We start from the raw sequence: 69869 nt of genomic DNA, 5'->3' as shown, positions 1-69869 counted from the left end.
TGATCCCGACCCGCATCCCGTCTCTGCGCCCGCCGGGACGCGGGCTGGGATTTCCCCCCCGACCTTTCGTCGGTGCTTTACCCAGCACTAAAAGGCAGCAAATTGGATTTAGAACATGAAGAGAGAGTGGGGTGTGTGCAGGGAAGGCGCTTGCCTTGATTCCTTCCAGCCACACACACTGGTCCGGTGCTATAGGATATAAATCTTGAATAAACACGTAATGGAGTTCAATCCTGTGGTTCTGGTGAAGCATTAGTGCTGCCAGCTCCCACTATTCGTTGTGTGCACCTAACACCTTGGCTCCTCAATCCAGGAGGCTACGTTATATTGCTGTTATGAAAAGAGAGAAATGAAAAGGAAGAGAAAATATACTTGTCTCTTTGAGAAGGGACAAAAATTTAGGAAAACATGACTCTGAAGTATGAAAAAAACTTAGCTCACAACTTCACTGACTTATGGGTTACTTCACTGTTAATGAATTATAAAGTACTTCTGCTTTACCTCAGGGGCTTTGAATTCCAGGAGAAAAGAGGAATCTATTCCCTGTGGGGAGCAGTCCATGGCTCTCTCAAAAGCCATGAGCATCTTTCCAAGGACTCACATTCTCCAAGCTCCAGGCTTCACCCACCGACTCTGCACCTCCTCAGCTGAGCGAGCTGTGATTTCCCTCCCCTGTGGAGCACGCAGTAACAAGGCATTCCCTGTCTCTTTGCACAGGAGCACCAGGTGGGATTGTCGCGGCCCACGGGGCCCATGCAGCCGTCTGTCCCGGCAGGCTCCGGTGGCATAGTCACAGGCACCGGCTCCGGGGGGCCCTTCCTCGGGAGCCAGCCCCAGGCAGCCATCATGAAGCAGATGCTGATCGAGCAGAGAGCGCAGCTCCATGTGATGGAGCAGCAGAAGCAGCAGTTTCTCCGGGAGCAGAGGCAGCAGCAGCAGCAGCAGATCTTGGCGGAGCAGGTACAGTATCTGTCTGTCTCCAACACACGCTGGGATGAGCGTGAGCGCTACGGACAGTGCAACACCAACCCTTCCTTCTAGATTTGGGAATTCTCTCTCTGGGGGTCCTGTCAGGGTATTTCAGCTATGGTTGTCAAAGAAGAGGCAACGGTATCAGTCCTACCATTAGCTTGGCAAATATTACCCATGTTTCCAATGCTAGGTTTGATAGTCACATTGGATTTTAGGCACTGGAAAAGTTAGCTCTTAACCTGACATTTAATGGTGCATTTACTCCAGCAGAAGCAGACTCAGCTGCAGTTACAGTCACAGGTCCTCTCCCCTAGCTCTGATTGTGGTCTGGTCTTGCATTGGCAAAATCTGTGCATGGCTGCAACAGGGATCTGGGACAAAGAATGGATATGGGTTAAAAGAAGACTTAGCAAAGAAAAATGTTACTGTTTACCCAGACCAATTCCTTAATCTGGTTTATTGAGTGCCAGTAGGAGCAATTAGGTCATACAAGAGAGAGACAGCAGCAAGGGGACAACCAGAGACTGAAGTGGGAGAACAGTGAAACCACCTCTGGCAGTGGCAGTGCGGAAGAGCTGCATTGGAGCTATCACCTGGCTTCCTAAGCTCCTGGGCTTTGCAATATGGATGTTAAACTATGCAGTCTGAATGGTGGTGTGTGCTTAATTCAGCTGTAGTTTTAAAGCAGCCCAAGAGAAAGCCAGTGGAAAGCCACACTGTTGAGTTCCCCCAAGATCATACCCAAGTTTAAAGTTGCAGCCCCCTCATGTTACTTAGATAATGATCTGGAAGGTCAGAAGCTGCTTTAAGCTTCGCTTCTCCTCTCTCGCAAAGGAAAAACAGCTTAAGACCATATGCTTAAATTTAGAACACATGTATGCCATGAAACCACAGAAATGCAGATTGTCTCCCCACCTTTGTCTTGTTGCTCCTGAGAAACAACAAGATTTACTCTCAGTGAACAGGAAGGATGCTCCTAGAAATATTTAGGATAAAGGTGCCTGAACTGATTCGAGCGTGAACAAGTGCATGAGAGTGAGGATGCAGTAATGCATCCCATGGATTGGGCCAATTCACATGCATAAAGACAAGAGCCAGTCAGTGACTTGGATGCTGAAGGCAAGCCTAAAAGTGTTAAAAAGCCACCAAGCTGAGGCTGTCAAGTGTACTGACACACTTTTCAGAGATGAAAAGTGGTAAAGTCACAGTCCTCAGGCTCCTAGCTTTGGGGTAGTTTGTGCCTAACAAGAGTCCCTCTTTGTTTTTGATAGTGTGTAACACATACCTGCAGGGTGAATGCAGGGATTAGTGCTTCCTTCTTTCCTATCTCTGCCATTCTTGTACCTATGTTACACATCATTGGTTTTGGACACAGTATTTGCACAGCTGGAGATGATGCTCCAAGACATCCCCTTTCAGTAAGTGCTTAGTTGAATACACCTTAGCATCTGAAAGCTCTGTTTTTATTATCAGCCCTTGATTCTGTTTTAAAATATTCACAAGTATTCATAGAAAACAACCACAGAGGAGCAATGTGGTTTGGATCAAGGGAGTATTTTGCAGTCACCACTCCCCAGATATCATTCCCTGAAGCACAAAAGGAAATGTGCCTCAGTAATCCATTTCTGTTTTGGCTCAGGAACGTTCCATGGCTGCAGGGCTTGGTTCAGGATTCAGTAATCCTTGAAGCTGAACCTTATATACGCCGACGTGGAGCAAAGTCTTGTGCCAGGAACACAAACCTTTGGATCTTGGCAGGACTGAGGGAAGGAGAGTGTGTGTGTGTGTGGCTACAGCTGCCCTTAGAGCTAGGTGAGCACAGTTAGTTCACATACCTCCCTCTCCTTTCTGCCTGAAGACAGTTAAGCTCATGGTGTAGAGGTCAGGAGGAAATGGCTGTAAGTAAGGAGTGATGTTGGCCTCAGTGCATGTTCCTTTTTGAGCCAAAAAGGGTCTGAGCGCTGAGTGCCCCGAGGAGGACTCTCCAGATGACTCTGCCTGTCTCTCCAGAACACCTCACCAGATAAGAACCACTGCAAGTTCAGCAGTTTTGCCACCAGCCCATTATATAATTAACCATCTCTTTCTCTTCTGCTTTCTTTCTGTCCTTCATTTTCAGCAGATGCAGCAGCAGTCACATTTGCCTCGGCAGCATCTGCATCAACAGCGAAGCCCATATCCAGTGCAACAGGTCAATCAATTCCAAGGTAAAAGTCAAATTGTTTTTCCTGTTTTGGAGTCAATGCCCTTAAGGTAGCAAATGTATGAAAGCTTGTGCAGTTTGTGACTCCTAGGGTTTAAGAAGTGTGCCAGAAGAGGAATACAGGCTGTTGCACACACCACATATTTTACCGAAGGGGAATGCCCAAGTTAGCACATTCATTTAAGTTTATATTTCCTTTCTGTTCCCTTCAGTGAAAAGTGTTTACTTTATTTGTTTTTTCTTTTTTTCCCTTTTTTTTTTCTTTTTATATTCCCTTTTTTTTTTTTTTTTTTTTTTTTAAATTTGTTTTTCCTCTTTGACATCCAGATGTCATGGATTCATTAATGGCTTTATCTTGTTGGCCTCTACTCTTATGAGGTTTTTTCCTGCCAGCATTTCTGACTGGATCTTGTTTTTTCCCTTCCTTCATTCCCCACTTTATCTAATTTGATGAGCAGAGAATTTCAGAGAGGTCATGCTTATCTGGAGAAGGGACTAATAAATGTCAGGTGTGGGAAACACAGTGAAATAGCTCAGATGTAAACAGAGATTTTTTTAATCATTTCAAAAAAACCACAAGTATTATTTTGATGTGCTCCCAGGTAACTGAAGAATGTAAGTGCACTTAGTTTGGCTCAGGAAAAGAAGTTAATTCTGAGCTTCTTAGGTGCAAAGCATCAGCTGGATGTCTTCACTAACCATGATTTCTATATAGACATGAAATGAACACACACTTGTGCTGTATATTCATGATAATATTGTAGATGCAACAGAAGACAAGGGAGGCAATTCTGGACATTTCACATTGCCATTCTGGTTCCCAGGATGTGAGCAGGCAGCCACATCTTCTACTGGCACGTATCAGGGTAGCTTCTTCTAATCACCTCCTCATTTTGATCTTTGGCACCATAAGTTCTGTATGAAATTACTTTTTTCCCCAATAACACGTTCCCAAAATCAAGAAGTGTGTGCACAACCATCCACTTAAATGCACACACACAATCTCTCTGCGTTACGCTTCTTTGAAACACTGCCTTTGTATTTATTATTTAAAAGAAACAGGGAAGAGAGTTTAGGCTAATCTGACAGAGCAAGGAATTAATTTTCATAAATGAACTAATTTAAATAATTCACCATTTTTTCCTTTTTAGTTACGTAAATGTAATCCAGTGCAGTAGGTTATGTGTAAATGAGACCAGAAGGTGGCCTAAAACCTTGAAATCTGTTGCATCTCTCTTTTCGCTACTCCTTGTCTGATCTCCTGTCACTTATGCCAAGTACAGTAGTTAACAAAAGTAGTATGTGAACCACTTGCTGTTAGTGACTGCTTTGGAGCTTTTCAACTGCCATTTTCAATTAAAAAATAGCTAAAGATGCATTAAGATTTTAACATTATCTGTATCTTAAGCACTTGCTGGAGTAAAAAGACTGTTTCTAATCACGGAAGGAGCTGATCTAAGTTAAGAAAATCAAGGGAACCCCAGTGCCAATCATTAAAAACCAGTTTGATAGCATGAATAAAGTAAAAGCTGCAACTCGCTACATGTGGCCTGTTCCAGCGAGATCCAGACTGTCTCACTTCACGCTACAAAATATTTCATTTAGCTGTGTGCTGGAGCTAAAAGCACCCACCAGCAGCTTGTGGTGCTGCAGAAAATGGAGTTGTAGCCAACCTCTGCATTATATAATAGAATGCCATGTATAGAAATGTTGCTTCCTTTATCCAGAGCCGTTTCTCATGGGAAGCATCAATTACAGGAACCTGAGTTTTCTACTCCGACAGATGTTCAAGGATGTTGTCTGCCACTGAGGGACAACAAATAGGGGCTGATTTAAGAACATTCAGATTCTGTTGTACAGCTCTGAACTCTTAAGCAATGATTTTATATTTACACCTGGCATTTAATAACATTTGAGCCTGGAGCAATGGTGTGCCTCATACACTCCGAGCTTCACCTGTCGAGTGTTGTATTTAGTCAGTGACTCAAATCTGAAGAATTTGACTGTTTAGTCAGTGACTCAAATCTGACTGTTGTATTTGGTAGTGACTCAAATCCACAATAAATCCGTGGCATAATCTGAGCTCCAGGTAATTGTCTTTATTTAAAGACAGTACATATAGAAGCCTATTGGTTTCCCAGAAATCAATAGCTCCCCCCTACCCCTGAAGGTAAGACACAAGCATGGTTAAGTTATCTGTCACAGTGTGGAATTTAACAAGGCTAGGATTTTCTGGTTTCCCATCACTGGCCTAAGGTGAAGTAAAATGTGCTTATAGTATTGATTCACTAATACACTCTCCCTGCTTTAATTGTCCACAAAAACATGATTTTTCTTCTTTCCATAGAATTAATCAGTAGCAATGCTATAGAAAATCCATTCATTTATGCCTCCTAAGCTATTAAAAAAATTGATTTGCCTTCTGAGACTGACATTTCCATTTTCAAGGCTTACTTTTGAAAGACAATGGAGATATTTAAAAGAGAGCTTCAAATGGTAAACTGAAGTTCAGCTGCTTTGCTGCTAATGAAGAAGACCAGTGGAAGTTTTGCCATTTGCTTGCTAGAAGCTGAATTAGGTGTAGCTGAAGAAGATAAGTGCTGCTGAGGATGCTCCTACAGATTCTCTCTTATGCAAAAGTGTGTTAATTATGATTTACAGGCTTGTGGGCTTTTTCTTACCTTCCTCCCTCTTTGGTGCAGGTTCACCCCAGGATATAGTGGCTGTGAGAAACCAAGTAGCGCTCCAGAGCATGCGAACGTCCCGAATGATGGCCCAGAACGCGAGCATGATGGCCATGGGCCCCTCCCAGACCCCGAGCACGCTGCCCACCACTGCGGGCCAGTCGGATATGGGCATGACTCCTTACAGCAATGCCTCTTCCAGCCAGCCAGGAATGTACAGCATGAGCACAGGGATGAGCCAAATGTTGCAGCACCCAAACCAAAGCGGCATGAACATGGCACACAGCGCAGGCCAGGGAACAAGGCAGCCTGCCTCTGGACAAGCGGTGGGAATGGTTGGCAGTTTTGGTCAGAACATGCTGGTAAACTCTGCTCTTCCCCAGCATCAGCAGCAGATGAAAGGACCCGTGGGCCAGGTCTTGCCAAGGCCACAAGCACCACGACTTCAAAACCTGATGGGGACCGTCCCTCAAGGAACACAGAACTGGCAGCAGCGAGGTTTGCAAGGCATACCCGGGAGGACTAGTGGTGAAATGGGGCCCTTCAACAATGGCACCGCATACGCCATGCCGTCCGGGCAGCCACGGCTCTCCAAGCAGCACTTCCCACAGGGGCTCAGTCAGACAGTTGTGGACACCAGTGGGACAGTGAGAGCCCTGAACCCAGCGCTGGGGAGACAGTTACTGCAACCACTACCTGGGCAACAGGCAGCCGGCCAGGCCAGGCCGATGGTGATGCCAGCAATAAGCCAAGGGGTCCCTGCCATGTCAGGCTTCAGTCAGCCCCCAGCGCAGCAAATGCCAGGTGGTACCTTCGCTCAGAGCGGCCAGGGTCAGGCCTATGAGAGGAATTCCACTCAGGACATATCTTACAACTACAGTAACGGAGGAGCAGGGGGGTCATTCCCCAGTTTAGCAGAGGGCACGGACCTTGTAGACTCCATTATTAAGAGCGGACCAGGGGATGAGTGGATTCAAGAACTTGATGAGTTGTTTGGAAACCCCCAGTGAATGGGATTGTATAGTCGGGAGCTTTGGTTATGTCTTGTTATGTTCCAACAAGCAAAGAGGGAATGAGATGTTCTCCCCATCCCTGGATTGTTGGGTTTTGTTTGTGTTGGTTTGGTTTGGGGTTGTTTTGTTTTCTTTTGTTTTTAATTGTGCGAACCGAGCTGATCTGTAGCCAACTTTGGAAGATTCAGGGGACGATGAAAACGTCAGCATCCCTAAACTGTCACCAAGCAATCTTTGTTGCGTGGCAGTGCCCACTCTGTATGTGTGAGGCAGAATGGGGAAACTGGAAAAGCCAGCTGATGTGTCTGGCTGGGAAAATCCGTTCTGTCCCCACTTAAAACAAAGCTTCATTGCACAGTGGTGTGGGGTGGTCCTGATATCTCCCACCTTATATGAGTGTGCACATTGCAGCTTCTAGGGAAGCAGATGGAAGAGCTGGGAGCGAAGCCTACAGATATCCAGGGGTGATTGCACAGGCCCTGGTCAAAGGGGCTGAACCCCGGGGGCAAGCAGGTCTGGGAGAGCCATGGCCAGGCTGATGGGGCTGGCTGTGGACTGTCCTAAGGGAATGCAGAACACTCACATGACAAACCTAAACCATCACAGGGAGGCCACAGGTTTCACTGCAGAATGATAAACCCCACTACAAGCGTAGAAGAACATAAATTTGGCAGTGTTGTGGGGGCAGATTGATTGACTGCTGCTGGAGGCAGCCTAGTGGTGGGTTAACTTAATGAATTACTTAGTCCCCTTGGGACTTGAAACAGTGCTTCCCAAGTCAGAGCACTTGGCATGGCCCAGCTGCCTGGGGTGTTGAAGGGCTGAGAGGTACCAAGAGACAGTAGCAGTGCTCCTCAGCCGGTCCCTCCCTCTCCTTCATCCCCAGGATGTTCTCAGTTCGCTGCCTTTCCCTCCTGTTCCTTCAGTGTAAAGCAAGCTGAACTGGCTGCACTTTTTCTTCAGGCAAGCCACAAAGGGCCAGGCAGGGGAGGAGAAAACAGACAGGAGAAAACATACAGTGAGGGTTTGGCACACAGGAAGACTTTCTCCTCCCCTCTTGAAAAGTGCTGGTTTGGCAGCTAGTATTACCCCAGAGTGTCTGGGCTCTCGATGTGATATGTTCAGTTTTAAACAGATGTTTGGTCTAATCTCTCTGGTTTGCTGGAATAAAATTCACTGCAATATTTGAAGAACAGGAGTCAGTGAAGGACTACTGTAAAGAACATTAATGAGTGGGTAAAATAATTGATATTACAAACATGGGATCTGCCAAATAAGCTTTTAGGTAATAGGGATGTATCACTATCTCCACTGTTTGGACCAGTGCTGAGCAGCCCTGTGATGAAGTTGTCATAGATCTCACACGACACTGAAGTCACCAGCCATTCTGAGTATGCACAGCAGTGTTCCCAAACTGCAGTTGAAGGCTGTTTCTGGAACCTATTACCTCTTTAGTGTGTTCAGCTGAGAGCTGCTTATCAGGTTATATAGTTGTGCATATAAAAAATGTTAACATGACCCACAGTCCAGAGCTTTAGCACCCTCTGGCCTAGTGCTGGCCTCTGTAAGCCATGAGCCATGCTCTGCAGCAGTCTACTAGTGCCAGTCCCAATCCCCCAGCTCCTGATCACCTCCTTTTGTGCTGTTCTCCCTGGGCCCAGCGATGTCAAGTGCTGAGCCCCTGAATTCCATGGAGGCTGAGGGCCTTGGCACTTGGCAGTTTCATGTCCTGCCTTTCCCTGTGGAGTACAGACATGCATCACATTAAAGAGGGAGAGCAAATGAGTCTGGAATTGTCTCAGTGTCACGCTGAGGCTCCCTTTTGAGCAATTTCCCTTGCTGGGCTTGCCTAGTGGGGGGAATTACCTGTTCTAAATGCTGCAATGCAGCAGGACAAGCTGCATTTTTTATGTGCTCAAGGTGAGCCATCAATCCAGCCTGCCCTGACTGCTACATTTTTAAAACTGGCTTTAATCGCATCTCTTTTAGCTGACCCCTTTTTAAAATACAGCACAAGGGCCAATTGCAGCTCCTGCTGAGGATGATGAGCATGGTTAGCATGCCTGCTGCTTCAGCAGGAGCCAGGTTGGGCCCTAATTCAGTGGAAGGGAGCACCAGCCGAAGTTTTTGGTTCATCCTGTGGGTCGGCATCTCTTGGTCAGAATGGAAGGGATCAGCAAACATCGGGAGAAGCGGCACCCTGAAGGGACCAGGGTGCTGTGGCTCTGTGTGTGTCAGCATGAGCACGGGGCACACGCCTGTGTGACAGAGCTGTGACAGGGTGAGGAGGCAGCCACCCTGCTGGGCAGGGGACAGCGCTGGGGAAAGCACAGCACCCGTGCCTTGGGTGAGCGCAGTCAGGGCTCACCTCTCAACACGGAGGTGGGGGAAGGGGAACCGAGAAACACACATGGACCACACAGCAGCCGATGCAAGCTGGTGTGCTTCGGGGAGACACAGGCCTTGATGTTAAATGGTGGTGAAGACGAGTCTCTCTTGTCTTTGTAAAGCTTCCTCCAAATACTCCATACTGGGATCAAGTACTAGAGAATAGATTTTATTAGATTTGGGTTGATTGGGGTTTTTTTCCTTTCTTACTATGGTGCTGATGTATATGTAATGTTTAAAAAAAAAGTCATTTGTAAATATGTTTTTACAATTCTACAGATATCACTGGGTCTACTATCTGTAAAATATATACATATAAATATATATATATAAATATATATATATACTGTTTGTTTAAAATAGAGTATTTTTATTTCATTCCTTGACTCATCCTTACTGCAGTGGTATTGCACTTCAGATGACATCTAATTACTAATTTGTACTGTATCCCTGACAGCAACTTGCTCCATTTTATTCAGATTTTTCTAGTTTTCTGGTTTTACTTTGTACGTTAAGCATTGCTTATTTCCTTTTAAGACCTGTACAGAGTCTGAAAACGTAGAAAAATACCTGATGTTAACACACAGCTTTTAAAGAAAAAGAAACAAAACAAGAGCAAACAAACAAACAAAAAAAAGAAACCCAAATAAAAGATGGTTATATGAGTCATATACCTGGTGTATATGGATCATGTCTTGCCCCACTCTTGCGCCTCAATGAGCAGTCTTCTGTGGAGGGGAGGGAAGCTGCATGCAGGCAGGTCTGAATCAGCCCTGAATTTTCTGTATGGCTGCATCACAGCACCTGGTGGAGTTTCAGGTGTTAGATGTCAGCAGTAACAGGCTGGGTGTGGCCCATCCCAGGATGCTCCTCTTGCTCCAGCAGGTTCAGCAGCCAGTGAGTCCCTGCATCCCAGGCAGCCCCAGCGGCTGTCTCTGTGCAGCAGAGCCCGGACTGCTGTGATGAGCTGCTGCATGGGATGTGCTTCACCACCTTCTGCCATGGTGCCCCTTTCTCCAGCAAGGTAGGCTACCAAAGCTTCCTGTGCTCAGGCAGATGCTACAGGGAAGTTGGTTCTTAATTGGGTCTGTTAGAGGTGGCAGAGCCAACCTTTTGTGTTTATTCTGCGCTGGGAGCAAAAATGGGGAGTGGGGAGGTGCTTTCAGGGGAGGAGGCAAGATGGAGATGAGGTAGGGAGGAAGAAGGGAGATGTGTAGCTGGATGTAGAAGCTGGAGAAGGATAAAGACATGCTTAGAGTAGGTCCCTATCACCCTGTGCTACAACAGGGCAAGAACTGTGTTGTCAGAAGCCTTTAAGAATGTGCACATAGATCTGTTAGACATGTATGGTCTGTCCATTCATGCGGAGGAGAGGGGAGGGGTGGGACGAGACAGAGAGGAAAGAAGAGAAGAAGAAGGGAAGATAAGAAGAGAAGAGAGCAAAGCACTACAACAGGTAAGCTTGGTAATTTCATTCCAGCCCCACTGCCATGTGTCCATACGTGTCCACCTTTTTTTAAACAAAATATGAAAGGTCAATATTTAAATATGAAAGGTTACAGTGAATCTGATGCACCTCTCAGTTATCTTGTGGTCTGGTTATCAACCTCAGTACGCTACAGAGAGACAATAAGCATGTTCATTATATAGATTTGACTGAATACCACTATAAATGTACAGCATTTTTGGGCAAATCATGTGTTCAGAGGCGTGACAAGGTAAGTTTCTTCCTGTTGGGTCCCTCATGAACATATTCAGCATTGCCTAAATAGTTTGAATTATCAGGAGCTGCCAAAACAGGCATAGCCTTGCATCTTCGTTCTTCTACATAGTTTAAGGTGGTCATTGGTGTACTTTGAGCTCATGGTAAGCCATGACTTTCCCCTTCTTCTGGCAGAAAACTGTTTTTAAAGTCAGTTTACTTTTCACTGTGACTTTATGATTCCCAGAGCTGTGGTCATTCTCTGGGAATCCGGGAACGTTTGTCTAATCTTTCTCACACCCCAGCCATCTGTGCCTTGGTGGGAGACTATGCAGTGCATCCAATTGTAACATGAGCATCTGTGTCTTCTTTTTGTCTGGGCTGGCTCTCCCCTTCACAGGTGTCCTGTTTTGGGCACAGCTTGTCCTCAGGAGCCTTCCTGTGAGGACTGGGATATGCCCACATGAGGGCCCCACTTCTACAGGAAGAGTACTTGAGCATGTGTTGAACTGTAAGCACATTCCAAAATACAAAATCCAAAAGCCCTTTTTAGAAACTTAGGGCCAAGTGAAGCTTTAAACATTTTTCTGAAGTAAGCAGTGTTTCCATATATGCTTGTACAGCAGTGGGATTGGATATGCTTGGAAAATGAGGATCTTGCAGCAGCATATTGCATGGAAGTGTTTTTACATTTGCACAAAACAGAAGGCATGGCTGGGGGAAATGAAGAGCAGTGCAGGAAGACACAGAAGCATTGGCAAAACTGAAGGACAATGGGTAAGATGGGCTGATGCTTGCCAGTTGCAACTAAATTACTTCATGAATTAATGGGTTTAGTTTTATGTGATTAGTTTGTGGGGTTGCAATATTTTACAGGGAAAGAGAACATTTAATTGCAAATGTAGATGTGACATGACATTCTGTCTTACTAACTTTTCCAAGAGTGTAGGGAAAGGAGCAAGTGTAAACCGCTCCGGAAAAACATCCATTTTGCCTTGCAATGGGCTGTTAGGAAAGAGCTCTGATGTTTTATTCACATGTAACTTATTATTTTTTGGGGTTCAGGCAAAACATCCATTTTATTTTTTTTATTTATTTAAAAAAGAAAAAAAAAACCTTCAGAGCAATTTATGGACTTTCTCCATTATGCTGAAGTCCAGGTATTTATCCGGAAAGCTGTTGACAATCCCAGCTGCAGTAGCTACACCCAGAGTTATCAAGCAAATCAAAATTCTCACACTCAAATAAAACCCTGTGAACCTCAAAGTGGAATGCAGAAAGTTACGAGCTGTCCATGTTCTGTTGCAGTGAAACTGCTGGTCCAAAACAGTTGAAGTCTATGGAATCAGACAGGTCTGTGGCTGTGACACTGCCTTGGGGTGTTTTAGTAATAAACCACCCCCATGCATGACTTTTGCAAGGGACAAGAGGTGCCTAATACCCTCTCTAAGGGAAAACTTTCCCCCAGTGTTTCTGAATTTTCATGTGGAAGTTCAGAACTGGCTCCAGGATGAGGCTGCCTCATCCTGTGACATGAAGACCTGTAGGTAAAGCCACAGACAATCTTGAGCACCTAACTGGAAATCCAGGTGCAGGAGTGTGGGAAAGAAGCCTTAAGGAACTGAGGGAAAGATGTGCATATATCCCTTACATCCACATCAGTTGGGAGGGTGCCCTCTGCTGAGCTGGGAGATCTGCTACTGGTGATCACTGTGGCTTGGAGATGGATTTTTGGACCAGAAAGGAAGAGCCTGAGAATCCCACCTATGATTTAGGTGCCTGAAGACTTGATATAAGTAGCCTTTCTAGGCATACCATGTCTAGATGAAAATGAAGTATTTTCTCAGTTTCAAGAGAGCATGAAAAGAATCTTTAGCTTAGCCCTTCTTTGAGGATGCATACTAGGTTTGTGTTTATAACTAGCAGGCCTTGGAGCAAAACCATTTCCTAGGGCTGCCAGGCTGGCTTTCAACCTCCTCTGTTTGATTTAAAATCAGTTTCACCAAAGTGTGATGCTCTGTCTAATAGTGAAGACAGCTACTCTTCCACAATTTCCTTGAGAGGCTCAGTCTATTGGTTTAAGAGTACTGAAGTAAAGCATGGCAAAGATTCCTTGAACAAAGGAGTTTTTCATTTGTTGATTAAAGAAAAGTGCATTATGCTCTGCTTGTTTATTCACGTGTTTCTGCTCCCCATGCTCCCTTAGCAGTTGCAAGACTTCTAGCTGGTGTTCGTTGCACTGTTTGAATTATTGCATCTCTTACTGGGAGATATAAAATTATCTCCACATACTTGCTGTGGACAAAAAGCTTCTCCTTCTGCCCAGCAGCAGCTCTTCCAAAGAGTGTAAAGGATTGGTGGAGCTGCAGTGAAGGAGAATGGGAACATCAGTACACAAGCCATGGAAAAGAGCCCTGTAGGATAATCTTCCTGCTGCTGCAGTATTATTCACTACAGAATAGTCTGATCGTTCTGTATCTTCTTCTAGAAGACATTGCAAGTCTTTTAATTTTATGACAAGCACACAGTGTGCTATTTTCTTCTTATGACTGATGATGTATGGTGGAAGAGAGCCTTTAGATGAGGACACAGAAGCCAGTGCAGGGCCTTCAGTGAACTGAAACAAACCATGTGTTTCAGTGGTTTTAGTGGAGGGTATACTGCCGGTGTTTGTCAAAGCAGGATTCATATCAGGAGATGCTGTGCACTCAGCATTCATTGATGTGTGCTTATCTGGAGCCCTGTTCTCCTACCTGCTTGGTGAAGGTTCATCGGTCTACACGGCCAGGTATGCTTGCTTCATTTAGGGCAAGTTGTGTGGCTACAGAAAAGGCCTTACTGTGACAAACAGAGGGAAAATGCAGATAGCAGACAGGCAGGCCTGGTGCAAGCCTTGCATGACCAGCTTCCCATCCTACAGCAGTCCTGAGATGCAAAACTGTGCTTCTGTTTCCAGATCTGTTTGAGTATTTTAAGTTATGCCCAGCACAAAGCACATGCCCACAAGGTGAGCACCAAAACTCCTCTTCTCTCCTGGCCTGCAGCACATGCACATCCTGACTCAGGCTTCTGCTGAAACACCCAGCCTTCTTCCCTGAGGGTCTCCAGACCCATGGCTGACACTTTACACATGTTGCATTCAATTAGAATCACCTTTCACTACCAGTCCTTGGCTCTCAGCCCAGCCTGGAGCGGCTAACCTGCACCCAGTTGGTAACTTCTTACCCTCCTTTCACAGACTGGACATAACCATGGAAGTGCTGGTGGCAGGCAAACATGTGCAACATACCCAGAAAGGAAGCTAGTTCTAAGAGAGAAAAGATTAATATGGTGGGGAAAACAGTCAGAAAACTAAAAAACTAGGATTGCAGACAGTTATGGTGGTTAGTTAACTAACTGACCACCAATAGCAGTGGTTAGTTAACCACTCTAGTTATGTTTTCTGGTTATATTGCTTTGGGAATTTTTACAACTACCCATAACTTGGGAAGTTATCTTGGGAAAGAATAATTCAAAAGAGATATATGTATTCTTACACAGTCACCACAGGAGGCTCTTAGTACGGGGTTACAGATAGGGCTGGATATAGGACTGCTCAAAAATATCCAAAAGCATTCCTTCAAAAGGACATCTCAGGAACTCACAGGAATGGTAATCCCCCCAGACTGGTGATTATCCCAGAAACAGGATGGTGGGTTGGAGCACTGTGGCTTGACCTGGCTCTGTCATTTTGTATTATTATGGCAGTTTGTGCTAAGGGGGAGTGTTTGTTTTGGGAAGAGAATCCTATTTATGTTGTTAATAACCTGCTTTGCATTTATATAGCAGCTTTTATCCAAGGACATGGAAGGAAGCTGTAGTGAAATTAGCTCTCTGACCTCCCTGAGGGAAGAGTATAAAGTCACCTCCACTTGATAGATAGCAGGGTATGGAGGTCAGTTGTATTATCCAGGACTAGGCAGGGCTTGTTAATTTTGTGGTTTTTGAACTCTGTGTGTGTATTACAGAGGACAGCTTTCACTGTGTGCTGGATTAACTCCTGTAAACATACCTGTGGGACATAGCTGAAACATTACCTCAAGGGAAGGTTATCATAATCTTTCACTTCTTACATGAAATGAAAAAACTCCATGTGACAGCACCTGTGCTGCTGGCTAGCAGCTGTGATCTTTCCTGATTCAAGTGTCTGTCTGTGAGCACGTGTATTATTTCGTATCAAATTTGTTGACTTAAGTGGTGCTTCTTTGGATTTACAGTGGATTTACAGTGGAGATGGGAGTGTAAGAGAGCCCCAAAGAAAAAATTACTGGTTTGGAGCAGAGAGAAAATGGAGAAGTTGTTCAGGAAGGAGAGGAGTGATGAACATGAGCTAGTTATCCTTTCCCCAGCTCACAGACTTCACGCTTCTAAAACATGAGCTGGGAAAGGGTTAATAAAGGAGAATGCAGAGGTTAGGCTGTCACACATTCTAGCTCTATGAGAGCTCCTTGGTTTGCAGAGAGAAGGGAAAGCTGGTGGGGCCCTATGAAATGCCATGGGGATTTCAGTGTCACTGAGCATTCTTCTAGGAAGGATGTGCTAATGAAAAGAAGGGAAAAAGATGTCTACACTCAATTATTTCCTGATAATACCTACATCTGAAAAAGTTATGTAAAACTCTTCAGTCCAAGATAAAAGCAGAAAGTATTTACCTTGATTGAAAAAACATCCTGCAGTCCAGAGGCCAGTCAGGAATCTTGGGTAAAACTCCACACAGTTTTGTCTGCAGAATAAATTTGAAAGAACATTAGTCTTGAAAGGAAAAGAATTATGGGTGGGATTTTTCAAGGAGAGTCAGCTTTGTCCTTGTTTTGTTGCCACTAAAGTTAATGCTCTCATATCCAGTGGGAGTACAGTCAAGCTAGCATTAGGTAGTCTTAAAATTTCTCATTTTTTGAAGTCTCTGATACAAGCTGTTTAAAATATTTTCCTGGCATTTAAACTTAGGAAAGGATCTGGATCCCTAACTACATGGAAATAAATAAGACAAATAATCCTCAGTCAAGTGCCTGTGCAGCAGAGACAGGCAGGAATTCCAGTTCATTGATGTGATGTTAATCACTTATCTCCACACTTGTTGGTATGCAAGTTTTGTGGGTCAGCATCACTGGGACTGCCAGAGGAATTTGGATTACTCTGCTGAGGCCAGCTGCCTTTATGAAGGCACAGACAGCACATCATAGATTTTCTGATGGCAAGGACCATGACACCTTTCTTTGTGGACATCAGTTTTCCCACCAATATATTGTTCATGTATCTTTTTGTAGTGGTTCTGAATGAATTTCTTTTTAGGGAATTAGGCAAACTTCTGTGCCTAATCAATCATGTTATCTAACAAGTTGTCTAATGCATATTATGCATTTCTCGCACAACTTAATCTGTAACTGACCCGATTCTTTGAATAACTCCTGGTTCTGACACTTAATCTTGTACCTCTGATGGCTGCTAAAGTGCAGCCTGACTTCCATCCCTGTTCAGGGGAGGTGGTACTGCCCTTTAGCACCTTTCTAAGTCGGGACTGGAGGCTCAGAAGAATAAACAGAAGAGCAAACAGAGCACTGAGTGCTCTCCGTGTTGCATTTAGTTCCCAGGAAAAGGTCACAGGATGGGCTGCTCCCTTTACATGGACCGGTTATAACACCGGCTTGCAGTTCTGGTTCCACAGCATCCATCTGAACTCCCATGAACTGCTCTGTGCTGGGTTACCCATGCTGGAAAGCTGTGATCGTTTAAATCACGTCAGCTGGTCAGATTCTTGCACAAGTTTCTCTTTGGGCTTGATGTCAGATTGCCAGTGTAAATGCAACTCTGGGTTATATCAGCTTTTCTGTGATTTTAACTAAGATTGACTAATTATCCATCATAAGGCACAGGTATTTTTTGCCTCCCTTCGCAGTGTCAGTATCTGTAGAACTCTTTGAGTTTTCAAGACACTTTTCTGAATAATGTCTGGGTTTTTGGTTGGTTGTTTTTAATCCTTCACACTTTTAGGTTAAAAATCAAGGCAGGCAAGCTGAACTTTCTCAGAAGTTGATGAAAAGCATTGCCATCAGATAAAAACATTAAGATCACAGGGTATATTGGAGCTGATCTGACGACAGAAAAAGAGGATGTAAATTTTCAGCTCTTTTTATTTGCCTTCTGTTGTGTTTTGGTTGGGTTTGGGTTTTTTTAACTGGAAGGGTCACATTCTCAAAATTTTTCTTTCTGCTGGCTACAAATGTTGTACAAATGTAGCTGAGGCTTTGAGAACAAATAAAGAAATAATCAAGCCACATCGATGGGTTGCTAGATTAGTTGGCAGTGCTATACATATTCGGAAAAAAAGGCAAATTATTTTTAACTTGTTCTAAATCTCATGCTAGTATAGCACAATGCCTTCAAAATGTGTTTTGTTCCCTGATGTAAACACATCTGTATGAATCAACGTCTGTCAAAGAAAATAATGACAAGCATTAAAAATTATACTGCAGTTTTAGATTGTTGCACAGCAAAAAGAGCTTCTCAGAGCTGCTCCCTTCTAATCACAGAATAGAATCATTAAGGTAGGAAAAGACCTCCAAGATCCTTGAGTGTAACCCTTAACCTGTGGTCACCACTAAGCCACGTCCCCAAGAGCCACATCTACATGCCTTTTGAACGCTTCCAGGGTTGGTGATCCCACCACTTCGCTGGGCAACCTGCTCCTTGATTCTCAGAGGCATAAAATAAATCCATTGACCTCTTAAAGAAATGTAACCATGAGAACATAACACGTAATATCTGATAATTTTGTTGCCTAATGTAAAGATTTGTTTTCTTATTTCACTTCAGATACTGAGTATATATCTTTGCTACTAGAAACTTTTTTTTTTTTTTACTGCACTTTCAGTCCAGTATTGGTGCATTGTATTTGATTTCACAGATTTACTCTCATTTTTGAGGTTTTCAGTTGTGTAGGTGCTTAAAATAAGATTCAAATCAAGATGCAACATGGCTTTGGGGTAACTTTACAGCTAGTTAAAAGCTCTGATAATGGTATGGTTCCAAGAAGTCAACAAACAAAAGAGAATTGAAAGCAAATTAGTTTCTCCGACAGGGAAAAGCAATCTGTCCCACTGAGCCAACTCCCTCTCAGACTGCAGCGAGAGTAAACGATTTCTCAACTGGTGAGAAAAATTTTCGGACTTCTCAGAAATGAAAGTTGCAGAGCAACCAATTTATCATAAAATAATTCCCATACTTCAGAACGAGTGGAAATCTCCCCAGAACCCAGCCATGCAGCCCACAGCTCTTTCTGACATCGCTGGAAGGCAGAAAGAAGAGAGACAGCTGCCAGCCAGCCAGGAGAGAAATTAAATCCCCAGCCATGTTCCCAGCAGTTTCTGTATGCCAACGGGATGTGTGTATTGGAGAGAGCGCTTCAGCGAGCAATAAGGTAAAACAACAGGTGGGAGACTTGCAGTGCTTTTCAGCACTGCAACAAAGGCCTGCCCCGGAAATAAAACAGACTGGCTTTTTAAAACAACAGTGCAAAATTACAGCCAGGTTTTGTTCCTGAAAAAAACGCTCAGCCCTGCCTACTTCTTGCCTGTTTGAAAGCACGGAAAGAACAAAACCAGCCTTTCTTGCCTCTGCGGATTCAGCTGTTCCTTTATCTTTAGATTTCAGTTGCAGCCTCTTTGGGAGCAAAGCCTTTTTGTTCTGTTTTTGTAAAGGGTCTGTGTCCATCACCAGCAGCGCCCCTCAGAAGCAGCTGGTGTGGGACACGCGAGGGAGGAGCAGAGCTTTGTGCTGGCCCTACTCTGGGTTTGCAGGTTTTGCTGAGCCTGCATGACGTCGGCTCTGACGGGTGGCAGGACAGACACAAGCAGTCAGCCTGCAGAAAGGAGCTGCTCAGGCTAGTTCAAAGGGTAAAACAACTGACCGTGAGAGAAAGGAATACCTCCCCTCATCCTACTGCCTGCAACACACTTCCTTTAGCTTATGACTAGTCTTGAAACTGGGAAAGATTCTCTCAGGGGGCATTTTTTCATCACCTAACTAACAGAAAGCTTAATGTCATTAGCCTTTATGATCCCATAAGACCACTGGAACAAAACCAGTATAATGTTTGTTGTGACTTCCTACAGCTGATGTTAAAGTGGGATATTTCATTGCCTTTCATCGAACTTACTAAATTTAAAGGATAACGTAAAAAAGACTTTAAAGATGGTATTTTACCATGCCAAAGGTTGCTTTCTTGGGTGTCGATATTGATCTTTCTAAAGATTGGAAGAGTAGATACACTGTCATAAGAGTAGTTCAATGTTTGTACTTGGTAACTCTTTAGTTGCTGATTTAAGCCCTTTAATTGCAGTTCTTGGTGTAGTATGGGTTGACTTTCTGACCACGCAGTCTCTGTGGTTTTTAGGAGCTGGCACAGAAGTGTTCAAAGCATTGTCACCTTGCTGATAGATAAATGTGAAGGAAAACTCTGACAGAGCTGGTCATTTGAAAAGTTAAAACCATAAGGGCTAAACATTTTAAGACCAGATGATACTGAAGTTGTATTTTTTTTTCTGAAGATGTGAATTAATTCAGAAGATGCGAATTTCAAAATGGTGACGGACATGCAAAATCCGGTAAAGATTGACATAAAAGGAGGCAGGAACAGAGGTTCTGAGCACTGAAATATCATGCAATTCAAAGATGCTGGTGGTGCCTTACCAGACAAAAGTCTCTCCTGTTTGGAAAGAGTGGTGTTTTATTGCCTCTTGGTGACCATCCCAAAGAGGCTGGCTCCTCTCTCAGGAGAAGCTGCTGTTGGCCAGAACTGCTGTCATGAGAAAGCAGGTGGTTGGGGCAGTGAGACCAAAAACATTTTAAGCATGAAACCAGACTGATCAAATGAGCACTTTCAATGGAATTACACTGCCAGAGCTGCTCAGTTTTTTGACTCTGGAAGAGCTGAAAAGAGCTTTGCAGAAGGCAATGCTCAGCCTGTGCTGGAGTACAACTTCTTGAAGATCAGTCACAAGTAGCAGTGCAGCATCTTTTGTTCTTCAACACCTCCTAGAAGACAGGCTCTGAAGCTCAGAGAGGCTCCTCTGGGGGTGGAAGGGAAAACATACCTGAACTCTCATGTATTTCACTGGAAATGTTTATAGGGTAAATCAATGCCATTATGATGTATGAGGCTGGCTTGTGTACCAAAATCAGTTTAGCTACAGCAGTAACAGCAGTGGGCTCTGCAGTTTATTAATTTACTTTGCTTTTCAACAGTGTATTACAAGGAACATGGGTCTGTGTGGCACTGGATCAAACTTAAATTTATCAGAACTATGAGACAAGTGAAAGAGGAAGAAAGTATGCTTATTCCTTCAATTGTTCTCTCTTTCTGCCTCCTAAATACCAGTTGTAACCCATGTCTTGTGCCTTTTCATATATGCTTTGTGTAGGGTTTCAGAGGAAGGACGAATGGTCCATTTTAGCCGGTTCAGTTGAAGGTCTGGCTGTCCAGAGTCCCTGCTTTGTGGCAGTGTTACCACAACTGACCCTCATTTGCCATCCCCATCCTCTGGGGATGAGCTCATGCAGGATGGCAGCAGCAGAGCAGATTCAGAAGGATTAAACAGAGTAGTAGACAGAGGTTTGGATTCTTCCCTGACCTGCACCTTCTGCAGCCTTGTGTCTCCTCCATCAATACTGGATATAAGTCAGGAAAGAATTGGCTCGTGATGTTCTCATCTGGATGGACAAAAGATCGATGTGCTTTAAGCACATAAATTCCTGCATGCCCACAGGCCTCTTGGATTTTCTGATGGCCTTTGGGGATCATGATATTTTTTTACTTTGGTCATTGCAAGAACATATCTGGGATGCAATTCTGGACAGTAATAGAGAATAATGTATTTTAACAGATGTGTATAAAACATAAACTGTGGCAATCTTGCATGATATCCCATTGAAATCACAACAGGCCTCCGAAGTAGCAGCAAAAATAGTTTTGGTTATTATAAGAGGTACCTTAAGTAATTACAATGTGGGGTTGTGTCATGCCAGAACAGTGCTATTCTGCTAAAAGAAAAGGTTGGGTTTTTTAAAAAAATCTCCACCTGTTCTTAGCTCTGAGGGCGTCAAAAGTGCAATGGCTTGGGAGAATGCCGTCAGGAAAATGGTGCACACACAAGAACACCTACAGTGCTGTACAAAAGCTGCCTGTATGTGGTGATCAGAGAACAGCTGGGGCAGAAAACTGGGTAGAGGTTGAATATTCCTCATCTCCCACGCCTCAGACCTTCTCCTCCTTCTAACTTGAATGTTTCTGGAATGAGCAGTAAATCTGCAGGGAAGAGGTAAAGCCTAAGACAAGAAGTGAATTCTGCAAACTCTGCCTCTTCTGTTTAGTGGCAGAGGAGGAGGAAATGCAGTAAACAAAGCTGCTCTTTCCTTCGACTTTCCTTGTGAGGGATTTAATGTGTGCTGCAAAACCTAGGAACCTGGAGGCAGTGTGTGATAGGCCTTGCAGTCAGTCACATGTCTGAGGAGAGAGTTAGGCAAAGTCCTGTTTCTTTAGTCAATGCCGGGGATGATGCCTGAAGATTAGAAGCTGCTCTCCCAGATTCTCCATCCATGCTGATTGGCTTGGCTTACACTCCACACCTGGCAGGCTAAAGCTGCTGAGGACCAACGTGATCACCTTGCCTGTATAACACAAGCTGGCAGTATTTCAGCAATGAGAAAGAATTCCTCAATAAGTGATGGCAGCTGAGAAGCAGTGGTGCTGCCAGACGTCGGGATATTTCCTGCCTCCCTCAATCCCCCTGGCTCTGCATGTAGTGTCTCCCATTTGCAGCAGAGAGTCTTGGGAGAAACAAATGCTGCTCTGCCAGTTGTGTATTCTGCACGACTTATGTCAGGATCAAAAGGAGGTTTAAAGATTCTCCTGTTGGTATTGACCAAGTGGAAGCAGATCCCCAGGCCAACGTAACTGCTCTGATATCTGAAATGCGGGGGATTAATGAAGATTCAGCAGGAGATTTGAAGATGTGTTGGCTATACGTCTCTTGTCTCCCTTCACAACACCTAGCAGATTTGTGATATCCTAATACTTGCTGGGTTTTGCCTTCCTAACCTTGGACAAACAGTTATTTTAATTGGTGAACTGCTTCTGCTCAAGGCAGGCTTTTCATCCAAACAAAAGTTTAATTCCACCTTTGTGGAAATCAGCCAGTGCTTAGGAAGATCATGCTCACGGTTCAGCCTTATCTGATGCCTTTAGGCAATGAGGCAGATCTCAGCATTTGCTCAGGAACCTGGTGAGCCAGGGCCTGCAGATGGGTCCACTCTTGAGCTGCCTTCTGTTAGAGACAGTCACAGCTGTGTGCCATGATTTACAGCGTGCAGCTTCAACTTTTCAAGATGCTACTGGTAAATGTTGGGCTTTGGTGGCAGAGTGATGCTTGCTTAACCCCAGCTACCAGGGGAATTTGGCAGCTCCAGTCATTGTCACAACTGAAAAACTGACAGTTTTTCAAGGTGCCTGCTGCAGTTACATATTCAGCTGCTCCCTGATTTCTGTCAGGTGTGTGGCCTGATTCCCTGAGATTCATTTGACAGTCTGGTGTGACTTGGCTGTGCTGACAGAGGAGGTTAATGGTAGAGACCAGGGCTGCTGGCCTTGAGCTTTGAATCCCAAAGTGCAACCACCTCAGATCAGGCAGGTTGCAGAGCATGCAGGGCTGAGATGTCAGCTCCCTTGAGAAAAATAACCAAAGTAGCTGATGTTGTGAGCGGCATATTTACACGGACATGTTTTAAAAAGGAAAAAACCTCTCCAGAGTCCTTCTGCCATCCTCCTCTGTCTCTCTCTCTAGCCAGGAAAGCCCCACTCACGTTCAGCCCTTCCACAAAGGAGCAGGGTTTGATCGAAGCCCTGTTGAAGCAGCCACATTCCCAGGTTGACCACTCCATCCTGTACTGGCTTCTGTCTATCCTTGGCTCTTTTCTTCACCCCTCCTTGGCACAATTGCCATTTCTTCCCTTGGCCTCTGCAGCCTCTCCTTGCCAGCTGGAAGCTCTGTCCTCTTCCCCTTTCTTGCTCTCTCACTCCACAACATGTCCACTTTCCCCTGATGGGTGCCAGCTCAGCTCTCAGAGCAGTTGTACCGGAAAGCTTTGTCTGCTCCTGAGCAAGGGAGGGGGTGCCCTGGACGGGGTCTCATGTTGCTTGGCAACCTATTTCTCTCTCCTCCAACAGTGATTTTCCCTCGCAGTGCCTGCTGATGCAGGCACAACAAATGACAGCAATATTACTGAAGCAGTTGCTCCTGTCGCTGTTTACTTGTTATTTATGGTTATTGTTGTGAAAGGATTTGTAAACATTTCTTCACTCCCTTCCTCGGTCAAAACAGATATCATTTTATACTTTTGTAGTGTGCCTGCATAATTAATGGATGGTCACTTCATTTCAGTGTATGTGACATACAATTTGATTGGTGGTATTTTAAAGTGGTTCCTGGTTCTGAGTGCTTCTGTTTTTCAGCCCCAAATTGAAAGGGGCTTATACAAGGTTTTATATTCAGAAGTGAAAAAATCCAATAGAAGAGAGTCTGGCTTTACTGCCTCAAATTGTGGTTCTCGTGTTTAGGTGCATATATACCTAAAGTAGTCTGCTCTGAATCACTTTTCTGTCACCTTCAGGAGGACCTTAGGTCTAACACTGAGATTTCAAAACAAAAATGCTTCCACGAATAGGGATAAAGGAGCCTGGGTTTTTTCCTGTTTGCCATTTCCTCCTCCACACTAACCACTTCCAGCTTAAGTCTTTCTGGTTTGCATTAGTGGATGCACCAAGGAAGACACACAGCTTCACTTATCCTTTTCTCCAAACGAGCAGAGCAAGAAAGCCAGACCACATTTGCTTTCTGATCTTACCGTGAAAATGCTGCTGAGGCCTTTCTTTACTCAACAAACTGTAGTCACTCAGGACAGGTCTGGAGAGTTTCATGCATGCTGCTGGCTAGTTACATGCTGCCAGATCTTCCACTGGGCCTTGATTCAGCTCTAGATAGGGTTTATTCCGTTTGTTAGCACCAAGTGACTCCCGAGCTTGTGACAAGATCTGATGGGTAAAGGGAAACTTCGTTTTCTACTGTTGGGGCGCTTTGCAGTGCCGGACTCAGATGAACATCTGCCATTGCCCTCTGCTGGGGTATGCCAGAATTACTGGTGTGTGCCTTCTGCCGCGGGAACTCCTGGAATTTCCTGAGGAGAAGCCTCTCCTTTATTCTACGAAATTACTGCTTCGGGAGCTCGGGATGCCTGGCTGGAAAATGAGATTTGTGGTTTTGTTCAGCAGGTGACTGTCACGCAGAGTCAGTTTGTTACTATACTACTTAGACAGTCTATTTAGTTATTGTTTGTATATTTATGAACAGTTGGGATTGGATGCAGACATGGTTTCTGACCACAGCTCTGCAGCATATTGCCTGCACGACATCCACCCACTTATCTTCATGCTGAGTAGAGACAACTGCAAATCTCAGCCTAAAAGTGGTTAGGTGGCGATCCTGAATCCATTTAAAAATCTAGTCTACCCACAACCAGCCATATTAAAGACAGCCTTTTTGAAATGGCTTTTTGGAATTAGGACTTTTGAAAAGCCTTGAAATTAGGTCCTTTACATAAATAAAGGCTCAGTCCTGAGGCACTACATGCCTGCAAGGAAAGGAGCATCTTGCATTTCTGTGAGATTGCACCAGTAGAGAAGGAAGAGGAGACTCAGGACCAGCTGTTCCACAGAGAAAGAAAACAAGCTCCAAATCAGGCACACTTAGCCTAGGCTAGTTGGTTGTTTAGGAGGGACTTCTCCGAAATCAAACCAGAACGGAAGGGATCTGCAGTAATGACCCACTGTCAGCCATTTCTTTCCTGAATCTACACCAACCAGGAGAAAAGTATATTCTTTATGGGGTTTTGTTTCTTTTACCCTGCACTCATTCTAAGCACAGACTGCTCCAGAGCCAAACAGAGATATGAGGGAGTTTCCCAGTTCCACCTACTCAGCGGTGGCTCTGGACATGCTGGATGCTGGTTGGGTTCCATAGCTTGCAAATCAGGAGTTTTGAGAGGCTCTGAAAAGAGATTTGGAGAGTGCTTTGAAATCCTTGAATGAGCATAGCCTGGCTGGGGGTAGTTTTCAGTCTTACTCATCTTGAAAATCCCTCTGTGTTTTCTGGTGGAAGCAGAATTGCAGCAGTATCAGTTCAACTAGTGACCCGATAAGTCTCATGTGGACACCCAGGAGTTAAACCAGGTAACAAAGGAGTGCGATTTCCCTGTCCTCACCCTGGTCCCTGTCTGAATCAGCAGACACATTGTGCCGACTGACTTGCCTTTCTCAGCTCAGAGAGAGATGATATTGCAGAGTACAGAAAACTGATGATAAATTGGCAGATTTTAGAGTAAAAGCCGTTCCAGTTGCAGAAAGGCCTTATTACTCTTTGAACAAGCCAAATATTTCTTGATATAGTTCATTTAGCCAGCTCTGAAACAGGGAATGTAGAAATAGGTGGCATTGCCTTGAGATGTTTATCTTTAGGTAATGCTTTTGGTTCCCTTTCTCAGCATAAGAACTACTTCCACCTTCTTCAGAGACAGAGTTAGAAGTATCTTCCACTGACATCCGGGTCCTCTGAGATGAGGGTGTAGCACTTCTCCCTGCGGTACATAGCAATCATATTTCTACTCTCTCACTTCTCTGTCAGAAAAAAAGCCCCTCATCTCATAAAATCCATTAGTTATTTTCCTGAGGAGTAAGAGGATGCTTGTGGAAAACTGCACATTATGTGTTGTATCGATATGAAATATAATACGTCCCATTTCTGCCTATGACTAACCAGTCTTACACATTTCACAGTCCTGCATCTCAGTGGCCTGGTTCTTCTTTGTGCAATCAGTAATGTGTGCAAAATGCTCCTGTCCTTGCTCTCCTTTGCTTATTGGTGCTTTCACATTGGAGTCCTTGCCCATGACACTTCAGACATGACAACACTTTATTTGTCAGTGTGTATTATAGAAAGGACCGAGCAAGAAGGAATCGAAAGTCTGTCAATGGCAAATTTACTTGCTGCTCTCAAAATATGTGACAGACCCCATAAAGACTTGTAACCCAATGTTCCCCTAGAGCAGGACCAAGGCTCACCTTGGTCAATTTTCTCTGATAGACACTGTTCCTTTAGGAAGCCTTGCTCAGGTGATCTAAAAGATAAATGACTGGAGAAAATAAATAGAGCAATAAATAAATAAATGGGTGGGGGAATGCCTACCTGACAAAATCTGGAGATGCAGGTAGGGAAGTAGCATTTCCTATTAACTATCTTAACTTGCAAGTGCATCAACATATAAATTGTGCTTAGTGGATAGAGCTATGGGTGCGTTACAGTCCATGGGCATGATTGAATAAGCAGTGTTGTAAAACACTCGTAACCTGAAATAAGCACAGTGTGACCATGGGCAGAGAATATCAGAATGTACTTCAAGTTGTACAGTTTCAGCACTATTCATGATTTAGGAATGTTCAAAAGGAAACAAAAGCATTTTAGATCATTTTGGAAATGTGTCCATTTTTAATTTCTTATGGTCATTACTGTTACGTTACTGCTTAATTAAAATTTAATTTTTTGGCATTTGCTAGTGTTGGGGGCTAGGTTTCCTCAAGGAATTTTCTTCCCGTTTGTTGTCATGGAAACGGCAAATGGATGTCGATGAAGAGACAATACCTTGGCATACCCTTCGAATTGTCCCGGGGGAGGGGGCGGGGGAAGCAGTGTGGTTTGGGCAGTTTCTTAGCTGGGGCTGGGTCAGTCTGTGCCTGGCGTGGAGAGGCGATGGTTGCCGTGCTGGGCTTCTCCTGCCCAGGGGTTCAGCGCTGCTGCCAAGTTTCCCTTGACTGCGTATTGGCGAGGCCACTGCTTACAGTGAGCCGGCGCTCCCTCCGCAACACCCGCCCTCGCCGGGAGAGATGCCCACCATCTCTGGGGGTGTTTCCAAGGGAAAAGACCGGACCTCCAGCTCCTCTCTCTCCCTCTGGAGAGACTGCCTGGCAGCTGCTGCTGGAATGGAACCTCGCCGGGGTGGCCATCGCCAGGGCACCGCACCGTGCACATGAGAACCGGGGGAAACACCATCACCCACCTCTCTCTCTTCCCTGGGCCAACAGAAACCCCCGGGAAGGCTCAGGGCTCCCACTGGAGCGTCGCATCCATCTATCTATCTATCTATCTATCTATCTATCTATCTATCTATCTATCTATTTATCTATCTATCTTCTAGTAAAGAACTGTTATTCCTTTCCCCATATCTGTGCCTGAAAGCCTTGTAATTTCAAGGTTATAATAATTTGGAGGGAAGCGAGTCATCTTTTCCGTTACAGGAAGGTTCCTGCCTTTCCTTGGCAGACGCCTGTCTCTTAAAATCAGGACAGCTAGCTTAGCATTATTTGAAGGTTTTGGTTCAGATTTTACCTGTCACATTAAATCCTGCTTTCCCTGAAGGAGAGCAGAAAGGGCCCAATTCTTCAATGGGAAAAACAGGTTAATATTACAAGCAATTATTATTTTGAAATCAAAATAATAATTCTACATGGAGAAAAATGTTTTAATGGACTTTAAAATGCAAAAATTTAGTTTAAAAATAAACTAAAATTTGGCCCTTCTTGAAATAGTTTTGCTGCTAAAAGCACACCAGTCAAAGTATGAACATCAGTGCTAAAAAAACAGGTATTCAAATACACATATTTTATTAAATCTATGCTTTTTGTAGTTTTGACTTTGTTCTATTGATTATATAAAAATATTAATGATGTAGTATTTATGTAGTAGTAGTATTTATGTATGTAGTATTTATTTATTCCAGATTATAAACTTTGAATGAAGTGATTTCTATAGAAAAGAGAATGGGATAAATTTTGGCTTGAGGCATGTCCTGGTATCAACATAAGTCATAAATTCATGTCAGATCCACTTTCTTTTAAACTTCATGGACAACTTGGAAGCATTCTCTGTAAAGGTTTAATGCAGTTCTTTTTCTTTCCCATGATCCAAAACCATGCCAATGTGACAATGTCCAGTACTCGCTTTTGGGTTTTTTTGAGACCACCTGCCTTTTAAAGAGAAAGGAACGAGTTAGCATTTTTGGACTGCAGACATGCTGTTGAATATGTGATGTAGTGGGAAAATCCATACATTGATTATTGTATTCAGTATAGCTGGCAAAGCATTGAATTTAAGATAGCAAAAAAATTAATACACCCCATTGCTTTCCCTCTTTCCCTTGCCTGTGGTTGCACAATGCAAGAATGAAGCGAGGTAAAAATTGGAATTAAAGAAAAATGCACGTCTAAAGGAAAAACAAGGTAGTCAACTGTAATCCAAATTAAACCATTACCTGATACAACCTGGAATATTATTATTAGGGTGTTGAGCTGACCATGCTTGAAAAGCACAATAAGTCCTGCCTTTGGCTGAAAGGCCTTTGATTGCTACACAGCAGTATCCACTCTCTAATTGAAACCAACGATCTCATACCCTCAGGGATCTGACATGGGGCATAAATTTGCCACAGCTGTAGTTTATAAATTAGCATCATTATTATACAGTGATAAGAGACCAGGGCCACTTGGCCTGCTCCCTCTCATTTAGAAGTCTTTATAATGCACAGACAGGCTCGTTGTTTGATGCTAATGGATGGTATCTCTTCCTGCTAACTGAAATATCCATTTTGGCACCAAGTACGTACTTCCCATTGCTCTTTTCCTGCTCAGGTTTTATTTCCTTGCTAATCTGAAGAACTCCTCTTGAGTCAAGTGAGGCAGTCTAAGCATCTCCTCTCCTGCTGTAAACCTCTGAGCCTATATTTAACATAGAAATGGATTGAATGAATCAGACGAGGAACTAGAGGGAACCTGCTGGAGCGTAGGAGAGCCTCACAGGCTCCATGTGTGCTGTAGGTGTGTTACAAGACTGCTGGCCTGGACTGGGGAGGCATGGAATGATAGCTCAAATCTGCTCCCCAGCTCCTTGTTTCCAGGAGGAAGGTCACTGGACACTTTGTTTGCCTCTCTGGCACAACGTCTTCCAAATAACCCACTTGGGGCTAAGAGGCTGATTGCCAAGTGTTGGCATTGCTGCGTGGCCATCTCTGAAGCACCATTTAGTCACTGTTCCTGATTTGTGCTCAAGCTTGTCCTCAGATTGATGCATAGCTGCAGGGGGAGAAGTGAGGAGATGCTTCTCATCCTGCGGCTCTGCATGGGGCCAATCCAGAGCCCCATTCCCTGTGTTCATCTGCCAGAGTTGCTCCTTTTGTGCCATCGAGAGGGAGGTCTCAGGTTCACTGGCATCATTAATATTTACTGGCTTAACTGAAGGGACAGGGCTCCTGCTTTCTAAAAATCAGCTTGTCCTCCTATGCCCTCTGGTGACAGGAACTAATTCGATGCCAGTGCTTCTACTGAATCCAATTGTGAAACACTTATGTCATTTTATTCCTATTAAATATTTTAGGCAAATACTGAGATTTATCACAAACCAAACCCACTAGTTTGAATAAAACCCTCTCCCTGTAATTGCTATAGCACTTCCTAGGAGTTGAAAAACAAGCGCCCTCCAGATGCACCATAACTTAGGGAATCTCCAAAGCTTATTAGGCTGAGCCCCTAAATACTTTAGTCCTGATCCTTACTGCAGAGAAGTCCACTTGTGTGTATGTGTGGCTGCATGGCTGCAGAAATGCCTTCTGTCACCTTCCACGCCTAATCTCCCAGGATGGAAAAGCAGTGACCCCACAAGGCTTTAGGGAAACAGGTTGCTGAAATGGTCACAACAACTTGCACGTGCTGGTGTGCAACTTCTGTCCTCTGCCTGTTGGGGCTCGTGTGAGTGAAGGCACAAAGCAGCCAGGAGGCAAGAGGGAGGCCAGGGGGCAAGGCAGGGCACCCTAATTTGGTATTTGAAAGTCTGTCTGCCTCATAACTGCGTGGACACTTTTCAAAACCAGACTTAATAAATAGGAATGGCAACATGTGACAGCTTATCCACTAGCTCTTTTTATTTTTTTCCTTTTTTTTTTTTTTTTTTTTTTTTTTTCCCTGTAGCCTGACTTTACTGTTGCACCATTGTGATATTAGGGAAGCAGGTAATAACACTGAAATGCACAGTAACTGGTTGGTGAAAAAATACTGAAAATAAGCTGGTCAGATTTTCATTTTATGAACCTAGTGACCTTCTGAGGGTCCCTTTTTTAATCCTTTCGTCTACTATTTGCAATCTCTGTTCTTCAAAAACAAACCCCATAGAAATAGCACATGCTTTAAAAACAAAATGCTCCATGACTGCTGCCATAGACTAAGAGCCTACAGCTCAGTTACTAACCTATGATAAAGAGAGTTTGTAATTAAAACTACCAGCAGAGCCTTGATTACTGAGGGGGATGTAGGTCTTAGTAGAATTTAATAAGGTCCTTTGGCATGCACATCTGCAGCCCTTAGTTACTGCCTCCAGCAGCACAGAACATCAGTGCCGTACCTCTGCAGCCTCTCTGTGCCTGTAGCCACCAGTGATTGCTGTTCACTCCTGCCTGTTCCCGGCAGCAAACCAGCTGTGGATGCCATGTGGGACTGCAAAAGCACGCCCAGGATTGTGCTCCAGCCTCCACCCCGTGGGGCACTGGCAGTGAGTATGGGAATGTGTGGTAGCTGCTGGCTTTCTGCACCCTAATAAAGGGATCAGGAGCTCCAGAAGTCACACCAACCTTCTTTGTTTATGTTAGCAGAAGGTACTCTCCAAGACAGGTGCATCCAAAGAATGTTTTCCTTACCTGTATCAGAGCAGGCTCAGAGGTAAGAATGGCCAGAGCAAGCTGGCCCTTAGGTGTGCATAGACTTACCACTCCTGCATGGTCAGGGTTTGCAATCTCCATATTTGTGCAGTGGCCTTTCTAAAAGAACTCTTACCTCCACCCCCAGAACAGCTCCTTCCATGCCAGCAGAGCCCTCTCCCTGCTCCAGGGGTTATCAAGCTGGTTCCTTGCATTTTATACATTAAATGGCCTTTTCCTGTAGCCATGCATCTATCTAGCACTGGAACTTCAGAAATAAAGACAAGAGCTAGGCATTTTATGAGCTTTTTGGAGGGAGGAGATCCGTCTTAAAATTGAGCTGGGCATAAGTAAGGAGCATGATATAAACCTGTGCAGATTACCTCATCCCTGAGCAATGGAAGTCAATCTTTTGGAAAAGATGAGTGCCTGTTTATTACAAGCAATTACCATTGGTCATAATCCTTTTAGGATATACATGGAGAATGACTCAGTTTATTTGATGAGTTATACTGCCAGGTTTCCCTGAAGCACTGGCCCAGCAGAATTACTGAGGCTGGCCCTAAGCTTTGGGAATGGGAGGGTGTTAGGGCACCATTTGGGTGGGCTGCTGGGGGCAGGCAGCCAATGGGCTGGGGCAGACCAAGGTAAAACGGGCAACATGTGAAAGCTTGGCAGAGGTTTGGATGTCCCTCAGTGGGCATCTGCCCATGCCATCTTTCTGTGCTCTTTTGGTAGGTCTGCAGAAAAAGAAGCTGTGAGCTTCTAATATTCTAGCAATACTTCAAATTATATGGCTGAGGATTTCAATGCTTTACAGATATTAATTTATCTTCAAAGTAGGTACGTGAGTGAGATCCCACATCTTCACATCTACAGCACATATGAGGTATGGAGAGAGAGAATAATAGTTTTCCAGTCAGTGAGAAGCATGTCAAGCTTAAGACTTTGTTCAGGCTTGCAGGAGGGTTAAGCTCAGGCTTAAGAGAAATACTAGAAGCAATTTACTCCTGCACAAGCAGACATCAATGGCAGTTCAGTGGACCTGAATCAGGGCAAAACGTTATGGAAAGCACTGCCTGAAATGCCTTGTAGCTGTCTCTCTAGGGGGTCTGCCACACAGCCTAGAATACATCCTTCATCAAAGGAGCATTTTGTCTGCCCTCAGGTCCAGTGATACAACCAACCTGGCATTTCAGAGGAAAAAAGGATTTGCCATCTACATTTTTAATTGAGAGTTAACCTGAATTTTAAGTTATTTTGAGCACTGTCTCTGTGCAGGTGGATATGTGGATGTCCTTGCTAACAAGATACTCTGAGCAGAGGGCTTATTTTAATGTCTGCTCTTTGCATGGCTCTCTGTGCAAACTGCTCAGAATGCAGCCCTTCTGTCAGCACTAGATGTGTGCATATAAAACATTTACTGCTACGCTGGCAGCAGCATCTGGAAGCATCACTATTAGGAACAAAGTAGTGACTGCTCTCAGCAGGTAGTGTGCACATCTGCTTCACAGCAGTGGCTTTTATTTTCTGCTGTTGCAGGGCATAGCTGACCTAACATTACCTGTGGGTTTGCACAGTGTCAGGACAGCTCCGACAATGTCAAAACAAGGCAGCGATATTGAAGGAAAAAACTGGCAGGGAAAATCCTACCCAAGACAGATTGGTGTGAAGTAGTTGGCTCAGAGACCTTGGCTACCTCAAAGTGGGAGCAATGGGAGGGCAAAAGCAGTTCCCAGTTCTGTATGATGGCAAATAAATTGTGTGTTGTTGAGGCATGTATTGAACAGCAGCACGGAGAGTTTAAGCTAGGACAATTCTACATGACTAGTGTGCTGGTGACTAGAACAAACAAATCTAGCTTTTCACATGGGCTCTGTGAACGCAGCTGCAGCCAAGCACGGTGAGAATTCACAGCTGCAATTAGAGCCCCCATATGGCAGTGCCTGTGTATGCATCAGACTTGTTCATTTTAACACGGGGTTGTAGACCAAAGATTAAAAGGAAACTTGCAGGTTCTTAGTGTCTTCTTGCAGCACCATTTTAAATGCTAGCTATGACTCTACAAAAATTGGAATGAATGATTTTCTTTCTTTTGAGGTCTGAATAGCCTGTTCATCAATGAATTGAAAGGGTGTGATTAAGAGTGAGTTTTGCACTATACTGAACTTTGCCCTTCTTTCTCTTTTGTTAGCAAGCCAGACTGCCTTCTGTAAAGAGTGGTTGTTTTGAAGATCAGTGAAAAGGGAGGGAAATATTTAGAGACAAATAGCTTAAGACTGCACACTTGGATGCTGTGAAACTTAAAATTAAGTAGTGGCACAATTGAGTATACAACTTCTATCTATCAGTAGCTGTCCTTAAAAGGATAAGGTTATGAAAATTTGATTTTCTGTAGGAGTAGATGTTTGGTATGTTTCATGCACGCACTTATGGCATATTACTTATATCAACAGAAGATGCAACTACTAAGCATCCCCATCTGCTTCTCAACTGAGACAGATTATTAAAAATCCCTGTGGTAGAGATAAGAGCTTAAAAGAGTAGTATCCAGATGCTTGTACACATGTACACATTAACCATGTCATTTATTCATCCTGTGGGACATCAGGTTCCATCCTGTTCCTTGCTGCAGTGTCTGTTGACAGAAGTGATTCCTTACATCCCAGAGCCCAAGCCCCACTCAGTGGCCATGCACATCGCAGCCATTGTTTCCATACCACGGTCTTCCTGTGCCACTGCAAACTCATCAGCTGGGTCTCCAGAGGGCAAGCATTGTTTGGTGAAGGTGTTAACACAAGCTAGTCAGACAAGACTTTGTCCCTCACATCAGATTTTGACTGAGTTTGCCTTTATGCATTACACATACATCCTCAGGAAGGAGGAATCTTATTTCTCTCTCCTCTCTCTTTTTCTCCACTGCCCTCTCAAACACCTGTGCATTGCCTTGTTTATTTTTACAGCTGGTCCATGCAGTGACGGGCCAAGGATGAGAAAACTCCCTGCACCTATAGCCTCATGGTCTCTGTACCATGACACATCAACAGCAGGACATTCAGCGCACGGTGGGAGTTTGTTGGTGCTGTAAGCCAATCACATGTGCTGGCACCTTCAAAGGAGCATCAGTCTCCCCATTCTCATTGGCTGGTCCCAAAAGTACAAATGGTTCCCAGAAATGACAAATGGTACCAGTTAGTGAATCGTGTTTTAATGGAAAGCACAACTGACTGCACATCTCTCAGAGAGACCAGACTGCAAAACTGCAAGCAGACAGGAACTCCTCTTGCTGTTAAAAAGTGCCAGAGTTTCTAATTTGAGTTTAGTCATGCTTTTTACAGTAGGTAAGTCCAGCATTATTTGTGTGGATCAGCTTGGCTTCCTCTCAGGCTGACAAAGATGCTTACACAATTGAAATCAAAGCCTCTGAGTAGCACAGGGGGGTCACAGGTGAATGAGCTAATAAAAGAATCACACAGCTCTGTGCAGCACACACATGCTAATGAAGTTTTTACAGGAAAACTTCTCATTTATTACAGCTCCTGAAATGAGAACCTTCTAGCAGACATATCTAGCAAACTTTTAGCTTTAAATGTCCTCAGTCAGTGCTGAAAATTAATCTTCACTTTCAGATGGGCAAATAAATATTGGCACGGGCACTGTAGAAACAAACAGCAAGGTCCAAGAGTCTCTTTGGCCTTTTTCCTTTACCAGGGAATTCTTATGAATTCTTCAGGGATTCTTCCCTGAAATGCTTGGATTAAACTCTAGCACACTGTATCTGGAGCTGTGCTACAGCCCTGTAAGCAACTCAGGCTTTGGCTGAGCAACAGGCAGGTGCTGTGCAGAAAAAGGGTCACCCACAAAGCTGGAAGCTGGGAATAAAAATGGGCATATGCCTTATCCATCCTCTTTTGGCCCTCTGCTTTTAAAATGGCTCGTGATGAGTTGAATCAGGGGTAGGTAGGTTTGCCTCTGAAAGATGTTTCACAGCAGTGTCTTTGGCATTGTAGCACCCATCAGCACGGATGTTCTCTGACACACTCTCTCTCTGTCAACATCCTCAGTCACGGCTGTGGGACTGAAAGAGCATGAAGGATAAATTTATGTGTCTCCAGTCACTGCTGAATAGCTGAGAGTTGAGGAAAATAAGACAGCTGTAGTAGAAAGGAGGTTTTAAAACTTTTGTGTGATTTTTTCTACCAGGAAGAAGGCCCCATAGAGGGAAATCAAATAAGAGTTCTGACTGTCAAGCACTTTTCTATAACCACGTGTCAAAAGCTTGTCTGCCATATGAGCTCTAAGCCAAGGCTGTGGGATGTGCATGGTTATTTCTTAAGTGCCAGAGGCTGACTTGTGTCGCTATAATATCTCCATACATTTATCTCTCTGCTATTTTTTTTTTTTAATAAGAAATATCAGGGGATGGTAATAGAGGGCAAACTTACTCACTGATATGCTACCCAATGCCTTTGCAGACACATGATATTAAACTCAGTGATGTGCACAGTAACACAACCATCTTTGTAATCCCTAATTTCTCCAGCCACAAGTGGGACTGGCAGTGACCTGAAGAACTCCAGCCAGCTTTCACTGCACTACTGTCCAGAGGTTTGCAAAGCCAAAGGCTGCGAGACTGTTCAGGCTTGCAAATGGCACATCACTGGAAAACTACTGCAATGTTATTTTGAGAGAGAAAATACTAAATATCAAACCCCTACTCAGAGAAATTACATTAGAAACCACTATGTGGAGCCAGCCACTAATTATTTGGCAGACGAGAAAATGGGATTCAAACTAGTTGTTACTTGAATTTCAGGTGCCCGTGCTACCCCACTGGCTTTAGCTTTACCTCTCTCAGAAGTCTAGACATGATACATTTTGCTGTAGATCAGATGCATAAAACCACCAGTGAACTTAGTAAAGTGATGCTTTTGTGAAGCCAAAAAGTCACATGCTTTCCTTGTAATGGAGAGAGAAGTGTCCACCAGAGTTGCTATGCTTCCATCTACCTTATTTCTTATTTTACTCCCATCTGGTCTGAAGTCTTGTGGCCTGTGAAAAGAGTATTACAAGCTTCCCAGACTAAACAAGAGAACAGAGTGTAGCTCAAATGTCATTACTGACAACAACATGCTGTGGTTTGTGGAGTTCATCTGGCAGATGCAGAGCCTCTTTAGCCATTAGATTAGGATGGAATTTGATTTAGAAAGCAGAATAGCTTCTAGGTAATGTCTGTACTCAAAAGGCTGGGAAATATGATAAACTTGTCCAATCTCAGGCATAGCAGGCAATTTCAAATGTTATGGAAGAGGACAGTAAGAAATGCACACACTAAACACACCATATGTGCTACACAAGTCTTTCTCCACTGATCGGCCATGAGAAACTATGGACTAAAGGTTCAAACTCTTCTTTGCACTGAAAACTTTTCTCACTGTTTACTCCATTAGCTAATGTGAATGCTTCTCTGTGTTTCCAATACTCAGTTTAGACGTTTTGTCACAGGCAGCCAAATTATATAGCAAGATGCAGGCACTTTTCGTTGGGGAAAAAAGCCCTCAAGGGAAGAAGAATCTCAAGACTAACTCAGGTTATGTGAGATCCATCTCTTTTATTCCTCCACTATCTCTGAGCAAAGAGGGAACTGAAATACAGAAGAGAAAAATTCTGACACCCTCAGCAACCATCAAGCAGTGTTTATTGTTTGATGCAGGCAGCAAGAAGCCATAGAGAAAATGTGCCTATTGTTGGTTCTAGGAAATGACTGCCATCTGCTCAGGAGTGTCACTTTGTATGGAAAGTCACACTGTGAAAAGCCAGTGTCCACAAAGGAGACAGAGGAGTCCTGCAACTTTATTGGAATAAAGGGAGGTTGTCCACTGGGGCACACGCCTGTGAGTTTTTTTCTCTCGAGGTTTGGAGGGCGCAGCCTCCTTTTACACTAAACTGCATGGTGCCCTCCTCCTTTCCAGAGGTATCCTGTGTGTTTTGCTGATCCCTTTCCATTGTGAGCTTGTTGCTGAAGGATCCTTACCGATGTCAGAGTAGTGCAGGGAGATTTGGGGTGTTTTTTTTCCTCCCAGAGGTTGTCAATAAATACTAGGCAAGGCAAGAGATTGTACAATACCATTAGACTGTTGGATGCAGAGTTAATGTTTAAGGAGAACAAGCCAGCATCAAGCCCCTGCTCAGATGAAAACAAAAGAGGCAACCAGTCCTAGCAGCTGCAACCAGTCCTAGTAGCTGGAAGAAGCTTGAACAATGCCTAATGATGTGAAGACACACTGTGAGCCCCAACACGTCTGCTTGCCTGTTTAGGCAGTTAATAGAGCCAAACACCAGCCTACAGGTGCCTCTGCAGTCTGCCAAGTCTAAAATGATGAGACCTCTAAACACTGCAGCCTACTAAGAGTTTGCTAGGCATTGCTCCCAAGGTGGGCACATTGGCTAAACCAAACTGTTGGCAGCTGATGGCCACTTGTTTTCCACTCTGCATTGGGCACTGGGGGATAGCTCAGCAGATGGCTGAGTTCTCCTGCAGCAGCCTGGCTTTGGGTAATGGGTGGGTGAGCTTTTCCTAGTTTGATGTTAAACTTTCCCCCATTTCTTAATATCCAACATGAAATGCTGAAACAGTGTGTTTACCATCACTTTCATTTAGGGTTGCTCTGCTGTTCTTAGAGCTGCATTTGAAGTTGATGCAAATTACACTTTGAACATGTGAGACGCTGTGTAATGCTAAGAACTCTTGACAAGAATCCGGCACTTGATATTTGCCAGACACTTTAATAGCTTCAGCCCAAGCTTCTTAGTTCTTCTGCTGCAGACAGGATAATGCGCCTGGTGTCATCACTGCTGCAAAAATATGTGGTGGCTAAACAGCAGGCCTGTAAAAGCCTCACAGACTGAATTCTAACTTGATTCAGCTATACTAGTGAGAAATCTGTCAACATTTCCTGAGAATGGAATCCTGTAATGGTGGCAAACAGCTCGTTCTCGTGAGAGAAGTCCTAGGACTGGGACAGCTAACTTGCACCTGTGTAAGCTATTCCAAACCATTGAAGAGAAAAAAATGCAAACAAAATCTAAAACCAGATGCTTGCCAGCATGTAGACACCTCTGGTGAACCGACCAGTTGTTACAGGTAACAACTTGTTTCTGACCAACTAGAAGTAAGCACAGTATGTTTGTAAAACTCTATATAAATGGGATGTGCAAATAAACCAGGATCCTTTTTTCGCTTCATGAGCAGGAGTGTGTCTCGACTCTCTAACATGAGGTCACAGTGACAAAAATATGTTAATTAATATGAGAGGAAGCTGGGTGCCATGGTGAGGGAAGCACAGAAGCTCTCACCACTCTCACTCTTGTATGCATTGGAGGGTAGGAAATAAAATAAGCAAGGCCTGAGGCTGTATGTGGAATGATCATGGCAGAAGGCAGCGCTGTAATCATAGAGCAAAGCATGGACCCTCTGAAAGAAGAGTATGTGGTCATGCAGATAAAGGCAGGAGAAGAACTTGTGCACAGAGCTGGGCACATTGCACCTGGAGGGGGATTTCTTATATTTGGAGAACTTGAACTTCAGCATTTTTACTGCGTGATTTTGGCCAAAAGATGTACTTTTAGTCTGAATGCTGCTGCCTCATATCCTGATGAGTGCTCACCACACTGCCATGTTTAAAGGTCCTGTTGCTCTGCACTTTGTGTAAGTCACAGCATGTCCTCTTCCTTGCTTTCTGTTGTATTCCCCGAACTCTTGTTATCTTCCAGTAGAAGGGACACCTACTTCAGCTCCAGCCCCACAGCCTCATCTCCTTTCTGACAACTAGTAATGTACATAGCTTAAGCACATCACCTTTGATAATTCCAACACTGTGTATGTGCTGATTATGAATTAGTCTCTTCAAGGACTCAATTAACTGAAACAAAACAGGGACTTTGCATAGGGGCTCCTATTCTGCTCAATATTTACTCTTTCCTTTTCGGAGAGTTGAGATCAGAATTGTTTCAAGTATGTGGGCTTTAAACCACAAATCTTCTAAACAGCCAAACTGATTGCTCTTTAGTTAAACCAACCACCTATGATACAGAGGCAAGCCCTTCTGTTCTGCCCAAACTTTCTGTAAAAATCAAATCCTCCACAAAGCTCTCGAGATTAATAAGTTCTCATGTCAATTAGGTCAAATACTAAACTCGTTAATCTAGTTCTAAGATTTCCAGACTCTCTATCTGCAGACACATCTACTTATTTTGTTTTGTTAACTTGTAGCTGTCCTGTTTTTCTGGTGGGATGCTGTCCTTGCCTTCAGCAGCACTGCCTGGAAGCATGTGGCTGGCTCAGCGTAGACTCACTGAGACCTTGGGGTGGGAAGGGATCACTGGAGCTCCCCACTACAGCCTGCAGCTCACAGCAGGGGCAGCTCTGAGGTCAGGTCAGGCTGCTTGGGGCTTTAATGGGTCAGACTTTAAATGCCCCCAGGGATGGAGACTGCAGAACCTCCCTGGACAATCTGCTGCACTGCTTGGCTGTTCTCACAGGGAGCAAATTTCTCCATATGTCATGCCTTATGTAGTGTTTTCAGTCATGCCCGTGGTCTTTTGTCCTCCTTGTGGAGCACTATGAAGAGCCTGTTTTCATGGTAGCAGTGCTGTAAGTACTGGTGGGCTGCAGCTGGGTCCCCCTGATGATGTTTCTTCTCTAAGCTGAAGAAGCCTTATTCCATCAGTGTCTCCTCACAGAGCCCTGACTGTCTGGGTCACCTCCAGTAGGATGGAGACACCTCTTCTGCTCCCAAGACAGCTGTCTGGAAGACCTAGAAACACTCTGCCTTTCCTTTAAGGGCACACCTGCATATTGTCAAGCTCTGGTGGAGAGGAAGGTCCTTGCAGTAGATTGAGACATGCTGGTGACAAAGTACCATCCTTACATCCCCTGGGTAAGAGCTCCAAAACTGCACCCTCTGCTTGGGGCTGTCACCCTTCGGGCAACACTGAGATCCAAGAGTGTGATACTGTGTTTCGTGAATTAGATCCTTCAGCACCATGAGGAGTAAGTCCTGCTTGTCCAACATGGTTTCCTTCTACAACAGGGTAACCCGCATAGTTGATCTATGAAAGGCAGTGGATCCAACCTTTTTGGACTTCAGCAGAGTTTTTGATACAGTCTGTCATGGTATCCTCCTGGAGAAAATGTCCAGTACACAGCTAGATAACCGTGTTATGTGATGGCTGAGCAACTTGCTTATGGGTCAGGCACAAAGGATTACAGGGAATGGGGTGACATCAGGCTGGTGTCCAGTCACTAGTGGGGTGCTGCCAGGCTCCATCCTTGGCCCTGTGCTCTTCAACATCTTCATTAATGGCCTGGATGCAGAACACAAAGGAATGCTAAGTCAGTTTGCTGATGGCAGTAAATTAGGAGGAGTTGTCAACTCCCTTGAGAAGATCAGCAGAGACCTCAACAAGTTAGAGAGGTGGGCAATCATCAGTTGTAGAAAGTTCAACAAGTGAAGGGCCAGATTCTGCACCTGGGATGGGGCAGCCCTGGCTGTACACACAGACAGGGCAATGAGAGGCTGGAGAGCAGCGCTGTGCAAAGGGCCCTGGGGCTCCTGGTCCATGGAAAGCTGAATGTGAGCCAGCAGTGCCCTGGCAGCCAGGAGGGCCAGCCCTGTCCTGGGGGCATCAGGCCCAGCATGGCCAGCGGGGCAGGGGAGGGGATTGTCCCCTCTGCTCTGCTCTGCTTTGCTCTGCTCTGCTCTGGGGCGGCCTCAGCTCCAGGGCTGGGGCGAGTTTGGGTGCCACAGTGTAAAAAAGACACAAAACCATCAGAGGGTCCAAAGGAGGGCCACGAGGGTGGTGAAGGGCCTTGAAGGGAAGCCATACCAGGAGTGGCTGAGGGCACTTGGTCTGCTCAGCCTGGAGGAGACTGAGGAGAGACCTCAGTGTGGTATTCCACATCCCCATGAGGGGAAGCAGAGGGGCAGACACTGATCTCTTCACTCTCCTGAGCAGTGACAAGACTCGAGGAAACACCCTGAAGCTGTGTCAGGGGTTGGATGTCAGGAATAGGTTCTTCACCCAGAGACGTGGTTGAGCAGGTTGAACTGGCTCCCCAGGGAAGTGTCACAGCACCAAGCCTGACAGAGTTCAGGAAGTGTTTGGGCGATGCTGTCAGGCACAGGCTGTGACTCTTTGGGACGTTGCTGTGCAGGGCCAGGAGTTGGACTCCATGATCCTAATGGATCCCTTCCAACTCCGCATATTCCGTGATTCTGTGGTAAGAGCAGCAGAACAGCGGTTCTGGGTGTGCGAATGGAGGAGTGTCCTGGAGCTGCCGGGGACCCTCCGGCTTTGTGAGGTGAACTGCAGCAACGCCACTCGGGGTCAGCGGGCAGACGGATGGACAGCACGGAACGCGCTGGGCTTGTCGCGGCCTCGGTGCCGTGCGTGGGGACACACTGAACCAGCTCCGGTCCAGCGCTGACCTCCCCGGGCCACTGTCCTGAGGGGGTAACTGGCTGAACGCCCCGCAGTATTATCCGAAGAGGAAAACTCCAGCAGCGCTCCACGCCATTACCCCCAGGGGCGGGGCCGCCACCGCCGGGCTCCCCCCGTCGGCCGCGGGGGGCGTGTCCGGACACGCCCCCAGGGCGGGGCGAGGCCCTCCCCCGGGGTGTGCCGGGGGCGGGGCGTGGGGCGCGCGCGCCCCCGTGCCCGGAACCGCGGCTGCGCCTTGCCCGCGCCCGCCGCCGCCGCCGTCGCCGCCATGGACAGCGACGAGGAGACGCTGGAGGAGATCGTGGAAGGTGCGTGTGCCGGGGTTTGGGGAGCGGGGCCCGCCGGCGCCGGGCGCTGCTGCAGGAGCTATGGGGGCGCGGGGCGGCGGCGGCGGCCGGAGCTGGGCGCCCGGGGTCGGGCGCAGCGCATGACATCAGTGGGCTTATGCAACGGCCGGGCCGGGGCCGCGCACGTGGCGGGGCTCGGCCGGGGGCAGCCGGGGCCGCGCTGGCGCCGCTGCCGGGCGGGCGCCTTGGGTGCCTGCCGCCGCCCGGCGCTCCGGCCACAGCGGGAGCCTCCGCACCCCGGACGCGGGGATGGCGGCTGCTCAGCGCTTATTGTCGAAAATAAGTCATGACCGTGGTTTTCTGCCGCTGCTGTGCCCCCGTGCGGGCGGTGGCCTGCAGCCTCGGCTCCCTGGGCTGTGCGACCGGTGCTCGGTCGTTCCCCCGGCGACTGAGGGACATGGGGATGCCCATCCTTGGAGAGAGCCCAGGGAGCCGGGGCTGCAGTCACATGCAAATGGAGAAAGGAAAAGAGAGAGCGGCTCCAAGAAGACACTGTTGTCATATCCATGGGCAGCAGGGCTGGAGCCCTCCGTATGGGAGAGGGGTGGGCCACGTACAGCTGCACCTCTGTGTGCAGTTCACCTCTCACGTGCGGATAGCTAACCCCTGAAGAGTTCTAAACCCAGAGGCACAAGTCCTCTGAAAGTGAATCGCTGGTGGAAGCCTTGGCAGGCAGGGATGCAGCTCCCCGGAATGCTGTCATCCCGCGAGGCGTCTGGGAGCAGGGAAACAAAGCGTGGCGTCTCTGTGGGAAAGCACGGGCTGCCCGAAGATTCCTCGCCGAGGGACAGCGGTGCTGCCGGGAATAGCAGTCCCGTGGTGTTTGGGGCAGGGAGCAAGGAGCTGCCCGAGATGCGGGTGATGCCCGTGCTCGCCATGCGCGTGTGTCTCCTGTGGCAGAAGGGACAGGCCTCGCAGCGAGTCGCTCCGGGGAGAGTGTCTCGCAGGGCAGCTCGGTCTGGCAGCAGCTGTGAGCTGAGCAGCTGCTGTCGGGGCTGGATTTACTGCCGAGGTGTGCGGTGTCGGAGCCAGAGGGAAGCTTTGTTGTGTAGGACATGGGCGGGAGGGGAGCGAGGCTCTGCTCTGCGTGGGGTGTGCCCTGTGTCCTTACGGATGTGGTTTTTACACTGCCTTTCCTCCACTGGTCTGTGGGGTGCAGCTGTCTGGGGCAAAGAGTCCTAGTTGTCATCCTCCTATCACAAATAAAGTGTTCTGCTATATCCTGGATTTGTTTGGCGTCTCCACGGGCTAAGGAAACAAATCTTTAAACCCTCTTTTATGCAGCAATGTATATAATATACGTGTTTTTCTGAGTGAGACAGAAGCAGGATGCTCTTTAGGGCTGAATAGGGTTTTGCACTTACCCAGAGGAAGTTAGAAATAGAGAAATCAGCACTCTTATTTATGTAGGGGGGTGTTTGGTTTATTGTTGTTATCCCCCAAACATCCATCTGGCATCTTTGTGGCCAGAATCTTTTACTGATGATGCACATTAGATGTCATCTGTTAAGGAATAGTGAGACTGACAGTAAAGGGCTTTTATCTTTGATTTATGTACATCAGTGGTTTCGGTAAGTGACTCCATTGTGAACTAGCCCCTGTTAGGGTAATTCCTTTCCTTGAAAAGTTCATTGTCTGAGTTTAAGAGGAAATCTTGGAGATCCTTAATGAAGCAACGAAAGTGAGGTTTTACAGTAATTTAAAAATGTGTTTAGACGTTTTGGGTTTATTTTTTGCAAGTGGAGGAGAGTGGTGAGAAAGGAAAGTGGAACACACTGCTCCCCATGAACTAATGAGGATTTTTTCCGTTGACTTAATCTGAAACAGAATTAGAGCCAAAGGTCTCAGCCATGCAGAAAAAAGTTGTATTTACATTGTGAAACTTGAGATTGCGTTTTTTCCCATGTTGTTGACTAAGAGAGACTGTGTTTCTTGTTTTGTTGCAGTGGTGTGGGCATAGGTTTTTTGGGGCTTTTTTTTGACAAGGGGAAACTTCCAGCACATTAGAATAATTGGATTCTTTGTATTGTGGCTGAGATTAAGACCCTGTATAGAGGCCATTGGATCAAAGCTGACCATTTAAATCTCTGAGGTAGACTGTATCCTGCTGTGCAAAAGTCCTGACATGTGTTCTGTGTACAAGCATGGCAGCTTTTTTGTTGGGCTTTGCATTCCAGCAAAATTTTGACAAAGCTGAATAGTCACGGAGAACAAAGTTGCAAGGTTTAGTTGTTGTTGTTTTGCGTATTTTTTAAAAATAGCATGATGTACCAATACTATCAGTGTAATTTTTTAATCCAATTGTTTTGTAAAAGTTTTGCCCCTGTAGTGACGGGGAAACTGGTATTGTATTGTTCGGGGATTGTTAATTTACACCAGTGTACCTTTCTGTATTGATACAACTTAATTTAAAAGGCTTTTAATTAGAACTATAAATGTTGACATAGTTTTTAGTCTGAAAGAGGTGTCCACATCAGAGATGTTACTGACCTTTTAGTTAAATTGGTCATCAGTTTATTAATAGTTAACCATTAATAATAATTGGTTAAATTTAGTGAAAACTTGTCCTTTCTACAAAAAGGGATGTCCTGACAGAATGGAAGGGAAAAAAAGCCTTTCTTCTCTTTGGAAAGAGCAGCTTCTGTTTAAAGAGTTCCTCTTCAAAGTAATTAAAAGCTTTTAGTGCTAGAGCTTTTTCCCTTACACCTCCTGCTCTCTCTTTTTACTCTATTATTTCTCTCACTTTGAACTCATAAGCAGTGGTTACTGGCTTCTTAAACTTTTAACTGTTTTCAATCTAGTTTGGACAAGGGACTTGAAGTGAGAGCACAGTCGTGTGGAGGTATGAGAGAAATTCCGTGGAGCATGCAAGGGAAGGGTGAGGGAGGGAAGGAATCCTGGCTCTTGGGTGAGTTCAGATTCCTTGCTGTTACTTTGTCCTGTACACCGTTCTGGGTGCATTTCCATACTCGATGAATTCTGCACAGCTTGTGCCTTCTCTGGGCACTGAACCGAAGGTCTGGTAGTACTGAAGTGCCTCTTGTTGCCTTCATCAGCCTGGGCTGTAAATCAGTCCCCCTCACGTGGAAGTTTGTTTCTGCCTTTCCGTATGTGTGATGAACCTTTTCAGTTTAGGGCAAATTTGGTCGTGGAAGAGCTTGACCCAAAGCCTGGAGAAGTGGATGCATACACTGCCTCTCACCTATAATAGGCTGTGTATGCATCACCAGGAGACTGGGGGAACCAGAGGTAATGTTTTAGTTAGAAGCATGGAAGACCATAAATACAGGGTAGCTGTTATTTATTTGACGGTTTTCATGCAAAATTTATACCTGGTAAAATGTCACTGTGGGAGCTGTAGCTTCTGCTCAGGTGTGTCCCTGTGCTGAGCTCTGCAGCCAGAGCTCACACAGCTAAACCAGGCAGCAGCCATCATTTAAAACACTTCTCCCTCATTTCCTTTGCCTTTGAAGAGGCAGTTAGAGATGCAATAGGAGCCTTTGTATGCTTTAACTTAGTAGAGTTGGCCAGTTTGATTCAGCAAAACACAAACCATGCCAGTGAGGATCCAAGTGTGTTGTCTTTGCTTTTCCTCTGTGCAACAGCTGTAATGGGGAAAACTGATGTGGCTGAGGGTGGGAATAGGATATAAAGTGAACACATCAGAAAGGCACTGGAGAGCAGCATATAAAATACTAAATACCACATTGACTGACATATTGCAAGGGTGCAGCCTTATGGCCATGACATACTTTTATGTCTTTAAATTCCTGTGAATACGGCTGCATGGCACACCCACATTATTATAAGGCATGTGTTTATCAAAAGAAAAAAACCTGAACCTTTTCCTGTTCTTACTAATAGATTCATGTTTTAGATAAAGAGTTATTATACTTTTGAAGATGTATATTAATACAGGTTAGAATAATATAAACCTTTCTTTCAGAAACAAGTTTTGCTTAATATTTTCTCTTCTGTCTCTCAGCCCTTTTCTTTTATCCTTATATTTTATTTTTATTTTAAGCTATGTGTTACACAAGTACAAACTTCAGTTGTACAGAATGTCTGATCACTGTTCCTAACAGCAGTGATCTGAATTAGTGTTTTGTGCTAGGGAGCTGCTGCATTTCAAGCAGCTACATAATGAGAGCAGGTGTAAAATCTTGTATAATAATTAACGTGTTCTGTTGTTCTTTGTTTGGATTTTATTTCAGGGCACCTAGATGACGATGGGCTGCCCCATGGATTCTGTACAGTAACCTATTCATCGACAGACAGATTTGAAGGAAATTTTGTGCACGGAGAAAAGAATGGCCGTGGCAAATTCTTCTTTTTTGATGGAAGGTACACTCTGACTCTTTGATTTTTCTTCCCTGTTCTTCCTTCTGCTTGTAGCCATGCAGAACTAACCTACATTGATCTGTTGCTGAGTTTCTGGATAAGATTTCCCATTAAAAGCTGTAGCTGAAAAGTTTGCTGCTGCTGTAGCCATTCCTGTGGTGACTTTGTGTGTAATGAGGTGCCTGTAGTTGTTTCCTGGAGGGAGAATGCAGGCGTGTGAGCTCTTCTAGCACTGCAAAGTTGTGAGCTGGTTAGAAATTTAAGAAATGGAAGGTAGTCAAAACTATTTAGGAGGTGGTCAAAACTCTTGAAAACCATTCTGGCAATGACTTGGGCATGAAAGTTTGTTACTTCAGGTGGACTTCTCTGCCTTATAGAGCTACGCAGAGAGTGCAACTGGACCAGAAGCTCCCTGTGCCAGCCCTCACACACACACAGAGGACCTTGACAGAGAGGTTGCCTTCTGCTTTGTCAAATTGTTTATCAATTAAAGGACTGAGTTTAATACACGTTTGTTATCAACTCTACTAAATCCTCTGCGAGTTGCTTGTGGCCTGATTTACTTTCAGAAAAGCCCCTATAAATTTTTCTTCTTTTCACTGGGAATTGTGACAGTGAAATCGGGCTGGTTGTGCCTGTGCATGTGTTTTCTTCTCCGGTCCTCATTCTGAGCACCTTGTAAGTGTTCCCCCCCAGCAGCAGTGCAGCATTCCTGTGTGCAGTTGCCCGGAGCCTCCTGGGAGGGAGCAGCAGTATGAAATGACAGGATTCTTCCTGGTTTTGCAGCTGTCGGTGACACTCTGAATAGCGGCTGTGAAACTGACAGTCGTGCCGGGCCTACTCTCTTCCTGCTCAGCCAAATCCAGAGCAGGAGCAGAGGTATTGTGCTGTCTCAGTGAGTCAGCTCCTTGTCTCTACTTGCCTTTGCACTTGCTTCATAACTGGGGGTTGTGGGGCTTTTTTCATGAGGAAGAGAATATATTTATTCAGTTATGTAGAAAGCGATTAGGCCTCCAAGCTCGGATGAAGAAAAAGCCTCGCTGTTGTTGGTAATGGCCTTATTAAATCTTCTCTGAGTAGCTGAAAATCAGTACTGCCCAGCTGCTGAGTTCTCTAAAATAGTTTTGGTTTAAGTTGTTAAACAGTGTCTCTATGGACACAGATAATGTTTCTGTGCTGGTGGATGATTTCAGCAGAGCAGTTGCTGATTGTACAGTCGGAGGAGCTGACCCACTATTTTGTGTGTAGGGCTGCTCCTCCATGTAATCCAGGGTACAGGCAGCATTTAGTGGGAAGAATCAGGTTGCTGCTGAGCTTTTTCTGTACTGCTTAAGTGTTGCAAAGTCTTCTCTTTTTTCTTTTTTCTTTTTTCTTTTTTTTTTCTCTCTCAATTTTCATACCCCTTGAAAAACTGGAATAGCTGGCCACTGATGACTTTAGGAAGTAGCAGAATGAAAATATGCAAAAATAGTCTGCAATGTGATTTTGGAAAATGGAATATTTTCATTAGCTATTATATATTTTAATTTAGCTAAAGCAGCCTTAACTGAGCAGTAGCTAATTACTGAGGACGTCATTTATCTAGCTGTGCCCAGCCAGCAAGACCAAGTTGCTTTCTGAAATGGATGGCTCAGGAATCATGACGTGCCGTAAGAATGACCTGGCATAAAACAGGACATGCTGTTTCCATTAACTGTGCCACGGGCAAGGCTGAGTGCTCATGAAGATGAGCAATAAATATCAAAAATGTCTCAAAACAGCTCTCCCTTTGCAGAGTCCTAGCTGTAAGCTAGCTGGTTTCAGCACTCGTGGGTGTGTTTCCCTGGCAGGCTGCTGAGTAAAGGCAGACAGCTGTACTGCTGTACCTCTGTTGTTGGGGAGCAGCTGAGTCCTGTCCAATACAGGACTGGCTGCAGTGTAAGCATTCTCATGTTTTGAGTGTTGGGGAATAGGACTGGCTGCCTGGCTGCCTTGTTTGGTCAAGAAACTTTTCCCTTTACTGGAACAGCCGCCCCCTTCCTGTCAATTATTTAGGGGAATGGAAACCTGGAGTGAAATATCAGTTGTTTTTTGTTTTTTTTTCCTTCCCCTTTTAGATAATGCAAAAAATCACAGCATATTCTTTAAGGGAGAGAAGTTTCACCTCTGACATTCTCCCTGTCTTGGACTGTGGACTCGAACTTTCCTTGGTGCCAGTGGTTCTGGAGTGTACTTTGCAGAACACTTTGCACTATAAAGGCAGGCATGAGAGCCATGCTTGGCACAGAGCTGCCCTTCCTCCCTAACTGGAAACTCCTGTAAACTGACATCTCCCAGAACACAGTAGAAAATGTTTTCAATGTTCCCATGTAGAGGGAGCGAGAAATAAATGGATCGGTCTCTGTCAATATTAACTTAATCCCTGGATATTGGAGTAGGTATTTCCCCCCCCCCTCCCCCCCCCCCCCCCAGTTCATATCACTGGTTTAATTTTTAGTTAAGGAGTATCTTCAAGCCCTTCTAGGCATAGTGGATAATGGGAAAGATGGTGCATCTGTTAAATCTTGACTTTGGTAGAATTTATGTTGTCAGAAGTATGATCACCTGAGAAGCAAACCAGAGAAAAACAGGCTAGTTCAGGGTTTGTATTGAAAAGGTTTTGCTTATGGAAGACACAGATGCTATTTATTTGTCTTTGTGCTGGTCAAGTTGCAATTATTGTGTCTGGCTGCAGGCACCCTACTTTGAGAGCTTAAAAAAAGGGGAGTGGGGAGCAGGGTGGAAATAGTTCAGAAACTGTGAATAGTGAAAAAGTTTCTGAACCTGACTTTTTAGGTGACTTTGAAGGACATAGACTTCTTTCCTAAAGTATCATCTTTTTGATTTCCTTAGAGATGAGATGCATCTTTTGGTCACTGTTTGGAGCTCAGTACAAAGAAAGAAAACATAGGAGTTTGAGTTACAGTAAAAGAAAATATATTCTTTCCAGGGCTGAAGCACTGTTGTAATTTAGCAATTTTTTTACTTCAACTAGTGCAATTAAAGGTAACAAGACAGGATTTTTGGTGGTTTCCATTACATAAACTGGGGGTGGCTGCCTCTTCTAAAGAGTAATCCTACATGTGCACGCTATGTGTGTTGTCACTACAATGGAATTCAAATCTAGTGATCTGTGATAAATTAGAGGGGAAAGTGGCATCATTTATAGTAAGGGCACTGATTTCTGGTGGTTCCCTCATCCTTCCCTGTGCTGTAGTGCCATAGCTATCTGTGCAGGTCTGTAGCAACCTGGATCAAGAAATTCATTTGACTGAAAAGTAAAATAGTTTTCCTGCCCCTTCTTGTTTTGCATCTGGTGTGCACTGAGGCTTTTACTGTAATGTATTTTCCCATGGAAACCTCATCCAGCTTGCCAAAGTTATGTAAAAACAGAGCATGAAGGTTTAGAAACGAGAAAGCGAATTCTGAAAAAGCCTTCCTTCCACAACTTGCAAATCTGTGTGGTAAAATGTAGAGTCGTGTGCTCACAGACACTGTTTGGGCTTATACCTTAGACATCTGCCTCTGAAAAAGAATTATGCACTGAAAATATGTGTATGCTGACAGCTGGCTGTTGGCTAAGTGTGCTGAAGTAAAAGCTAAGCAAGTTGTGTTCCCTTATGCTAATTCTAACATGAGAAAGAAATACCTGAATAGACCCTCTTTTATGGTGATAGCAAAGGGTTTGCAAGACAAAACCAAAATGAAATCCAGGTTTGTTTAAATCCAAGTGCAGCACCAGTTCTATTTGAGCAGGCTGTGTTTGATTTTAAGAGAAATACATGAAAAGTGTCTGCCTTTAGTGGGGCCTGTACAAATGGTTGCTAAGTGTATTGCTGGGGAGCTGATGCTGAACTGTGGCAGGTTGCAGTTCGTGCCCTGTCAGAGTTCATGTGTACAGCAGCTCAATTTCACCTCTCCAGAGACATATCAGTGAAGCTCCACGTGTAGCAGGTAGAAAATCCTAATGTGAGAGTAGCCTGCTTGAGCAAGAATTCCATCTTTGTCCAGGAGTGTCCATTTGCTGACTGTTCCAGCCTACAGAAAACAGCAAGCGTGTGACTGAGATGAGTGACGCTGTGCCCATGCAGCACACACTGATGAAAGGGTTCACCCTGAGAGGTGAACAGTTTCCCACTGCTGTTTCCTTTCTCTCCTCATCAGCACCCTGGAGGGGTACTATGTTGATGACGCCCTGCAAGGCCAGGGAATCTACACCTACGAGGACGGGGTGGTCCTGCATGGCACCTACGTGGACGGCGAGCTGAACGGGCCGGCGCAGGAGTACGACAGCGACGGGCGGCTGATCTTCAAAGGGCAGTATAAGGACAACATCAGACATGGAGTCTGCTGGATTTACTACCCGGTAAACCTCGCCACCTGCTCTCCTTATTGTGGAATTATAAAGGTCTGGGCGTGCTGATTTTGGATAAGCCAGCACTAAGTTCAAAGATTTTGGTGTTGAATGTTTGCCCGGTAGATGAGATTCAGTGAGGCTGCAAGATGCCCTCCACCGTTTTCATCTTCCAGGAAACCCAGCCCCTTGGAAGTGCATTTATATATCATTTGTATGTAATGTAGAAATAGGATGTCCAGTAATTTATGCATTACCTCTTTGTGAAGGCTGGAGTAATGATTTGCCAGTTTGTAGTGCTGTCTGCAGGTGAGGAGCATGGAAGCCATGCCAGTTACTGCAACTCACTGCCCGTATTAAAGCAAGAGGAGAGGGTTTGTCACTGTTTCTGCAGGATATGTTGTAAAGTCTGGCTTTGCCCAAAACATCAGATGTAATTCCACTCTGAGTGGAGTTGTGGACAAGTGATTTGCTAATTAAGCAAGCCAGTATTTTATCTTTTTCGATTTTGATGTTCTTTTACAGCCATGCTTGTTAAGGCAATGACTGTTGTACAGTTTTTAGGGAGTTTTTGGTGCAAATTTTTAAGAACCATAATTTCTATTCAGCCTTACACAGCAGAGTTGAACCTTTCAACCTTACCTCATGCCAAGAAGGGGGTAACATCTGCATGTAATTAAGCTACTGATCGAAACCCAGTCTAATTCTGTGATTTGTGGCACAAACTCTAGTTGCAGATTGATTTCTAAATGCTTACCACCACTGGCTGTTAATTTTATTTACTGTTTTCCACTGTTGCCATTAAGCATGTATTTGGATCAGTAAATGCCTGGTGTATGCTGCCAGAAGTTTTTCAGTCCTGTTATATAAAATACACACAGCTGACCCTTCACTTCATGTATCTCTTGCTTCATCTTCCAGCTGACAAGGTGTTGCTGTACCTTTTGGAAATGTGGATAATTAGAGGTTGTTTATCATTATCATCTTGCCAGACAAAAGGATGCAAGATGTTCCAAAAAACTCCTTTGCCATGGAACCAGTTGTTTCCTCATGACTCTGTGCAGGATGCTATGTGCACAATTTTTTTTCCCTGACTTAAGGTTTACTGTTCCCTAGTACAGCATGCTTGAAACTCTTTCATCCTTGGAGTTGAACAAAATGTTGTCTCTTTGAAATAGACCCTATGCACGGTGGTCTTGATACAAATCAGTTTGTTCCCACAGCACACCTGCTGCTCTTGCTGCAGGGTGTTATTTGGACATGCTTCCTTGTAGGTTTTGAAATAAATTCCTGAGGTGGTGTCTAGATTTGAGAGTAACCAGCTACAGCCTTCCCTCTCCTCCTCCTCCTCCCAGCCACATCTTTTGTTCTCTTAAGTATTGGTAGTTAGGATTTTGTAGCAACAGATGTGACAAAATTCCACGAGAGAAAGAAACAAAAAGCAAAAATCCTAACCCCCAACAAGTGGTTAGACCTGTGCTGATGTACGCATCTCATTTCTGCGGTTCTGGAAATAGATCTAACCTGAGCTGCAGGCAAATCACAGATGGCAAAGCCCAGGGCTGAAATGTGTAAACCTTGGAGAGGAAAAGTGTTGCTGTTGATGCTTTTCACAAACAGTTGTTCTCGCTGATTACCACCTGACACTGGGGGGCATTCTGGGAACCATTTTTCCAAGAATCATTTTTCCTTAGTAGGCTCAGGTCTTTAGAGGTACCGTGAATTAGCCAGGCAGCGTGAGATCTTTTTTTCCTCCAGCACAGTATCATAGTAATCAAACTTGGACATCTGTGTGGCTTTGGTTCTTGTTTTGCAAACTGTGCACATGAAGCTTTCACCAAGTGAAATTGAATATTTGTGTCACATGGAAGGAAAGACCTTGGGTTTTGACTATTCCAAACAACACTGAAAGTCGGTTTTATCCTAACTGGAATGACTTCATCCAGCTACTTCGTGTGTCTGTTTCTCCCTCATTTTCATAATTTTACATCTGAGCTTACTGTTGCATTTTTAAAAAGTTGGAGCAAACCCTTTTCTTTTACTGAGGATGTTGCCTAGAAAACAGATCTTCCCAACTACATTGGAGTGAACATAAAAGCAAACCTTTATTTGAAAGCTTTTAGGTACTCAATATGGCAAAGCCCACACGTGGTACACTAAATTCACCATTTTCCAAGGTTTGTTGATTACTATAACTATCATATATTGTCCAATTAAAAGGTTAGTTGATTAGGTAATAATTCCTTGGGTTCTGCCCCACTGGAAGCAGTCCACAGGCTTCTTTTGCCTCACTTTTGTTATGTCAGGTCCAAATTCTGGTTGGAAAACAGAACATCCTTGTAGTTTGAACTGTTAATCTTGGAGGTTAAGATTCAAGAATATTTTAGGAATGCGCTTAAAAGGTTAGCTTATTGTTCCTAAATGAAGGGGAAAAGGATAGGAAAAAGCAATAGGAGCAACAGCCACACATTTGCAATCAACAAAGCTACAAATGCATGACAAATAGAAAAACCTAAAAATCCTAGGCATCAAAGATAGTAAAGTGTAACTAAATGCTTTCCCTTTCCTTTCTCGCCTGTGCTCTCAGGATGGAGGCAGCCTTGTGGGAGAAGTGAATGAAGACGGGGAGATGACTGGAGAGAAAATAGCCTATGTGTATCCTGATGGAAAGACTGCATATTCTGGAAGGTTCATAGATGGAGAAATGATAGAAGCAAAACTGGCAACTCTGACAGCTGTTGAGGATGGGAAACCTCAGTTTGAAGTAGTACCAGGCAGTAAGTTCAGCTAACACCAACTTGCATTCCTGCTACCAGCCCTTTGCTGCAGACAGCTTGGTTCCCGTGATGTTCCCCACTGGAGACTGGCTGTGATGACACAGGCTCTTAGTGTGGGGCCCTTTCTCCAAGTCACAGAGCTGGGCGGAGAGGAAGGTGGGAGCAGCTGGGAGGTGTCCCCTGCATGGCCCTGCCCAGCTGCATTTCCTGCCCTTCTCTCACCCCTGTGCTCATGGCACAGTCCTGCTTGTCACACATCCTGCTGCCCCTGGTGCCAGATGGAAAAACTGCTCCCTGCACCCTGCTAATGGTGGCACAGCTGCAGCCACAGCTGCAGTATTTCTTGCAGTGAAATAACTGCAAGAGGAGAGGGAGGCCCTGATTTGTTGTAGCTCTGTCAGCTGGGTTTGTGCAAGTCAGTGTTTGCAGTGTGAATGTTCTGGCACCTGCATTGCTGGGCTGGGATTGGAATTAGTGAACCAGATTCAGTGGTTGTGTAATGGTCTGATTCACCAGCACCCTTCAGTGTGTCTGCTCCTGCTGACAGAAAGTGCCTGTGAAGTGCATGGGGGTAGGGGAGTGCCTTCTCCAGTGGCTTGGACATACAGTTCTGGAGTGGGTTTGTTCTGAGGTGTATGTGATGTTTTGGAGGAGTGTGGGTTAAGCTGCAGTACAAGCGGGGACTGTGCTAATGCATTTATTGCTCTGCCAACAAAAATTGTCTCACTTGATACGAAATAGGCACATAAAGCTCAGTGAAAAGGTATTGACAAGCAAATGCATGTGAGTTTATTTTTTGAATCACTCAGTTAGGATAGCCAGTCAAAATTGAACTTAAAACTTCCTTTGTAAGAGGGGTGTGGTTGTGCTTTGTAAATAGGATGGGGTTACACTCAGGAGGAAGCTGTCTTCAGCCAGAGCAGATCCTGGACACCAGGGGCAAAGGCCTTATCAAACTTTGTAGTACTCTATTCTGTGGGGATTTTTTCCCATTTTATTTCCACCTTCTTAATCTGTCTTCAAGATAGTGCGCTGGCATTTGGGGGAGGGATGTAAGAATATAATTAGAGCTGTACCACTGAGTTGCTTATCAATGACAGTAAATAAAGGACTGTAGCAAGGGAGCTTTCTGATTACTAAATTTTATCTTCTGGCTGAAGTCTCTTCAGGATTTGGACTAAAAAATATTTCATATTTGAAGTAATCAAGTTTTTGGTTTTTTTTAAATTATTTTTAAAATGAGTTATTGAATATATCCTTTTATATTTTGCTTTACTTTTAAATTTTTTTAGAGACACTATAGGAGAGTGTTTTGGAAAGGTATCCAGTCCTCCTCTACAAGTTGGTCATTTGAAGAACATATGTATCACCTTTTTGTGTTACTACTGCTACTGTAGAATGTTGAGGAGAAAAAGTAATCAAGAAGCAGCATCTCACTTAAAGCTTTTTCCAGGTGTAATTTTGTTTAATACCTTTTTTTGGAAGTGTAACATTTATTTTTTGCAGCTATTAAAATTTAATTTTTGAATGTCTTGATTAAGTTAAGGATTGCATACTCTCAGTACTGCCAATTAGTTTATTTCCTTCATTGATTTTGGATTTTTTAGGCCCAGTGTACAGTTTTGACAAATCTACTTCATCCTGCATTTCTACAAATGCCCTTCTTCCCGATCCTTATGAATCAGAGAGGTAAGCTTTTTTTCTTCTCCCCATATTTCTTTAATGTTACCTATGTAGGGCCTAATTTTGCAAACCTTTTCACATCTAAAACTTAGAAGATGTGTAAAGGTTTGTAAAATGGAAGCCCTGTGTGTCCCTCACCGGTAGGTGCTTTCTGATACTCCAAAATATCTAAAGAAGTGATTAGTGAAATGCTTGCTTTAATTCGCTTTGAGTACTTGAAGATGTGGTGCTTCACCTTGAGAACTCTTGCTCCTCAGTACATGTACAAACCAGCAACCCAGCTTGGTGGGGACTTTGGGGGTTCTCATGTGTTGCTGGGGGTATTCCTGAGTTGAAAGCTATTATTGTGGAGTAATAGGAGATTGGCACTTGAAAAAAAAAAATAAAAATTTTCCAAGTCAGCCCAAACTTCCCACCAAATCTGAGTTTTGACAAAACAGAGAGAACATATGGAAGAGAGGAAGGGAAGGAGTTCCATATAGAGGTTTTGAATAATAATAATAATAATAATATTATTAATAATAATTAATAACAATACTTTGGTTTTGTTGTGTTATTGTCATTGGCTTTATTGTTATACTGAAGTATTGGGCTTTATCCCAGTAGCATTGTACTTCTTGAAACTGAAGACTGCAGCCAGTCACTAATTCCATGCCCTGTTCCTCTTGTAGGGTGTATGTGGATGTCTCTCTCATTTCCAGTGCTGGAGAAGGATTGTTTTCAAAAATAGCAGCAGAAGCCAGTACAGTGATGTCCTTCTATAACGGAGTGCGAATTACACACCAGGAGGTAAAGGAAGGAAAAAAAGTCAGTCTGAATTTTCATTGCTCCTCCTGAAATTTTCTTTTCATAGTAGGATCTTACACCCACTACCTTCCCACCCTTGATGTAACATGCTGGAGTTTAATTGAAAGAAAGTGCATGCTCACCTATGTATAGATTTAAAAAGTGTGGGTTGTTTTTTTAATGACGTGCACCCGTGAAAAGATTTATTTGCATATATTTTGAATGTTGAGTTTCAAACTGCTGGCAAAGTTGACCCCTCCACACAGACATTGGATTTTTGCCTTGCAAACTAGGTAGACAGCAGAGATTGGGCCCTCAATGGAAACACAATATCCCTGGATGATGAAACAGTCATAGACGTGCCAGAGCCCTACAACCACGCTGCCAAGTACTGTGCCTCGCTGGGGCATAAGGCCAACCATTCCTTCACTCCTAACTGCACCTATGAGCCGTAAGTACAGCCCTGTGCCTTAGGGTCGGAGCTGCAGCCCGGCTCTCTGGGCTCACAGGGGCTCCCTGGGCAGCTGGATGGGGCCCAGGGCTGGGCTGGGAGTAGGGAATTGAGGCACTGAAGGAGTCTCTGCCCACCTAGGCTGGGTTGGGAATGGGCTGGCATTATGGGTGCTCGATGTCTATTTGGACTTACACCATGGAGTCTCTGGAAGTTTGCAACTTACTAGTTTTGCCATGAGCTTCATGAGTTGCTTCTTGATTGTAAAATGTATAATCACAGCTCTCTGAATCCTAGCTTGGCTAGAACTGCCCTGTTTTTACTGAGCTGCCAGTGCTTTGATAAATCAATATTTTTGCTTGTATTCTTAAATCTTTATGAGGTTGACTCATCTGCTGATTTGATATCAGGTTATGCAATATTGCTCTGAAATGAGTGAATTCTGGAACTGTAGAAGGGGCTGGCAGAGCACGTGAATTGACAGACAAGCCTAGCAGAGGTGTTTTTTCCCTAGGTTTGTTCATCCTCGTTTTGGGCCCATCAAGTGTATCCGTACCATCAGGGCTGTGGAGAAGGATGAGGAATTGACAGTGGCTTACGGGTACGATCACAACCCTGTGGGGCAGAACGGGCCTGAAGCACCCGAGTGGTACCAGCTGGAACTGAAAGCTTTCCAGGCTGCCCAGCAAAAGTGACATGGGAGCACCTTCTCCATTCAGCAAACTGAAACTTGGATCTATGCACTACCTTTATACTGAAAACTGGACAACCAGGGATTGTTCATGCTGTTGCATCATAACCTTGCATTCTGTGTTAAGAGATAAGTTCCTTGGATACTAACTAGATTTGACTGTGTTACTCATAGCAGATTTAAAAATTAGCTAGCATTGCACCAGTCTTATCTGAAGAAATTATTTAATATTCTATACAAGATGTGGTATTCTTTGGTAGCTTCTGCTTTTGCACCATATGCAAAGATGCCAAAAGACTAGGAAGAAACTAAAATGGGTGTATTGTTCACTTTTAGTCGGCAGACTTAGTGTTGCTCTCTATCTGCCTAGGCATTATTGTGCAACTGCATTTTGCATATATGCCACTTGTGATGATAACAGTAATATTTTGATATTCTCTAATAGTAGCATAATTTTGCCTTTTTAAACCTTTGATCTGAATCTTGCAATAGAGCAGTTTATTTATTATCATATAGGAGGCTGGGTTTTAACTCCCCTTTCCTCTTGTCTGAACGTTGTTCTTTCTACAAATCCTCTTTTGCAGGAGAAAATCCTTTCTAACTAGTGGAAAGGCTTGTGTGTGTATGTGAGAGTGCTGTGTGTTGGTCTCTGTGGCTCTCTAAATAGCATAGCAACATGTCTAAACCTAATATTTATCTAGCCTGTACGGCTGGCTTATTTTATTTAATTTATTATTATGACATGCAAATGAAGCTGTTCTTTGCATGAAGATTTTGTGAAAAGGAGAAGACAGATTTGCTGTTGAAAGACTTCCAGAAGTACATGTTCTGGAAGGCAAGCACATTACTTGCATCAGTGTTCATGAGTTGGTTCGTGTGTTTCACCTGTTCAAGTGGGCAGTTCTCAAGGCAAAAAAGATGCTTGGATCTCCCATGGATTCTCTGAGAGGAGGTGCATGTATCAGACTGTAGTCCTTGGTGAAGGATCTTTTCTATATGTTCGCTTGACAGAGCAACATAGCCTTATAGCCATCTTTTAGTAGTTCTGGTTTATGACACAGTGAATTAATATAATATGAGGTATCAGAATAAGTTTGTTGTTTTTTTAAAAAAAGAAAAGATATTAAAAGATTGTTTTTGAAAGACAAACAATGAATGTAAAAACATCACTCGATGCACGTATTTATAAACAGCAGTCAAATCCATAGCTTTGTGCAGCCAACAGGGGGGGCTTGTGAATATTCATCTGCAGGGTTGTGTTCTGGGGTTTTTCAGGGGTAGGGAAATTGTGTGGTTTGTCAGGTACTGTACTGGTCTTGCCTAATGCTTTATAAGAGAGAAAAAATGTATTGTCTTGGTCTGGATAGTGGAGCCTTTCCAGGACTCTGATGTTCTCTTTTGGGTTTAGCAGCTTAGGAGAAACTCAAATGCATTTGCAACATTTTCTTTAAATGTTTGTAGTTTTTAAAAAGTTTGTATATATGTAACATAAATGATGTGGGAATCAGACCTACCTTTCTATTGCAACACTTTTTGGTTGCTTGCTTGAACTGTTGGAGGTGTCTGGGGAGCTGGGCAGGGAGAATGTGTTGGGTACCTGCAGGGAGAAGGATGAGCCTGCTGTTATGTGCAGGCTGAGAATCCTTGCTTTGGTACCTGAGGAAAGTTAGGAGTTACTCCTGAGAACCTGGGGCTCTCTTTAGTCTCTGTGGCTGCTCACAAACATTTTCCATCACCTCATCATTTCAATTTGCGCAGAAGCTTCTCTGTGCATGTGCTGGGGCAGGGGACGGGCAGGCTCAGGGTATTGTGACACTCTCTGAGCAGTGATCTGCACACGAACTGTGGCACCTCCCATCTCCTCGTGCTGGACACTCAGGTCACAGCTCAGGGACTCACCTGAGTGTGCAGGGACACAACTAACCTCACAGGTGAGGGAGAGTTGGCAAAGGTCAGTCAGCTGCTCAGCTTCACTAAATGATTCTCAAAAAGAAAGAGGCATGACTTCATCTTTCCCTGCCTGCCCATAGGTCGTTACTTGAGGTCATCAGCCACTTGCTGATGGAAAGGAGGGAGCTCTCGTGTTATCTTGGGGATTGTTGTGCCAGGATCATGAAGTTTTCAAAGCTGAGGCTTGAGTTTAGGGGCAGGAAAGAGCAGAGGGAAGATGAAGTGACTGAACCCTGCTGGGAATGGATGGTAACTCCTTCCACTATCTTGATAACCTGCTTTGGACTGCTGGCCTCCCTGTGCTCACTGGGGAACTGTGTTTAAAATGTTCTGATCTCCAGTGCTCCTTTCCCTTCATTTCTGATCAGTCTTTGATTCTTCTGCTAATCTCTTTGTGTGGAGTTGTTTGTTTTAATAGATTTGTCAGTCTTCATATTGCCTGATTTTGAGATAAATAGACTATAGGTGCTCTTTGTGCATCAGGCTAGAAGATTGTATCCTAAAATAGGGAAATTCTAGGAAAAAAAAGGCACTGAGGTGTCCTGTGTCTTCTCAAAAAATCTGGTGAGAGTCAAGCAGATTCTTTTGTACATGTGTGTAGCCTGATAGGTAGCATGCCACAGCTGTGGCTGTTATCTCTGTTACCTCTGCTGTCCTTCTCAGCTCTGTAAACTCTGTTGGTCCTTCTATAGCTCCCTTGTTCAGTGACCAACCTTCTATAAAAGTTGTGATTACGGAGCTGCTTTGGCTTGATTCAGGACCAAGCCTTTTAACTCTTCTTTGTTTTCTCTCTCCTCCTGGTCTGTTAGAGTGGAGATGGCTGGGAGGGCTTTTGCCACTGGGTGGTGAAAGAGCTCAGTGTCCTTCAGAGGTTTGAGTTGGCATCCCCTGGTTCAAACACAGGTTAGTTACAGAACTCCAAATAATGCCTTAACAGGTCAGCGTGCTTCTGGGGCTCACTAGAGAGCAAGACCAGCTTCACAAAGCTCCTCATTGGTAGTGATGACATATCCACAGACACAAGACCCACACCCAACCATGGTTTTCATTTGGGGCAGAGGAAGCACCACCTTACACAGCAATCTTCTTGGGTCTGTAGGATGCAGTTGACTACTGATGAATATGCAATAAGTAAAGAAGCTCCACTTCTTAGTCTGGCCAAAGACCTTTCCTGTTGGCACAAAAGCTGGGAGGAGCTGATGCCTGTCAGCTGAGCCTGAGTGAGCCCCTGGCTCTTAGGATACCCATTGTGACTAAAGGATAACATAGGAAAACCTGGAATTGCTGCATTTTTCAGCTATAGATCAGTTCCCAACATCTGCCTTTGGTGTGCAGTGCTGCCCGTGGCTTCTCTGTGATGGGAGGGTTACTCGAGCTCCTTTTTGAGAAGCCTGTAATCACCCTGTATTAGGAGGCTGCTGATCATCTCTTTAAGAAGAAAAAATTCTGCAGTGGATTTTCCTGCAGTGGCAGCACAGGGTTTTGTCACCAACAATATAGAAGAGAAGCTTTGTTTTCTGGAAGTGGCTACTCTTGGAGACGAGAGCCAGAAGAGTTGCAGCTGAGAGCCGCCTGCTGCTGGGGTCATTCCACTTGGTAAGAAGGAAAAGGGCTTAGGCTGTGGAGGGGGTGTCTGAAGTTGAGTCTTGTGCTATAATTCTACTTTTGGGGATCCTGGTTTTCTTCTAACAAATCTGAATAGGCTCTTTCTCCTTTTTTTTTTAATTGTAATTATATAAAACTTACCCTACGTAAATACCTGTAAATCTCAACTGCTGCAAAAATCAAAGGAAATGCATGGAAATGGCTTTTCAGCTGTGAGAGCTTTTTGACTTTCTCCATGGTTGCCATGACACCTCCTAGTATCTCCTAGGATGGCCCATGCTTTTAATCAGGTGAAGGTCCTGGGGATGTTGGGGGAGCTCTGGGGGGCCGTGGGGTGAGGCTGCGTGTTTTGGGAGCAGGCTTCTCCTTGGCACAGCCTTTCCAGATGTGCAAGTGTTGCACACAGATGGCAGTGGGTTTTTTCCTGGGGGTCTTGTAGCATGTTGCCAGAAACTGGAAGCAGGATGCTACAAGAAGCAAGAGCTCTGCTGGGGATTTCTCACCCTCTGTCAGGCTCTGGAGGAGCAGAGTAGCCAACACATCCCATCTGGTAAGAGAAACTAAGAAATTACAGAAATTGCCTCTTTTTTGTTTCCTTCCCGGCTGTCTGCCCTTGTCCTCCAGTCAAAGCAGTGCTCACCGCCTGGGTTGTTCCAGGGGTGCAGTGGTGTTGCTTCTGTCCCAGAGACCTCTGTGATTTGTGTCCTTTCCCTCAATTTGGTGGTCTCTAGGAAAGCGCTGCCGTTTCGTGTAAAACATTACACAGAGCCAAGTATCTGCTGCTTTGTTCTCCTGTGGCCCAGCAGAATTCCTGGAGCTGTGGCTGCCTGAGGACTTCACCTCCAAGCACTTAAAAAAACCAAATTGCTTTGGGAGTAATGGTACTGAAGTATCTCCTTACATGCTGCCTGTTCCCTCACTTCCACTGCACTGCTGTGTGCCAAGAGCATCCAGGCGAGGAAAGCAGGCGTAGGAGCAGCTTCATCTGCGAGTGGAAATGGGCTTCACCTGCAGTGAACTTGTTCCTTTTGCTTCCTGTCATGGAAACATGAGAACTGTATTTTTGGACAAAGAATTTCTAAGCAGTCTTATAAGGGATTTTTTGGGTTTTTTTGAAGGAAAAAAAAAAGGTGCAAGATTAAGTGCATGTTTACTTGCCCCAGATCAAAGGTTTTGAACACTAAGATCACTCTTCTCTTGAATGGACCCTCCTCTGTCTTTGGGCAGTGGAACTTCCTGCCCTTTTCCTCTTTACCATTTTACTGTAACTCTCTTTTTTTCCCCAGGAGAAATATATATACAACAATTATAAGCAATTAATTGTTCAAGCCATAAAACCGTGAGTGTGGGAAGACCTGCTTTACAAGTTTTAACATTTGTATGTAAAATGATGTTTGTATGAAATATTTTCATGGTAGAATGAATATTTAAACAAAAAAGTTTCGGTAAGATTTAAACCAGATTTAAAGGGACGTCTTTTTGTAAGATGCAAGTGTAATTGAATACCAGTAAGTAGATTTGATTATTTTTTTTTAAAGGGGAGATGCAACAAATGATCCTTACAATTGCAAATGGTTGTTTCTGCTCTTTGGGGAAGTATTTATGCAGCATTACATGCAGCCGCCATAAATAATTGCAATAGCAAGGCTAGTCACATTTTCAAGACGTACCTCTCAGCTTGTCTCCTCATGATACCGTACAAACAACCCATCCCTCCTTTCTGTAGATCCCCTTCTAGAAAACTTTTCCTACCGCAGCTGTAACAAATTTAACTCTGAGCTAAGAACCAGACTAAAATTGTGTATTACTTAACAGTTTCTGCTGGGCCTTCTGCTGTTTTAATACTCTTTAGCCCATGATTAGTGGGTGTCTCTGTTCTGAAGAACTAAGTGCTAAAGAATAATCTTTGGGGTAAGCTTATACATGTGTTAACAGTTAACCCCGGAGTATTTAACTTGTGTACAGTACTTGATAGGTGTTTTATGACATTTGTACTCGAACTATGAGCCTTACTGAACATCTGTAAGTTTATTCATGACTTTTAAAAAATGGATAACTCTAAGAAAGATGTTTACATGAATGATGATTGCCCTTCCTTTGATGTTATGAATGAAGTTTTTATAGTGTGTTTGGGCGTATGTGCAAGGAAGCAAGAAAAGTGTTTCTGGGGAAAAACAGACTTGACAAATATTTGTAATAAGTGAATTTTAAAGATTGCTTTAATTGCGCTATGAAGGCAATGCAAAAATAAAATATTCAACAGAAACCTGTTGTTTGTGTCACAGTTTTGGGCATGCTCTGACCTCTCCCCCTTCCTTGTGTCCTGTGTGACCACAGTTTTTGCTGATGCACAGGAGCAGGATTTTATGCACTTAACACACGTCTAGTTGTGTAAATAGTGAATGAACGCCTGACACCACTTGTTGTTTTTTTCTGGCACCTCTGCTGCTTTTACTTCTCTTTTTCAGTGCACATAACATGGACTTCAGTTGTATCGTGGTATGGAAGAACACCCTGCCCAAAGTGTCATTAACTCTTCTTTTGAGGTGTGGTATATTTTCCTCTGAGGCAGTGGGAAGGTGCAGCAGGGTGCTTTCCAGCCAGGTAACCTCTTCCTCTGTCTCCTAATTCCATGTACACATCCTGCTGGGTGAGGAAGGGGGCTGCACTTTGTATTCCTGCCCTGCCTTCCCCTCCTCTGTGATCCCAGTTGCTGGGATAACAGCCTCTCCTGCCTGTGCTGGGTGTGGGTGTGCACAGACTGTGCCCTCTCTGCTAGGCTGCAGAAGTGACATTGCTGCTGGAACCTTCACAGTCATAACAGTGATGGGTGCTTGGTGTGTGTTTGCAGATGTGTGGAAGATGACACTGGGATTGTGGATGGTGCCATGTGCTGGCTTCACCCAGCCTGGCCATGTTCCAGTCCTGCCATGGTGTAATAACCCAGAGCACTGTGGAGGTGCAGTGGACTTATGTCAAGAAATTATCCCTGACCTGTGAGCTGATTTCTTAAAAATGTTTCAGGGATAGGTAGGTTTTAATGGTGTGCTTGCCAGGATTTGGATGGAGGTGCTTGGGGGGATGTTAGAATCACAGAATTGTTGAATCATCGAGGTCGGAAGAGACATTGAAGGTCAACCAGTCCAACCATCCACCTCCCACTACCACTGTAACCCCTAAACCACATTACCCAGATGCCTCTTGAACACCTCCAGGGATCAGGAAAAACTATTCCCAAACTGCCTCCCTGGAAAACCTATTCCCAACACCTGACTGCCCTAACAGTGAAAATTTTTCTAGTATCTAATCTGAATCTCCCCCGTCTCAGTTTAGGGCCATTTTCTCTGGTCCTCTCACTCCAGACACGGCAGGGAAGAGTGATCCCCACCTTATCAGGGCCTCCCTTGAGGGAGTTGTAGAGTGATGATGCTCTCCCTGAACCTACTCCCGAGACTGAACAACCCCAGCTCCCTCCAACATAAGATGTGTTTTTGACACCTTTCATGAGCCTTGTTGCCCTTCTCTGGACATGATCCAGCACCTCAAAATCCTTTTTAAAGTGGACGGTCCAGACTGAGCACAGCACTTGAGGTGTGGCCTCAGCAGTGCCAGGTTAGGGGGTCGATCAGTTCCCTAGTCCTGCTGCCTGCCCTATCCTAGACACAGGCTAGGATGCCCTTGCCCACCTTAGCTGCCTGGGCACATGCTGGCTTATGCTGTATCAAGGGCACTCCCAAGCTCTTTTCTGTCGAACTGCACAGGTTCTTTTGCTCTTTCCAACAGAGAGTTGGTTCGCCGATGTGCCAGGGGAACCTTTGCCCGTCAATCTGAAGAAACTGATCCCACAAGTCATTAACAGCATTGTAGAGAGTTTCATGGGATCTTACAATCACAGTATGGTTTAGATCGGAGGAGATCTTAAGAGATCATCTGGTCCCTCACCACGGGCGGGAACACTTTCCACTAGACCCGGTTACTCAAAACCCCATCCAGCCCGGCCTTGAACACTTTCAGGCATGTGGCACCCAACAAGACCTCCGAGCAACCTGTGCCGCTTTCCCCAGCTCACAGTATCGCACACGTGTGTCGTGTGAAGCTGCTCCCACAGCTGCAGCGGCGGAGGAAAGAGAAGAAAGGCTCAACTGCTGCGGAGAAGGGCTGGGCGGAGTGCCCGGTTCCGGCAGCCCGAGGGTGCCCGGGGCGGGGCGGCCGCTCCCGGCTGCAGGTGAGGCGGGAGGGGCCGGGCGGAGCAGCCGCGTTCCTGCCCGGGTCCCGGCACGGCTCAGGGTCTCCCGGCCTCGCCGGCTTCTTTTGGCGCAGGCTCGGAGCTCCTTTCCCCGGAGGCGGTGCAGGAGCTCTCCCGCCGCTGGCCGGGACGGTGCCGCTGCAGGTGAGGGCGCAGCGGGCGTGGCGCTTCCAGCGGGAGCGGAGCGGAACAAGGGGACAAGGGAGGAGGACACGGGAGACGGAGCCGGAGCCGCCCCTGCAGAGGGCGTGCGCTGACCGGCAGCGCCCACGGGCAGTGTCCGGGGCTCGGTGCTGGCTGGCCGGAGAGGTGCGGAGCTTAACTTCCAAATGGGAGAGATCCTGAGCACCCCCTGTGCCTCGGGGCAGCAGAAACCCCGACGGGAGAAGCTCAGCGGAGGGCTCTGAGGTGAGGATCGCGCATTCCGCTCCGGAAACGTCGGGAATGGTGTCCCGGTCACCTGCTACGGAGCAGCCCTAGGGATTTCCCAAAAGGCCGCTTTGCCTTCGGACACTGAGGAGTGAGCGCTGTGCTCCTGGTGCCGGTCCTGCGCTCCAGCCGATGCCCGTGCTGATGATCCTGTCCCTTCTCTCTCTCTCCTGCCTAGGAAGAGACGTTCTCGCGACCCTGGAAGGCCCCGGTGCAGCTCGCCAGTCTCCGCGTTCAGGGGTTTATGTGGGAATCAGAGTGGAATGGATCGGTATCGATATTTCGTCTTTAACCAGAGGCACATGGTCGTGCTGGGGATGTTCCAGATAGTCTTCAGCACCATCTGTGTCACCAGTGGGTTCATAGATGGCGTTTTCAGAACAGAGTCTCAGCTGGGCAAAACCAGAGCTCCAATTTGGGCTGGCATGGTAAATTTGTACTGTATTTTCTGTGCTTTGTTTTGCGGTGGTTTTTTTTCCTCACTGTCACCTACTAATACTCATGTTGGGGGTGGGAGGGAAGCCAGGATTTCTTGCCAGATCTTCTCTTGTTTTATGCTTTGAACTCAGTTAATAACTCATCATATAGGCAGAAGAATGCAAGCAGACTTTCCTCTGAAGGAACTAAATTAAATACATTTCTGCTGGATTATGTAGAAAATGGGGCATAGTGACAATTGAGAGGTGGTTTGTTTTTTTTTTTGCAGAAGTATACTTACCACAGAGAGGCCAGCAAAGATTAGAAGGGGAACACCCCATCCTCTGTTCAGATAGGTGAACATCTGGGTGATGATCTCTGTCCCAACAGCACAGTGCCCCTAACTTTGGTACTGCAGTGAGGAGTGAGCAGGAGGTGTCCCTGCTCCCTGATTTACCCTGCTGAGCCATGCTGCAAGGAAATTGCACTGAAGAGTGCTCTCCAGTGCAGAGACGGCCTGTCTCCTTTCATGAGTATCTTTCTTTCCTCTGCACATGTATATGGACTGGGGAAAGCAATGTGCACTTTTAACACCTTAAATCAGACTTATTCAATCGGTTTCATTATTTTGCCTGACCCATAAAGCTCTGGTCAGCAATAGCAAGGTGGGCAAGGTACATGTCACCTATGTCCTGCCCCCCAAGAAATGCTACAGAGGAAAGCAGAAGAAATGAGCAATTCTTTTCCTACTTCTGATGCAGCAGTTACTCTGATCCAAGCCTTGAAAACACAGGCTCTTCATCACTCTGCAGCAGTTTATCTTCCAAATCTGATACCGGTCTCCCAAGTTGCCAATGCCCTTTGTGCTCTGCAGGTGATGGGAGTCCCAGGCGTCCTGGCTTTGTTCTCCTCGCAGAGGAAGAATCCAATTCTTGTAAGCTGGAGGGGCAGATGGGTGTTTGTGTGTGTGGGGCAGGGGCAAAATGTTGGGGCAATCAAAAACAGTTTGAGGAGGGAAGGACCTGACTGGTCCTCCTGCAGAATTAAAGTGTATTTCTTTGAGTTATTGTCACAAAAGCTGCTGTGTTCACAAGCAAGAGGAGGATGCAGTGTTACCTTGCTTTCTGCTGCAGCAGACAGGCACTGGGCATAATAAAAAGCAAAAATCTGTAAAAACACTTAATTTCAATGCTTTTCTTTTGGTGGTGCTTCATGTTGTTAAGCACTGTGTACACTAACATGTGAAATGAGTTAAGAGGTTTGCATTTCCGAGGCAGGTTTCTCCAGCCGTGTAAACTCCAAGGGAGGATATTGTATGTAAATAAGAGATCTCTAAGATAAAGTCTTAATTAAGATTAATATTCAGGACTCAGCTGTAGCTCAGAAACTCAATATTATGAAAACCTCTGCTTCTCTGTGTTTGGCTCCTAAGTGACTGTTGCTACTGGGGGCATTGTGGTGTTACGGTAGGTCAAAGGCTACCTGTAATGCTTGTATTTGCCAAAGGACAGCTTTAATTCCTGCTCCCCTTCTTTCTCTCAGTAAAGTTCTCTGTCTGTCTAGGTGAATGTACTGATAGCTGCTTCCATAATCTCTTGTGTTGCCATCCTCGTGGTAATAGCTTACAGCTCCTTCACACTGAACTATGGTGAAGAGGAGGAGCTGAGTTCTGCCCCAGTCCATGTTATCCATACTGTAAGTATTGATATCATGACTATTACTGGGGAACACGACACCCTGAATCTGCAGACAGTGCCAGATGTGGCTTACAAACAGAACCAGACTTTTAGGAGGGGTGACACTAGGTCAGGCTGGCTGCTTTTGCTTCTTAGTGGAAAGGAGTGGTGTGGGCTGAGCCATGAGAAAATACTGGTGCTGCTCAGGGAAAGGTGCTTAGAGTATCCCTGGTCTGGTTTGAGGCAGTGGGAGGCAAGGCTCAAACCTTTCCAGCCAGCACCTCAGGTGATAAAGTTAGAGCACTTACAGGTCAGCTGGTTAAACCTGGTGTTATTTCAAGTGTATCTTCCACAGTAGAACTGAGGAGAAGGAATGAAGCCCTTTTGTATCTCCAATCTACAAGCAATTGCTTGCTGTGGGGGTGAGGGCATTCCAGATGGATGAAGCTGATCATTAGCTTATTGCAGGACAAATCAAAATGTCAGGCTGCTATAAGGTGCAGTGCTGCAAGACGATGTTTCTCATATTCAGTGTGAAGAAGAGCAGCCAGTCCTTGGGTTTTTACTCATTGTCAAAGCCATTTCCAAACCCAATGCCATTGCATAGTATCTCATCTTTAATCAGCAGCCTTATTTCACTGCTTGCTCTGTTTGAGGTTCATACTTGGTTTGTTTTTCAGAACACAGAAAAGCCTTAAATAACACTGACTATGACTCAGTCTCGTCTCAGGCCATCACAGCATTCTTGCAGTCATTAGATAATTTTTCGGTGGAGAGTGTCACTTGTTGAATAGTGTCTTTTTGACTGTGGCTTTCCCATCTCCTTTTCTGTTTGCAGAGGTTCATACTCAGTGGAGTTGTCAGGGGTGCTAACATAGCCATGCTGGCTGCATCCATCTGCAGTGCCTTTTTTGTGCTGGCCATGGCTTACTTGGGATGCAGGAGCCTTCCACGCTGCTCCTGCTATGACAGTGTAACTGGGATGGTGAGTGACAAGACCAGGGAACAAATTTCTCTACTGCGTGTGGGAGGGGAAGAAATGGGGGTCAAGGTGTGTTTTTCTCCTATAAACCTAGTCTCAGCTCCTAGCTCAGTCACGCAAGGCTAATTCTAAGAAATTAAGTGAGATGTTAGAAGGGTTTTATATTTCTTATATCTTTTCCTTTTATTATCCCCTTCCTATTTACAGTGTCATGTAAGATCTAATATAAATTATCTCTATTTTCCAAACCATTTGTGCTGAAGTTACTGTGGCCCCTTTTCCCATAAATTCCTGCTGTCCTCAAAAACTGTTCCTCTCATCTTTAAGCCAACAGTTGCTTCTGGTGCAGCATTACAAAGACTTACTGGTACTTACACACTGGAACTTCAAATTCAGTAATAAAAATACCTCCTGTGCTGTGGGTGAAGTGTAGGGGTGCTGACATATGTAATTTACTCTCATGCATAAGGACTCTGCCTCAAGTGATGGGGCACAGGGCACCTCTGCTAAGTGAGCTCAGTAAATAAATAAATACCAACTCCTCTAGTGGAGTGATTCTGATGCTGTGCTATTAAACATGTCCATCCAACCATTTGGTTTGGTGAGGAATTGAAGGGTGCAGGCCACAAGACAGCTCTTCCTGACTAAAGACACCCAGTGGGTAATGTGAGGCTGCTTTAAACTTTCAAACTAAAACTTGTTAGGAGGAATGGACTGCACAGACTTTTAAAACAAGTTCAGGTGTATCTTCTTGAACAAATTTCCAGGTGAGGTATTTGATGGTGCTGGTTTTTTTCACAGGAATGGTTGCAACCTAGTGAGGACCAAAATCAGGCTGTGGAAATGGTTTGTGCTGTACAAAGTGAGTAACTCTTTTGCCTCCACATATCTGGATGTTCACCAGGGCTGAGAAAGGAACATTCTGAACAAGGTTTACATCCCAGGCCAAGATCCTGATAACCAAAAGGAACTCAGGATTTTGTGCAAATGTCTGTACTGTATTTAATGGTTTTCTTTTCTCACACAGGCCCTGGGGGGAGAATTTGTAACTTCACAGATCGGTTTCCAGCCCAGGATGGAGATGCAGAAGAAGACACATCCAAACCTCCACCATATATCAGAATGACTTGAAAAAGTGGCAGAACATTTTGTTCAAACGTGGCAAGAGAGATGCAAGGAGTTCTTAACCTTTAAAGATGGTTATGCACTTTTCCTTGGCTATTTGAAAAACACAAACAGACATAGCAAATGCTGAATGCCCAGCACTGAGCAGAGATCACAGCGCAGAGGGAAAGATCTGCTGGTGATTTTGAACTTTCAGACTTTATATAGTGAAAATACCTCATTGCCTCTGGAAAGGGAGAGCTTTTTTTCCTCCAGCTTTTGTAGTTAAATTGCGTCTTATTTCACTGGAATTCATCATGTAATTTGTGCAGCAGTGCTAGCCTTAGGAATTTAAATATTAAACACAATTCCTTTTTTTCCAACTGTTCTCTCAGTTTCTCCCTCTTGAATGAGTTATCTGGATAATAATGAAGGACACACTTCATCCTTGAGCTTCAGAGTGTTTTCCTTTTCTTGGTAGGAATGGGGGCAAGTAAAGTTTTTGATATGAAAGCTTAATAACACCATTCAGGTACCTCTGTCAAAATGTGGCTTCTGTGGGGTGCCCATGTGTCAGCGCAATTAGTTTCAGCACTGAAGTGTAACTATAGAATGTGGCAGGAACTGGAGCTGCAGTAGCTCCTCTTATGAAGTAATTTGAATGCTCTA

The 69869-nt window shown here is 44.8% G+C and overlaps 4 protein-coding genes across 5 annotated transcripts in view; 3 read left to right on the top strand and 1 right to left on the bottom strand.

Annotated features, from left to right (window-relative positions):
- Positions 1-7089, top strand: part of MAML3 (mastermind like transcriptional coactivator 3) — a 240642-nt gene extending 233553 nt beyond the window's left edge. Inside the window, exons 3-5 of the mRNA XM_066186419.1 lie at positions 718-960; positions 3092-3179; positions 5878-7089. Coding sequence (XP_066042516.1) covers positions 718-960; positions 3092-3179; positions 5878-6869 — 1323 coding nt within the window. The 3' untranslated portion in view covers positions 6870-7089. The remainder of the gene's footprint in view (positions 1-717; positions 961-3091; positions 3180-5877) is intronic.
- Positions 7090-12080: 4991 nt separating this feature from the next.
- On the bottom strand, positions 12081-18351 carry MGST2 (microsomal glutathione S-transferase 2). The gene is given in 5 exon segments (XM_066185088.1): positions 12081-12222; positions 14188-14269; positions 15654-15724; positions 18270-18331; positions 18334-18351. Coding segments are annotated over 5 exon segments (375 nt in total).
- Positions 18352-41557: 23206 nt separating this feature from the next.
- On the top strand, positions 41558-57434 carry SETD7 (SET domain containing 7, histone lysine methyltransferase). Its single transcript, XM_066186418.1, has 8 exons — positions 41558-41651; positions 45905-46034; positions 50214-50415; positions 52991-53180; positions 54788-54869; positions 55535-55652; positions 55943-56100; positions 56615-57434. The coding sequence occupies exons 1-8, from the start codon at positions 41612-41614 to the stop codon at positions 56793-56795; spliced, it is 1101 nt and encodes a 366-aa protein (XP_066042515.1). The 5' UTR covers positions 41558-41611; the 3' UTR covers positions 56796-57434.
- Positions 57435-64502: 7068 nt separating this feature from the next.
- On the top strand, positions 64503-69583 carry LOC136290680 (uncharacterized). Of its 2 annotated transcripts, XM_066185012.1 has the most exons (8): positions 64503-64571; positions 64667-64736; positions 65200-65449; positions 66313-66372; positions 67002-67133; positions 67953-68099; positions 68898-68958; positions 69124-69583. In XM_066185012.1, the coding sequence occupies exons 3-8, from the start codon at positions 65285-65287 to the stop codon at positions 69225-69227; spliced, it is 669 nt and encodes a 222-aa protein (XP_066041109.1). In that variant the 5' UTR covers positions 64503-64571; positions 64667-64736; positions 65200-65284; the 3' UTR covers positions 69228-69583. The 2 variants fall into 2 exon arrangements, with proteins under 2 accessions (XP_066041109.1, XP_066041110.1); XM_066185013.1 differs by lacking the exons at positions 64503-64571; positions 64667-64736 and adding an exon at positions 64784-65000.
- The last annotated feature ends 286 nt before the right edge of the window (positions 69584-69869 follow it).

This window comes from Chamaea fasciata, unplaced genomic scaffold (genome assembly GCF_029207755.1).
Source record: "Chamaea fasciata isolate MVZ Bird 193981 ecotype frontalis unplaced genomic scaffold, bChaFas1.0.hap1 SCAF_6, whole genome shotgun sequence".
In the NCBI taxonomy this organism is placed as follows: Eukaryota; Metazoa; Chordata; class Aves; order Passeriformes; family Sylviidae; genus Chamaea; species Chamaea fasciata.
Note: the sequence above shows the minus strand (reverse complement) of the source record. Positions and strands in the feature narration are given on the sequence as shown.

What these genes read in the sequence shown, in the direction of transcription:
- SETD7 (XM_066186418.1), top strand. Translation starts at nt 41,612, where the DNA reads ATGGACAGCGACGAGGAGACGCTGGAGGAGATCGTGGAAG. An exon ending in GCTGGAGGAGATCGTGGAAG is followed by an intron (nt 41,652 to 45,904) that starts GTGCGTGTGCCG and finishes ATTTTATTTCAG; the next exon opens with GGCACCTAGATGACGATGGG. An exon ending in GTTTGAAGTAGTACCAGGCA is followed by an intron (nt 53,181 to 54,787) that starts GTAAGTTCAGCT and finishes TGGATTTTTTAG; the next exon opens with GCCCAGTGTACAGTTTTGAC.
- LOC136290680 (XM_066185012.1), top strand. Translation starts at nt 65,285, where the DNA reads ATGGATCGGTATCGATATTTCGTCTTTAACCAGAGGCACATGGTCGTG. An exon ending in CTCCAATTTGGGCTGGCATG is followed by an intron (nt 65,450 to 66,312) that starts GTAAATTTGTAC and finishes TGTGCTCTGCAG; the next exon opens with GTGATGGGAGTCCCAGGCGT. An exon ending in AATGGTTTGTGCTGTACAAA is followed by an intron (nt 68,959 to 69,123) that starts GTGAGTAACTCT and finishes TTTCTCACACAG; the next exon opens with GCCCTGGGGGGAGAATTTGT.